General features: G+C 47.4%; 1 protein-coding gene across 1 annotated transcript; it reads left to right on the top strand.

The window, feature by feature from the left end:
- The first annotated feature begins 32,590 nt into the window (after positions 1 to 32,590).
- On the top strand, positions 32,591 to 40,606 carry LOC133888707 (protein DETOXIFICATION 12-like). Its single transcript, XM_062329048.1, has 7 exons — positions 32,591 to 33,054; positions 36,698 to 37,242; positions 38,256 to 38,342; positions 38,425 to 38,481; positions 38,567 to 38,805; positions 38,911 to 39,116; positions 40,174 to 40,606. The coding sequence occupies exons 1-7, from the start codon at positions 32,755 to 32,757 to the stop codon at positions 40,228 to 40,230; spliced, it is 1,491 nt and encodes a 496-aa protein (XP_062185032.1). The 5' UTR covers positions 32,591 to 32,754; the 3' UTR covers positions 40,231 to 40,606.
- Positions 40,607 to 72,089: the final 31,483 nt, after the last annotated feature.

Here is a 72,089-nt window from a genome sequence, read left to right as displayed (position 1 = left end):
TTCTTTCCTCCTGTTTTTCATCTTCGTTTTCATATTCTGCGAAGTCATCGAGGTCTTCCCACTCTTCGTCTCGCACCTTCCCACCTTCTTTTACTGAAGGCTCGAAGTGTGCACGATCAATTGGTTCCATGACCCGCACCGGCTCCACATTTATCCGGGCGGCTTTGCCGTGTCGGTCATCATTAGCTCCTGGTGGCGCTACTTCAACTCCGTAGCATTGCTCGCGTCCACTCGAAGCTCCACCGGCCGAAGCATTACTTGATCCTGGCAGCGCCGAAGGAGGTCTTTTGGCCGAAGGTTCTGGCAACACTTCTACTATTCCGGTTGGCTTCATCTTCTTCTTGGTTGGCATGGCGTCGAAGTGTTTGATCCCCGCAGTCGGCGCCAACTGTTGGAACCGATGTCCCAGACAAAGGGGACCTTCGCTTACGGAAATGCCAAAGGGTCCTCGGGGTGACACGTGTTTAGGGTGGAACAGTTTCTTCGATTGATCTTCCGGGTACAGTATGGCCCTATTTATAGCCCGTACTTGACCACTCCAGGCATGGTTTATAGGTCCTACCCCTTTACCTGCTACATTCTCGGAATATTCGAGGGCATTATGGTACAAGTAAGCATATTTACATAATTACAACTCTGCCCCGAACGATCAAAGTGGGCCCCACCATCCAATCGTGATCTTCGGCTTCAGAGATCTGCCGAAGTCTTCTCCATCCCGTCGTTTGCCCGATGGCCTTTGGCTTTTGAGCGAAGATCGACTGCTACCTTCGCCCGCCGCGGTCAATCAGGACCGCTGACACGGACTTCGGCCTTCGGTCGAAGGCTTGCCACCGTCTTCGCCGGTACGGGAAACTGAGACAACGGGCGCGCCTACACCCTTCGACCGATGGAGCTTCGCAATCTTCGCAACCTTAAGATGCATTTCCTGAAATGAAATTGCAATGACAGGCATGCAGTCTCTCCAGTAGACTTTGAGCTATCCTCCGAAGGGGGGGGGGGTCGGGAGATCATCCCCAACACTAAGTATCCCTCTTAGCTACCCACGTTGCATTGTCCATCGCAACATCATTAGGAGCAGCAACATCATTAGGAGCAGCATCATTAGTAGGATTTGCGGTCCAAACAGACAAGGAGTTACATCGGCATCAGGACCATATCTAAATATCCAATTATAAAGGATAAAAAGGCTTGTTGTACAAAAATTTGAATATATTTCTTCAATGCACCAAAAGATCTCTCTACAGTAACCTAAAAAAGGAATGCCTTATATTAAGTAGCTCCCTTGGGTTTGGGGGTTTCTTGCACCATATTCTCTCAAGTGGTACCTTGTGCCTCTGTATGGTGGAAGAAACCCAGGACGAACAATATAGCCAGCATCTACTAAGTAAAATTTACGTATCAACTAAACCAAGTAATCAATTAACAATTAGATAAGACACACTAGTTTAGGGGACTACTAAGATAACTATTACCTTGAGGCACTCTGAGACCACCGTCTCTCTCAAGGGCATCAGCTAGAATGAGGAAATCATGGGTTGACCCCTCCCACCCAGCTAGCATATATGTAAACCTCAGGTCAAAGTCTACTGTAGATAGGACATTTTGTGTGGTGGGATGCTTCTTTCCAAGAAAAAGCAGCCCTACACCTATTTGGGAACCCTAGCTAAGACATGTACGCTATCAATTGCACCTATACAGTACTACAATATTTAGAGAAAAGTTACTACAATTGAGGCAATGGTTGTTCAGTAGCAGATGAGAGGTGCTAACACAATGTTACTCTAACCTTGAAGTATGGGTTCTACCTGAAACTATGGAGGATTTTTGTTGGAACACTAGTAGAAGGTGGCAAAATCATTTCATTGCACAGCTTGTCAACATCATACAAGACCTCTTGGAAGTACATGCTAATGGTCTCAATTGACCTCCTAAAGGTCACCTTGACACAGCTAAACCTTTAGTTATGTCTAACTGTGATGAGGACATCACTACTTCGGATGCAAGCGCGAGCATTCCTCTTCTGCCGGTTGCAGCTACACCTTTGCAAGGACCAATTACACGAGCACGTGCACGACAACATAATTTTCAGGTGAGCACGTTCCTATGTACACACAATAGCTTTTGTTTGGACGTGCTGCTACCTAGCTAATGAGTTTTGTGATGTATTACTGCTCGGGAATATTGGAGAGGATAGCAACACGATCTACAGCTTGTTGTGTGCATATACACATGACGGCATGCACCAGTTGTTGCCACCTCATCCTCACATGATCAGAACAGCCCTGCCCTAGAAGTTGAGCACCTCCCTGCGTCTCCAACATCTCCTGCTGGCCCCCACCAAGGAAAGAAGTTCAAACTAGTCCTGGTTTCTATCTATTCGCTGCAGGTTTAAAGGAAGGGGCAGATCAGCTGACCTGATATCCCCACGTGAAAGGAAGAAAATTTCCAGCATCTATCTCTCCACGTTTTCAGATAGGAGTCAAATCCAACTTCGAGTCCAACTTTTGGGCTGAGAGTATAGGTGTTGCGCTATCTTTTGGTTGACCCCAATAGTCATGTAATAGAGTAGGAGTCGTACGGATGTGCGCAGCCATCTATTTGTTGCGCCACATCATTTGGCTGAATCTCCCTTCTCCCTTCTTTCTATAAAAACCTAGGACTAGCACTTTATCCGGTTGGATTTTGTTTAGATTATATTTACATATATTATTTTGTGAGGTTTTCGTTTATATAACAGACCAACTAGGTTGTTATATTGATTTGTAGAACCCAACTTTGAGTGCTTAATCTAATTCATAATTTTTAGATTGTTTTTTTCTACGTTCTTACTTGTGTTCTCGATACACTTACAGGGATTTAAGCCTTATTAGTGAGATCAACCGTGTTCTTGCATAATTGATAACCAATAGAGCTATGGTGTAATGATTGTGAGAAGATCAATCTATTCTGATCAGAGTCTTTGAATCATCAACGTCGAGTTCTACGCCACCAACATATTACTTACGGAAGATTATGTCAATTATCTATCTGATATTAGATTTTTAGGTTATCCGTTATGTAATTTTTGTTTTTTCTTTAGATTAGTTTTGTTCTTATTACCTAGACTCCAGAAAAAGCTAAAATAAGTTAGCCGTTTGGTTTTTTTTTGCCTTTGGGAGCTGTCGCTGGTTAGTTTTGGTTGTTTTCCCACCTACCGAAACTGATCCCAACTCTACCTCGTGTACCGCCAATCCACCACGTTTCCGCACCACAACATCCTGCCCTATCCCTAATTAATCACACGCCATCCAGTCCATTGCCCGTGCCGTGCGCTACCACCAGAAGCAACCACCGCGAAAGGGATCAGAGTCCATCTCGAATTCCTTGTGCCCTACCTGCTAAGCATGCAGTAATAAAATGCGAGGTGGAATAATCCTTTTGAACTGCGAGTTTTATAGTCCAAGCTGAGACCAAACAACTGCTGCACAAGTTCCAAGGAATTTATGCTTATTGCTGTAGCAAATATAACTTTTTCTAATTGCTGAGATTTGCCTTCATCCTTTTGTTTGATTAATTAGGGCGCGAGCCAGGAGATTAATTGCTGCCGAGAGCACATTTGTGTCACATAGCCCAGAGAAATTTTTGTGCAGCCGAGAGTCTTTGCTGTTATTAGCTCCTGTGCGCCTGCTGCTTGCCTCTGTCTCCAGTCTGCAATCCTAGCTGTTTGGGAGTACCCAGACCTTTTGTTTGGCCTTGTTAAGTTCCTTGCTGCGCTTAAGAAGATAGGGAACTCTAGTTCACCCCACTGGTCATGTAATAGAGTACGAGTCCTACAGCTGTGCGCAGCCATCTATTTGTTGCACCACATCACTTGGCGGAATCTCCCTTCTTCCCTTCTTTCTATATAAACCTAGCACTAGCACTTTTATTCGGTTGTTTTTTTTTAATTACATCTATATATATTATTTGTAAGATTTTTTTTATGTACCAGACCGACTAAGCTGTTATCTTGGTTTGTGGAACTCTAACTTCGAGTGATTAATCCAATTCATAATTTTTAGATTGCTTCTTCTACGTTCTTACATGTGTTCTCAGTGCGCTGGCAGAAATTTAGCTTTATTGGCAAGGTTAACCACGTTCGCGCATGATTGATAACCAACGAAGCTATGGTGTAATAATTGTGTGGGGATCGATCTGTTCTGATCGAAACCCTTGAATCATCAACTTCAACTTTTCCACCACCGATATATCACTATCCTATGAAAGATCAAGCCAATTCTCCCATTAAACTACATAAAGGAACATTGTCAATGCTCCTCAATTGAGCTATGGATGTTATCCCTCAACAAACCCCTACTGTGAAACTCATCACACAACTCTGAAATGGGATCCCTACCCATCCTAAATGGCTCCACACAATATACACCGTTTGACTCATAGATAAAACACAGGTTAACCTACCTTCCATGGTCCCTTTCAAGCATGGGCCGTAAGCAAGATGACGGCATGCATACAAATTGTCTTGTAAACTTCACATACAACTAGGCAACAACCAAGCAACTGCCTTCTAAAGCTCACATAGAAATGGATGTTACTACACGTCGTCATTGTCTGGTTCTGAGGGGTGCTGCTCTTGTTGTTGTAGTTCTTGCCTGGTTGTATGTGAGGTTTAGAAGCCAGTTGTACGCACGTCGTCGTCTTGCTTATGGGCCTCTATTTGAGAGGGATCGTGAAAGGCAGGCTATCATGTGTTTCATCTATGAGTCAAATGATGTGTAGTGTGTGGAGCTACTTAGGATGGGTAGGACTCCATTTTTCAAGTTGTGCGATCTGTTTTGTAGTAGGGGGTTGTTGAGGGATAGCATCCAAAGCTCAGTTGAAGAGGAAGTGGTGATATTTCTTCATGTAGTTAGACATAACCAAAGGTTTGGGTGTGTCAAGTTTTAGGAGGTCAATGGAGACCATTAGCAGGTATTTCCAAGAGGGTTTGTATGTTATTGTGAGCTACACAATGAAATAATTCGGCTAGCTTCTACCAATGTTCCAACAAAAATCGTCCATAGCTGGAGGTGGAATCCTTACTTCAAGGTTAGAGTTGTACTGTGTTAGCACCTCTCATCTGCTATTGAACAACCATTACCTGAATTGTAGTGACTCTTTCCTAAATGTTGTAGGATTGAATAGGTGTAATTGATAGCACACATGTCTTAGCTAGGGTTCCCGGCGGTTGTGGGGTTGCTTTTCTTGGAAGGAAACATACCACCACACAAAATGTCCTAGCTGCAGTATACTTTGACTTGAGGTTTACATATGTGCTAGCTAGGTTGGAGGGATCAGCCTATGATGCCCTCATCTTAGCTGATGCCCTTGAAAGAGATGATGGCCTAAGGGTGCCTCAAGGTAATAGTTATCCTAGAAGCCTCCTAAACTAGTGTGTCTTACCTAATTGTTGACTGATTCCTTGTTTTAATTGGTAGATAAATTTTACTTAGTAGATGCTGATTATGCTTTTCCTCTTAGGTTTCTTCCATCATACAGATGTACAAGGTACCACTTGAGGGAATATAGTGCAACAAAACCCACAAAAACCAATGGAGCTATTCAACCTAAGGCATTCCTCCTAGGGTCATTGTAGAGAGGGATTTTGGTGCATTGAAGAACAAATTCAAAATTTTATACAACAAGCTTTTACATCCATATAAGAACCAAGCCAAGCTAGTCAAGGCATATTGTATCCTTCATAATTAGATACTTAGACATGGTCATGATGCTCATGTACCTCCTAAGTCTGCTTGGACTGCAAATTCTGTTGATGAGGCTGCTCCTAATGATATAGTGATGGACAATACAGCATGGACAGCTAAGAGGGACACTTGGGCTCAACAAATATGGGATAACAGGGTTCTAGCCATGTGTAATTGTCGGAGGGTGAACTCCTATCGCAGGGATCCGGAGGGACCCCTTTTTGAGATTCGGCCGGGGGGATGATTCTGAATATGTTTGCGGGAGAAATAAATGGGCGTAAATGCGATGGCAGGTGGGATGGAATGATCGGATGCAGAATGAAGTAAATGCATTCGAAGGATTTTTAGACAGGTTCGGACCGCACTGAGCGTAATACCCTACTCCTGTGTGGATGCTATAAATGCCCTGAGAATGTCCCTCAGGGATGTTGCTAGTTACAAGAATGTTTGTCTATCCTAGAGCTTCGGGCTCCTTGTTCTTCGGTGGTCTCAGCTTATGTGCTTGTACTGAGTGTTCTTCTGTCTTCGGTTTTCGTCCGAGAGTTGGAGAGCTGGATTCAACATCTTTCTCTGTGTCCACCGGCTCCTCTTTAAATACCCGCTGGCGGTAGCGTGCCCTGAAAGGGAGGGCACGAGTTCCAAGGCGCCATAAATGGAAAAGCAGTCATTATGGGTTGCTGTGCGAAGTGACGGCGGGGTTGAAAACGCGCCCCCCACTCTGTCTCGGTCGTCATGATGGTGTTGGCAACGGGCGCCGCAGAGCGGGCCCACCGGGCAGCCACAGAACAGCCAGGTGTGCCCGTCCGGTCTTGTTCTCCTGACACAGCAGGGTGACAGGTGGGGCGCCTTGGGCCTTGCGATGCTATCCCGAGGCGCGCCGGATGACGCGGGATGGGACCCGCGCATTAATTGTCCTCACGCCCTTCTGCCAGGATATGGCAGGGACTGACACCGAGCGTGGCAGGAGCAGTTGGAAGTGACAGGCCACGCGCCCTCTTAAATGCGGTATCGGGCCTTTCACTAGCTGACACCTCACCGCTGGACCTCTGTGGGGGCCACCGGCAAAGAACTTCTGGGGTCGTCGGGGAACCGAGTGCTCCGGGGTCACTGTTCACATCCCCGAGCACTCTCTCCCGGAAACACCCTCTCTTGGTCCTCGGGGAACTGAGTGCTCGGGGGCCACCGTTCACGGCCCCGAGCACTCTCTCCCGGAATCAACTGTTCAGATCCTCGGGGAACCGAGTGCTCGGGGGCCGCTGCTTGCAGCCCCGAGCACTCTCTCCCGGAACTACCTTCCTTGGGTCCTCGGGGTACTCGGGTGCTTGGGGACCACTGTTCATGACCCAGAGCACTCTCTTCCCGGCACTTGGTCTTCGCAGATCATCGGGGAACTCGGGTACTCGGGGACCACCGTTCATGGCCCCGAGCACCTGCTCCCGGGACTTAGTCGTCTCGCACTTCGGGGAGATCATCCCCGTGGGAGGTCGCCACGTGGCAACCTGCTGGTCTGGCCTCGGGATTCGGAGACCCCTTGTTTCTGATTCACCGACAGTAATGTACCTAATTCATGTGTACCAATTAGTTGAACTAAGCGTTGTGATTGTAATATATTGTTCTACCTTGATGTTTTAATTTATTTTCTACTGAGACCATTGAGCTATTGCCATGATGGACTCCTATATTTGATGTATTTGCCATTCATAGGAAACTTGCTCAGACCATTCAATTAATGCAATGGTGTACTCTAATACTTCCTATAGTTTCCATTCATTGACTTGCTAAGACCATGGATCTATTGCAATGATGATCCCCTCTTCCACATGATGTCCTACTGTTTGTGACTATGCTGTTTCAATATTTTATGGAGGATAATTTAAGCTCTTGATAATATTAGGACATAGCTGACTTTTCTCCACAAGGGGTGGCCAATGGTGGCCTGTCTACTATTGGGAAAGAAGGCATTGGTGGGTAGGAGGCCAATGGTAGGCTCACTTGGACCAATGTGATGTCTGGGTTTGCCTTGTGCCACTTGGTTGACCTTGTTGGGGAGTGGGTCAAGACAGAAAAAGGGTTCAAGAAGGTTCACCTTAACTCTGTTGCTAGAGACTTATCTGAGTTCACAATAGTAGAGATTTCTAGGACTCAAGTGTACAACTACCTTCATAAGTGGCAGGCTAGGTGGGTTAAAATCTACAGGCTGAAGGAGCTTAGTAGGGCTAATTAGGATGATGAGGACCATATGATAACCCTAGAGGCTGAACACTACAAAGGCCACATCAAGGTTTGCTACATAACATGCCTTCTTCATTTCTTTCCATGCTAGTTGTTTGCACTCCTCCCTAACCATTCATTCATTTATATTTAGGACCACCCCAAGCATGCTGACTTCCTCAATGTTCCCTTAGAAAACTACATGCCCATGCAAAATATATTTGGTAGTGGGGTTGCTACTAGGAGGTTTGAAATGGGTTCTAATGAGGCCCTAGAGAAGCTAACTGATTGGGCAGAGGCCATTGATGTTGATGCCCAACAAAGTGAAGCTGCTAAGCCCGATGACACTTTTGAGACTGCTCCAAAGGATGAAGTCCCTATCCTAGGAAAGAGGAAGAGAGTGGCTATCAGTAAGGAAGATGGCTCACTCATGTCTGGACTCATTGATGACATTTGGAGCTTTATTGAAGCTATCTCTAAAACTGTTCATTGTGAGGCCACCTCAGGAGTATATGAGGCAGTCATGAACCGTCCTAGTTTCTCAAGGGAGTCACTCATGTTTGCATTGGGTCATTTGACCGAGAACAAGGCAACTGAGTTGGTCTTTGTTGGGATGAGCGAGGCAGACAAGAACCTCTGGCTTAGGAATTTCCTAACAAAGCACTAATTCATATGAGCCCCGGTCTCCCTCCTTTCTTGTGGTTGCTATATGGCCAACTTAACTCACCTGACCATTTTTTGATGCCTACTTGAGAGGAGGTTGCACAAAACCCCTCAAGCATCATGGACTCCTTAACATGTGATGCTCTAAGTAGGCTATTGGTGATAGCTGAACACCATTCACTTTTTTTGTAAATGTTGTAACACAGGTCACATATGCATACAAAACATTCGGTATGCTACAGTGTGGTGGTCCTAAAACACCACAATTTATTGGCATGTAATGGTGCTGCGACACCTAAATTATGATGTTGTGACAGTAAAATGTGTCTTCTATGTTTCTATTTTCATATTGGTTGATGTACTAACCTTGTGCAAGTGATGCAATGAGACAATCATTTGCAGATTGTTTCTTTTTCATAGCATGCGATGTTACCGATATATGTTACTGATGACTTCTTCTTGTAAGCTAAGCTTGTTGCATTTGTGCATGTATGCCTTTCATGTTGCCTTTTTATATTTCTTCCTACTTGCTAGTTGGTTGCCATGGAATTTATTATTATCTTTGTTATATGAGTATGTCTTTTTCGAGGGAACTGCATGCTACGCTTTAGCTCACAGGAATGAAGTCATAGGATGTGTTCTTGTCATTGACTGAGGCTAGTATAAAAACCAATCAACTTTTTGTTGTAACTTTTCCCTACTTTGCCATGAACTTGCGCATCAGAACCTTGAACGGAACGGGGAGTATGTTCTTGGCATTTTACGCCTTACAAAGTTTATATTGTTCGTTTTTAAGGATCATTTTCTCAAACATTTGGTTTTTGTTGCAAGGAACCGTGAGCATAGGATGCAACACTGAATAGAACACTGAGTTAGAACAAAGAGTTGGAAAAAAAATTACTTGTACCGTCATCTAAATGCTATTATACTGAACTCCATTACAGTGTGCAAGTGAATGTAAGCCATATTGTTGTAATTTCATTTGGGAACACATTCCTATCATAAATTATGTTGTTGTAATACTAATTATCAAATCCATCGTGAACATATTCCTATCATAAACTCCGTTTTCTTGGATCTCTTCAAAATTGTAGCTTATCACTAATTCCTCTGTCACTTTCGTCTATCCTTTTTTTTTGTCTAATTGCGATGTTACAACAGAACAACAAACAGAGCATCAACCTACAACAAACACCAAAATCCACACGCTACAGCATACAAAAAATTTATCACACAACAAAAATAGATCAGACTGCCACAAGTCATTGAAACTAACTACCATTTCATCCTTGCAGCATAACATATATACCGCAATCCGGCGGTTCCAACTTGCTTAATATTTACATAACCATAACATGTTTTCCTTAGCACCTTCAATGCCACTGCAACCTACTGCATCTTAACTTAATCGGAGGGCTTCTGTTGCTTAACCAAAAGGGCAATAGAGGCCAATTGTTCAAAATATGTTCTAAGTCCTAACCAAAAGCAGCATTATCACCAACTAAACAACTTCTTCACTTCTTGTCTAGCAGCATGTACACCAACTCCATTATCACCCTCACAAGGCACAACACCACAATCCATGCCTTCTTTTTGTCCTCCACTTCAACTCGCATCCTTCTTTCATACCTCTGGAAGATAGTATTTGCCACCTCCTTCGTCCTCCTAACTTCCTCGTCCTTCTCCCTCATCTGCGCATCCTTTTCTAACAGCCATAAGGAGGTCTGCAGCAGCTCTGCCCTCATCACACCGTAACTTGTCGACAATGTCCCAAAGGTGCCCAATGGTTCTCTGCACCCGTTCATCCCATTCCTCATCAGTCCATTGAAGAAAGTTGCACTGATCTTCATCTTTGAGGTGAAAGTGCATATAGGCCCCCTAAGTGGGTTTTGGCTTATTGATGACAAAACGATTACGGAACTAATACGTTTATCGAAGTCATGAACAGGTCTTAGTCTCAATTGTGAAAACTTACGATGATTGATGCCCCTCGAAAAGAAAAGAGAAGTAATGAGTAGTACTCAATAGGATTTAAATTGTTCTACCTTTGAAATTGAGTCTACGGTAGACGTACTATTAAGAGGGTTGCATTTGTTTGTTGTCATGGTGTCTCAATACTCAAGATAACCTTTAAAACCCATAGTTGAGAGACACATTCACCCACGGACACCGTGAATGTTGGCAGAAGTTTACTGAGTCCGGAGTATCCGGTGTTCATCGGACACTTCGGTAGTTGGTGAGTTTTTAGGCCGGAGTCTCCGAGGTAGACTCCGCCAGAGGTCGGTCGGTTAAGCATTTATTTTTTTGAAAGAAAAATGCCGGAGTTTCCGGTGTTCACCGGATACTCCGATACGAAAAATGTTTTTGGCTGGAGTCTCCGAAAGAGACTCCGCCAAGGGTTGCTCAGTTAGTATTTATTTTTTATGAAAAGGAGACCAGAGTCTACGGTGTTCACCGGATACTCCGGTACCTAGAGAGACCAGAGAGTCCGGTAAGTCTCCGGACTTTGTCTTTGTGGTAGCTAAGTTTGGGCCGGAGACTCCGGTGTTCACCGGAGACTCCGGCAGCTTAACAGAACTGTAACGGCTAGTTTTGACACAGTTCTGAGACCGTTCTAACACCGTTTTGGATTTTAGGCCGGAGACTCTGGTGTTCACCGGATACTCCGGGGTAGGTGTGTCAGAATAGCAACGGTTAGTTTTTGAGAGTGAGTTATATATACTCCCACACCCCCAAGCATTAAAGGCTTGCTGTTGCTACTGAGCTCCACATTCATAAAGCCTTCCAAGAGCATTTAAAAGCCCTCCAAACATCTCTAGTGCTTAGTTTTTGCGCCAATTTAGTGAGATCTTGTTTGGAGTGAAGTTGAGACATTTGAGCATTGAGTTCATCATCAAGCATTCGTTGTGATCATTTCTCTTGGAGCCTTATGCTCCTAGACAGCAAGGCGTCACCCATAGAGCACCCAATCATTATGGAGTGCCACGGGAAGTTTGTAATCGACATCAACTTGAGTAAGGAAATTCTAGCTTGATCTTTGTGGTCGCTGGAAGAGGATAGGGTGGGAAAAGACCCAGCTCTTTGTGAGCTCCTCAACGGAGACGTAGGCACTTCTCTGTGAGGTAGTCGAACTCCGGGATAACATCTTGTCTCATCATTTGTGCAATTTATTTTAGTTGTGTAGTTTTGGGATTTTTCCCATACAATTAGTTTTTGTGATCATCTTGCTAGTGTCTATTGTTGTTCAAGCTTTGTGCTATTATTAGATCTAATATCACCTTTTAGACTCTAGCTGTTCCCGTTTAATTTTAGTTGTTCTCAAGTTTCTGTATAGACCAGAGACTCCGGACTAGACCGGATACTCCGGACAGACTGGAGTATCCGACCTTCACCGGAGTATCTGGCATCTGTTTAATCCGCTGGTTAGTTTTAATTTTCAGAAAAGCCTATTCACCCCCCTTTAGGCACCTTTAAGTACATTCAGTAGGAACGAGAACGGCGTCTAGAGGGGGGTGAATAGGCGACTCAACAAATTTCTTTCGAAATAGATGACATTTTCCTATTTCCACCCAACGCACCTCAACATGCTCAAGCGGAAGCAAAAGATTAGAGAGACAAAACAATATGACTAGTTCCATGGCAATATGACTCCATAAATGGAATATGAACCATAGGTTCCATTCAAGACCATTCCATGTGTCTTTGTGCATAAAAACTCGCAACTTTCAAAGAAACTAGAGAAGATGGACACCGGACAAGGTTATCATCCAAGATGATAGTCTAGTGGCAAGGGGACTCAAGACCCGCTCAAATACATCATATGTGAGTGTTTAAGCCACTAGCATCAAGAAAAACAACCCTGCAAAGGTGAAAAACTGCAGCTCAAAGAAAAGATCTCCGAGCAAGGAACCTCTCCAAGTTGATGATCTAGAGGCAAGAATACTCAAGACCTATGAGCATACACTCGTGTGTGAGTTTTTATGCCTCTAGAAACAAGAAGAATGATCTCATAAGGTGCTGAACTTTCAGCCCAAAAACCAAAACGAAAATCAAAACCGAAAACCGAAAACTTGCAAACTTGCAAGGGAACCAATAGAGGGAAACTAGAAGGAGGGGAATTCAAGCATATGCAAAAACATAAACTTAATTACTCAAAGTGGTCATCCCTATTTTAGGCGGATTACAATTCAAAACTTTCACCTGTTACATAGGCTAAGCACCCATCCTTCTCTCCTCTAAAACCCTAACTCTAAGGCTCTCAAATGGGTGGCACAAGGGGGCTCAAGTGGCTAGTTCAAAGCTCTCTCTAGCCCTACCCCTCTATTTATAGGCCTAGGAAACTTGGTCCTTAAGTTTCCTAGCTTTTCCCCAAAATACACCTCTCTTGTAGTGCACTCCTACCTACCACCGAGGGTATTTTAGTTCATTTTCTTCTCCATTCATCGGACGGCCATGGTGCCTTTATGACTTAGCTTCGCCTCGACGCAAGCTTCACAATGGTACCACATACTACTCTAGTCCTTCCACGGTTTTGAGGCCAAACCGCGAAACCGCCTGCACGTTTCTCAAAGCGTGACTCACCGACTTACTTACACCTTAAGCAAGCACTTCGATGTTGACGCGTGTACCCATCATGCGATCCTGACCGCCGACAAGTCTCTCCCGCTCCTGATCCCTCGGGTCATCTTGTCACTTACACCGGTATCCCCTTCGCTTGACTTTGTCAACACGCCGTCTCCATCCGCCTTCAATACTTTGCTTGACCTCCACGTGTTCAGCTAGGATCACCCTTGACTCTGTTCGGCCTCCTTGATCGTCTGGCACCAAGCACTCCGCTAGGCCCCGATCATCCCCCGTCGACCGTCAAGTTGTATCCATCACATGCACATCATGAGACAAGCAAACACATATCTCCAACTCCAATTCCAATTAGTCCATAATCAATATGCTCAAATGAAATATTAAATCAATTCAAATCACATCAAAGCTCATGCAAAACCGAAGATCATCAAACCAAATAAATAACAGTGTCAATCACTCATCACAAGAAAACTAAGGTACATTTCAACTTGATTTCTCAATCTCCCCCTTGAGTGCATTGACAACCCTCAATGTACAAAGATTTTGGTTTGAAGAAATTAAAACAAGATAAGCTCATCCAAGTGACCAAAAACTCGAGAAAGAGCAAAGTATGTCACTTGGTATAAGAAAGGTTGCAAAAGCCCTAAGAGCGGTACAGACGAGCCAAACACCTCAAAAGAGCAAGAAAAACTCAAAAACCCAAAAACCTAAAACACATCCCTTGTTAAATATTTGAGCATAAAATTTTTGGACATATTTTCTCCCTTTTTAGCAATGCAAACATCATGGATAACAGACTATGCAAAAGATGTGCAAATGAAATGCAAGCCTACAAAGCTTCACATATAGATCACAAAGCACTTGCAAGAACTAGAGATGTCAAAGCACTATGATAAGTAAACAATATAACTCAAATGCGCACAAAGTCTCGATATGATTTCATGTCACAAGCACCGGGAGTGAAGCAAGTTTTGATCATATTGTTCAATTATCCAAAAGACATTACCACAAAAGCAACCGCAGTTTCATGATTAGTGTAAAGATTAGAGAAACTAGTGTTATGTCAAGTTCAAACTAGGCAACCAAGTTCAACCCGACAGGCTATGAAACACCCACATATCAATCCAAGCTTTAGTTTGACAACATGAAAAAGAACATTCTTAGCACATTAAAAAAAGCACAAATTAACTTTCTCATTTGATCATTTAACTATCCTCAAGTGAGTTTTAAGCAACCATAGGTTCACTTCTTTGGCAAACCACATGAAGCCTTAAGCCATTGTATTGGATTTAATTTTAGCTCAAAACTTGATCATTTATTTTATTACCTCAACATAGAATTCAAGATATGCAATTTTTCATAAAGCCAAAACAAGTTGTGTCTTTTCAACACAAAAGAGCACATGCTCTCCCAAGGGTTAATCATAGGCTAAAAATTTACATAGACAAAGGTCAAAGACCCCCAATCCGCTGAACTGAACAAAGCGGCCTAGCACAAGCTTTTCACAGAACTAGCCCTAATTTAAGCACTGATTAAGCTAAAGTAAATACTCAAGGATGACAAGAGATTATGTTCGTATTTCAAGTTCATTCTTTAAAAAAGACAAGCTTGCTCAACAGATTTTATGCCATATTTTCAATAAGAGCCTAAGCTTGCACAAATTTTTATACATCCACTACACTTAACACAAATTCACAACTAGTACAAGAAAGTGCAAAGAACATATAAGTGAAGCTTGCTAATTATGATTAATTATAAAATGTATGTAATGCAGATGCAATAAAAATGAGATAGAGTATGTATAAAGACAACTCCCCCTCACACAATGTTATAGGGATGACACACACCAAGCTCTCCCCTCAGAAATGCAAACCTTGTTGCATCTAGAGGCTTGGTAAAGATATCGGCTAGCTGGTGTTGGGTATCTATGTAGCTCAACTCAATGTCTCCCTTCTTATTATGGTCTCTCAGGAAGTGAAATCTCACATCTATATGTTTGGTTCTGGAGTGTTGAACTGGGTTATTGGCTAAGCTTATAGCATTAGTGTTTTCACACAAAAGTGGCACACTCTTGAAATCTAACCCAAAATCCCTCAAGGTAGCAACCATCCACAAAATCTGTGAGCAACAGCTAGCAACAACTACATATTCAGCTTCAGCAGTAGACTGCACAACGCTAGACTGCTTGCGAGAAGACCAACACACAAGAGAAGTACCCAAGAAATGACAAGTACCATAGGTAATCTTCCTGTCAATTCTACAGCCAGCAAAATCCGCATCCGAAAAACCTCGAAGAGGAAGCGAAGAGGAAGCAGAAAACCAAAGCCCAAACTCAAGAGTGTGCTTGAGATACCTCAGAATGCGCTTCACCGCTTGGCGGTGAGATGTCCTCGGTGAAGCCTGGAAGCGAGCACACAAGCAAACGGCGAAGTGGATGTCGCGTCTTGTCGCCGTCAGATACAGAAGGGAGCCGATCATGCTCCTGTACTCCCGCTGGTCCACCTCCTCGCCATCTTCATCCGGATCAAGCACAGTCGAGGTAGCCATTGGTGATGCCAATGGCTTTACATCGCTCATGATGAACTTCTTCAGTAAATCCTTGGTGTACTTCGTCTGATGGACGAATGTACCTTGCTTGCATTGCTTGATTTGCAGCCAAGGAAGAAGATGAGTTCGCCCATCATCGACATCTCGAATTCCCTACTCATAGTTGCTGCAAACTTGGCCACAAGTGCATGAGAAGAGCCACCAAAAATGATATCATCCACGTAAATCTGAACAAGTAAGAAATCATTGTCATGCCTAAAAGTGAACAAAGTTTTATCAGCTGACCCCACCACATACCCATGCCCTAGCAAGAAAGACCTAAGCCTATCATACCAAGCCCTAGGTGCCTGCTTAAGCCCATACAAAGTTTTCTGAAACTTGTATACTCTATGTGAGTATTTGGGGTGCTCAAAGCCTGGAGGTTGCTTGACATAGACCTCTTCCTCTATGAAGCCATTTAGAAAAGCACTCTTGACATCAATTTGATACAACTTAAAACCTCGTGATGCCGCAAATACAAGAAGGATTCTAATGGCTTCTAGTTTAGCTACTGGTGCAAAAGTTTCTCCAAAGTCTATCCCCTCTACCTGAGTGAAACCATGAGCCACTAGTCTAGCCTTTTTTCTCACTACAGACCCATCCTCCCTCTTTTTGTTTTTGAAAACCCATTTGGTGCCTATGGTATGAACATTAGGGGGTTGCTCTACAAGGACCCAGACTTGGTTTCTCTCAAAGTTTTCAAGCTCTTCATGCATGGCATTGACCCAACTCGAATCAAATAAAGTATGTACAACATCATGGGTCTCAAAAGAAGCAACGAATGTAGAATCAGTAAAATGAGCATGAGAAGCAGACTTGGACCTCGTTACCCTCTTCTCAAGATCTTCGATCATCATGTGTGGAGGGTGTTGCAGCTGAATGTGTTGAGGGGCCTCACGCCTAGAGGTGAACTCCCCCTCAACCTGTGTGGGTGCAGGCTCGAGAATAGCCGAAGTAGAAGTAGAGGCTGCAGGACCTTCTGCTGGAGTATAAGAAGCAGGAGCAAGCCCTGGAGTAGGTATGGTCGAGGGAAGTAGTGGATCATCCTCGTCATCATCAAAAGCTGGAAGATCGCCATCTACAAAGATGCTCTCGCTCATCTCCTAATCACCTGCATACTCAAAGGCAGAACTAGCACAGGGGGTTGATTCATCAAAAGTCACATCACAGGATTCCATGATGGTGTTAGTATCAAGATTATAAACCCTATAATAATGACCATGAAGAGAATACCCCAAGAAAATACCATCGAAAGAACGTGACTCGAACTTATCAAGATTGCCACGCTTTAGGATGAAGCAACGACAATCGAAAACTCTCAAATGTGAAACCTTCGGCTTCCTTCCAAAGTGCAACTCATAAGAAGTCAAATTTAAGATCGAGCACATGAAAATCTGATTAGAGATGTAGCACACTGTGCTAATGGCCTCAGCCCAAAACTTCTTAGGAGTTCTATGCTCATCGAGCATCGTCCTAGCCATCTCCACCAAAATCCTGTTCTTTCTCTCAACCACGCCATTCTGCTGAGGAACGTGTGGGGTAGAAAATTGATGTTCAATGCCATGTTCAAGGCAAAAACCATCAAACAAATAGTTCTTGAACTCGGTGCCATTATCACTGCGAATTGCTTTCAATGCACCAGGAAGTTCTGTGAACAATCTCAAAGCTAAGCTCCGAAAGTGTGAAAACACTTCATCCTTGCTCACAAGAAAGAAGACCCAAGAGTAACGAGAGAAATCATCAACAATGACAAGAACATACCACTTCCCACCCGCCGAACGAACCCAAGAAGGACCAACAGTGTCCATATGGAGAAGTTCTCCCGATCGTTTAGTCATCACCAGATTGACTAGTGGCTGAGGAGCAGCAACCATCTTGCCATGCCGACAAGAAGCACACACAAGGTTCTTCTCAAACTTGAGCTTGGGCAATCCTCGGATCAAGCCTAGGGCACTCAAACGAGTGAGCAAATCAAAGCTCATATGCCGTAGTCTCCTATGCCACATCCAAAGCTCAGAAGAAGGTTGAGCAAGTAAACACCGAGAAGAACTAGAACACTTAGAAAAATCAGCTCCAAAAACTCTCCCAACTCGAGAAATCTTGCAAATTAAAGTGCCAGAAGAATCAAGAACTCAAGAAGTATTGCGTTTGAAACGCACTTCCAAGTCCTCATCTAGCAACTGAGATACAGAGAGAAGATTGTATCCCAGATGCTCCACCAAAGCCACATCTTTGAGAGTGAAACTCTCATTCACCCTTATCATACCTTTGGCTTTCACCCTTCCTTTCCGATCATCCCCGAATTTGATGTACTCGTGTCGCTTCACGGGGGTGAGGTTGGAGTACCATGATGAATCTCTGGTCATGTGGCACGAACAATCGGAGTCGATGAGCCACTTGTTCTTCAGGCCTCCGCCTACCACCTACACATGAGAAGAATAGAAGGTGGATGGCTCAGTACTGGGGTTAGTCAAAAACCTCCTAGGAATCCAGTACTGGGTCATCCGCCCTGAAGCAGAAACAGTAGATAACTCAACACCAACACGCTGGGGGCGAGTAACACAATGAGGAAAACGTGGTCTGTCAAAGCGCTGGGACTCAAAGCCTCTTACACGTGGACCAAAACCATATGAGTCATGGTAAAATCTACGTCGGGCAGCACCTCTAGGAAAACACTGAAAAGCGCTAGGGACTCGTGATTGGAAGCGAGGAAAAGACTCATGTATACCAACAGAGGGGCGGTACATGTCCCGGGTGCTCCATTCCCACTCACACCGCTCATCTCTCCTATGGCGAAAGCAAAACCAAACCAAGTGACCATCTCTCTGGCAGTAGGCAGTGGTAGCATTTCTCGGGAACGCGATTGTCGGTCACTCGGGGCTCTCTTATAGGCTCTTTCATCTTAGGTTGTGGAGCTCTCTTGGGTTGTGGTGCGGGCTTCTTCTTTGTGGGTTGTGGAATTGGTTTCTTGATGGGTTGTGGTGTGGTATTGATTTTGGACTTCTCAGAATCTAGGGTAGTAGGTGTGATGAACACAGTCTTACTCTCCCCATTGTAAGCCACTCTCTCAAAACCCAACTCAAGAGCTAAACCCGCCTTGTCAGCACACATTTTGGTCTTGGCCAAGATCAAATTCATTTTCCCTTTGCCCTCTGAACACTTCTCCACCAGAGAAAGGAGATACTCATTCTCAGTCATAAGCTTTTGAACTTGCCCTCTAACCCAGTTGAGTTTGTCCTAAAAGATGGTGCAGGTGGAACAATTCGGTTGCTTCCTTAGAACTCCCAGCACTCTCCAATCTAGACTCTAGCTCCTCTAGGAGCTTGTCTTTCATATCAACATCCTTTGCAAGCAAAGGGCAATTTATACAAGCACCTAAGAGAGTAGACCTAGATTCCTCCTCAATGAGCTTCCTCTCGGCAATCTCAAGCCGACTGACGACTTGAGCATGCACATTACGAAGCTCAGCAAGTTCAGTCATGATAATCAAGCAACTCTCACAATCCTCAACATCGGGCCTAGACTTAAGTAATGCAAGTTCAGCAGAGGCAGAATCATACTTAGGCCTAAGATCCTTCAACTCACACACAGCTTTCTGAAGTAACATATCCTGGCTAACGAGAGCATCATTCAAGGTATCGACTTGGATGGAAAGCTGATCGTAGGAAGGCAATACCTCAGAGGGATCCAGCTCAGGGTCGCAGTCGTCATTGTGGTCTTCCGCCATGAAGCAGAGGCCGGTGAAGTCCTTGGCCTTCTTCTTGTTCTTTGCTTGCGGTTCATCCTCCTCCGAGCTATCCTCCTCGCTAGAAGAAGTGTCGATGTCACTGAGAGCCACCACGAACACCCTAGAAGCCGCCTTAGCAAGCCTTCTTGGCCATCTTGTCGCGGTTCTTCTTGAAGAAGGGCTTCTTATTCTTCTTCTTGTGCTTGTTGTATTCGTGGTCGCCATCCTCCCTCTTCTTAAGCTTGGGGCAGTCTGTCTTGAAGTGGGTAGTGTCACCACACTCAAAGCAGGCACGAGAACCACCCCTCCTCCGATCTCGGTGGTTGTTGTAGAAGCGGGTGAACTTCTTCACAATCAGCGCAAAGTCCTCATCATCCAGCGCGTCCACCTGCTCCTCTGTAACAGAAAACAAGGAAGACAAAGTAAATCTACTCAATAAAGTGTTAGCACAAGAAAAGCCAGCTGCAGACTAATTGCCACCACCAGATCCAAAAACTAACGCCATGTTCCGAGACAGGGAGTTTCCGAGATCGATTCGAGCCGCCTTGGCTATCTCGGTGGATTTGAGCTTGCTGAAGAGCTCATCACAAGTCAACGTGTCGTAACTTGGAGACTCTTCAATGCTCGAGATCTTCACTTCCCATATGCTACGATCAAGAGCATAGAGAAGTTTGATCGCTCTCTCGTGGTCAGAATAGGGTAAAATACCAGTTGATCGAATATTGCTAACAATCCCATCAAAGCGAGCAAACATCGCATCCAAAGACTCTCCAGGGTCTTGCACAAACATTTGGTATTCTTGGTTGTATGTTCTTTGGCGTCTGGCCTTAATCTGATTAGTGCCTTCATGAAAGACACTCAGAGTAGACCAGATCTCTCGAGCTGTACGGAGGTGCTGAACCCTGTCAAACTCATTCCGACTCAGGCTTGTGAACAAAATATTTCTGGCCTTATTGTTAGCCTCATATTGTTCGCTTTAAACCTGAGTCGTGCGAGCAGCAGGGATCTCATAGTTGAAATCAACTATTTTTTATATCGCACTTCCTTGGCTTAGAAGATAAGCCTCCATGCGTACCTTCCAGTACGAAAAATCATAGCCATCAAATAGTGGAATCTTCCCATTTCTCTCCATGTTGTCTACGGATCACAAAACCGGTTAAGGTCAATAAGTGATCAAACTGGCTCTGATACCAATTATAGGAATGAGAACGACGACTAGAGGGGGGTGAATAGGCGCCTCAACAAATTTCTTTCAAAATAGATGGCCTTTTCCTATTTCTCACCCAACGCACCTCAAAATTCTCAAGCGGAAGCAAAAGATTAGAGAGACAAAGCAATAAGACTAGTTCCATGTCAACATGACTCCACAGATGGAATATAAACCATAGGTTCCATTCAAGACCATTTCATGTGTCTTTGTGCACAAAAACTCACAACTTTCAAAGAAATTAGAGAAGATGGACAACAGATAAGGTTATCCTCCAAGATGATAGTCTAGTGGCAAGGGGACTCAAGACCCGCTCAAATACATCAGTATGTGAGTGTTTAAGCCACTAGCATCAAGAAAAACAACCCTGCAAAAGTGAAAAACTGCAACTCAAAGAAAAGATCTCCGGGGAAAGAACCTCTCCAAGTTGATGATCTAGAGGCAAGGATACTCAAGACCCATGAACATACACTCGTATGTGAGTTTTTATGTCTCTAGCAACAAGAAGAATGATCTATAAGGTGCTGAAATTTCAGCTCAAAAACCAAAACGAAAAATCAAAACTGAAAACCAAAAAACTTGCAAACTTGCAAGGGAACCAATAGAGAGAAACTAGAAGTAGGGGAATTCAAGCATATGCAAAAATATAAACTTAATTACTCAAAGAGGTCAATCCTATTTTAGGCGGATTACAAAGATTTATCTCTCAAAATTCTCACATATTACATAGGCTAAGTACTCATCCTTCTCTCCTCTAAAACCCTAACTCTAAGGCTCGCAAATCAGTGGCACTAAGGGGCTCAAGTGGGTGGTTCAAAGCTCTCTCTAACTCTACCCCTCTATTTATAGGCCCAGGAAACTTGACCCTTAAGTTTCCTAGCTTTTCTCCAAAATACCCCTCTCATGTAGTGCACTCCTACCTACCACCAATAGTATTTTGGTCCATTTTATTCTCCATTCATCGGACGACCGTGGCGCCTTCATGACTTAGCTTCACCTCGACGCAAGATTCACGATGGTTCTACATACTCCTCCAGTTCTTCCACGGTTTTGAGGCCAAACCGCGAAACCGCCTTGCTTACACATTAAGCAAATGCTTCGATGTCGACGCGTGTACTCCGTCATGCGATCCTGACCACCGGCAAGTCTCTCCCGCTCCCAATCCCTTGGGCCATCTTGTCACTTGCACTGGCATCCCCTTCGCTTGACTTTGTCAACACGCCGTCTTCATCCGCCTTCAATGCTTTGCTTGACCTCCACGTGTTTAGCTAGGATCACCTCAACATGAGTAATGTTGGCCTGATCTTCCGATAGGTAGCGATAAGTCGGTGGGTGGAGAACTCGACGTTGATGATCCAAAGGCTTCAACCCGAACAGATCGTCTCCCTTGCAATCACTACACCACAGCTCCGATGGTTATCAACCGTGTCGCGCGGTTGACCTCGCCAAGAAGGCTCAATCCCTGCAAGCGTACCGAGAACACAAGCAAGAACGTAGAAGATGCAATCTGAAATATTGCGAATTGAATTCAAGCACTCGAAGTCGGGGTTCCACAAACACTTGCGGCGGCCTAGTCGGTCCGGAACAAGAGCGAAAATCTCACAATTGTGTGTAGATCAATGTCTAAGCAAAACCCAACTCTAATTAGGGCAGCGGCTACTATATATAAAGGATTAGGGTCGGCCAAGGACCCCTGGACGCGTCCCTAATGGACTCCAACACGATACACGGGCCAACGACCCAAAAGATGGTGGCGCAGCACCTTGACAGATTCTGGACGTCCACTTGTTTCGACGATTCCCGTTGACTCAGAAAGAATTTGGACATGGGACCAGTCCCGTTGGAAAGCTTATCTCCTTAGCTTTCCAACCATGTGCAGAACGTTAGAAACAGAGTCCGTATGCGTCCTGGGCGACGATTTTAGTGCGGACTGGTCCTGGACTCCGAAACGGACTCGAACTGGATTGGACCTCCACCTTGGCTTGGGCGCCCTTGCTGTTCTTCTCCCGTGTTCCTAAGTAGCAATATATCACAATTATTCAGTAGCATCCCATCCTCATCAAAATATAAAGGAACACTAAGGAACGAGCTCACCTCATGATTTAGTTGACGTGCACGAGCTCGTGTCAATGGACCTATTGTTGGGGGAATACTCAGTGTGTGTGTATCCGAAAGAGTGATGTCCTCATCATCCTCCTCCTCTTGAATTGGAGTCGTCCTCGACGCAATGTCATCTTCTTCTCCCAAGTAAGGCTTTAAATCTGAAATATTAAATGTGGGACTAACCCCATAATCTGCAGGCAACTCAAGCTTATATGCATTATCATTGATCTTTTCCACAATTTTAAAAGGACCATCAGCTCGAGGCAGCAATTTAGACTTTCTTAAATCAGGAAACCTATCTTTGCGCAAATGTAACCACACAAGATCACCAATTTCAAAAGTAATATATTTCCGACCTCGGCTACCATAAGTTCTATACTTCTCATTCATCTTTTCAATATTTTGCTTAGTCAACTCATGCATTTTCAGAATCAAATCAGCACGTGTCTTAGCATCAAAATTCAATTTCTCGGATGTTGGTAAAGGAAGTAAATCAATAGGGGCACGGGGGTTAAAACCATACACTACCTGAAACGGACTTACCTTGGTGGTGGAGTGAACTGATCTGTTGTAAGCGAACTCGATATTGGGTAGACACTCTTCCCACATCCTCAAATTTTTCTTCAAAACAGCCCGCAACATGGTGGATAATGTGCGGTTCACAACCTCCGTTTGTCCGTCGGTTTGAGGGTGACATGTCGTCGAAAACAGCAGCTTTGTCCCAAGTTTATTCCAAAGTGTCCTCCAAAAGTGGCTCAAAAATTTTGCATCACGATCCGAAACAATGGTGTTAGGCACTCCATGCAAGCGAATGATTTCCCTGAAAAACAAATCAGCTATGTTTGTAGCATCATCGCTCTTGTGACAAGGTATAGAATGTGCCATTTTTGAAAAACGGTCCACAACGACAAATATACTATCCCTCCCCCTCTTGGTCCTAGGCAATCCTAAAACAAAATCCATAGAAATATCCTCCCAAGGCACACTAGGAACAGGAAGAGGCATATAAAGTCCATGTGGGTTCAAGCGAGACTTAGCTTTATTGCAAGTAGTGCAGCGTGCCACGTAGCGCTCGACGTCGCGCCTCATCTTAGGCCAAAAGAAGTGAGTAGCCAGTACATCCTCGGTCTTCTTCACTCAAAAATGTCCCATCAAACCACCTCCATGCGCTTCCTGCAAGAACAATAGGCGAATAGAGATAGCTGGGATGCATAGCCTGTTAGTACGGTATAGTAATCCATCATTCAGCACATATTTATTCCAAGTTCTTCCTTCTTTACAATGTTCGAAAGCATCTTTAAAGTCCAAATCAGTAGCATATAATCCTTTAATTGTTTGTAAACCAAAAATCTTATGATCGAGTTGGGACAACATGGTATAACGTCTAGATAACGCATCTTCAATGACATTGTCTTTACCTTTCTTGTGTTTAATGATATAAGGAAAAGACTCTATAAATTCAACCCATTTAGCATGACGTTTGTTCAGTTTGGCTTGGCTTCTAATATGTTTCAAAGCTTCATGATCAGAATGAATAATAAACTCCTTGGGCCAAAGATAATGTTGCCATGTTTCTAAAACTCGCACTAAAGCATACAACTCCTTATCATAAGTCGAATAATTAAGAGATGGCCCATTCAATTTCTCACTAAAATAAGCAACGGGTTTACCTCCTTGTAGTAGCACTCCTCCAATTCCAATGCCGCTAGCATCACATTCTAATTCAAAAGTCTTACCAAAGTCCGGAAGTTGGAGTAGAGGTGCATGCGTAAGCTTATCTTTCAGCGTATTAAAAGCTTGTTCTTGTGCTGGCCCCCATTGGAACGGAACACCCTTCTTTGTCAACTCATTGAGTGGGGCAGCAATGGTGCTGAAATCTCTCACAAAACGCCGATAGAACCCTGCAAGTCCATGAAAGCTTCTCACCTGTGTGATAGTCCCAGGGGTCGGCCAGCTCTTGATGGCTTCAATTTTAGCTTCATCCACTTCAATTCCCTGTGGAGTAACAACATAGCCAAGAAAAGCAACTCTATTCGTGCAAAAGGTGCACTTGTCAAGGTTAGCAAACAAACGTGCCTCTCTCAAAGCAGTAAAAACAGCACGTAGACGATCAATGTGTTCTTCATGTGACTTGCTATAGATCAAAATATCATCAAAGTACACCACCACAAATCTTCCTATGAAAGCACGTAAAACCTCATTCATCAATCTCATGAAAGTGCTAGGTGCATTAGTTAAACCAAAAGGCATCACTAACCACTCATATAAACCGAACTTAGTTTTGAAAGCAGTTTTCCATTCATCTCCCAATTTCATTCTTATTTGGTGGTAACCACTACGCAAGTCAATCTTTGTGAAAATAATAGAACCACTCAACTCATCAAGCATGTCGTCTAGCCTAGGAATAGGGTGACGATACCTTATTGTGATATTATTAATGGCTCTACAATCAACACACATACGCCATGTGCCATCTTTCTTAGGAACCAAAAGAACAGGAACAGCACAAGGATTAAGGCTCTCTCGTACGTACCCACGGTCCAAAAGGTCTTGGACTTGTCGCTGAAGTTCCTTAGTCTCCTCCGGATTGGTCCTATATGCAGCGTGGTTTGGCAATGTAGCTCCCGGGATCAAATCTATTTGGTTCTCTATCCCTCTCAATGGTGGCAGCCCCGGGGGTATCTCAGCTGGAAAGACATCCTTATACTCCTGCAAAAGGTTAGTGATAGCAGGAGGCAAAGAGCTAGGTATATCATCAATTGAAAATAAAACCTCTTTGCATACGAAAGCATAGCATAAAGTATTATTATCTTGAATTTCAGCAAGGTCAGTTTTAGTAGCAAGCATAACACCACCCTTTAACTTAATACCTTCGGACCTAGGTGTGTTCTTTTCTTTCTTAGGTGGAAAAACAGAATGAGCTACTTGCTGATTTTCAGATTCCAAAACACGTTCTTTCTTTTCTTTTTCAGCTAAAGCTTTATCACATTGCACAATTTCAGCAGGTGTCAAAGGAAGCAAAGAGATTTTCTTTCCCTTGTGCATGAGAGAGTATTTATTACTTCTACCATGGTGTGTAGTATCGGTATCAAATTCCCAAGGACGGCCTAACAAAAGTGAACATGCTTGCATAGGCACTACATCAAAATCAGCATAATCATGGTAGGAACCAATAGAAAAATGTACTCTCGCAGATTGTGTTACCTTAACCTTACCGCTGTTATTGAACCACTGAATGTAGTATGGATGAGGATGTGCACGTGTTGGCAAAGAAAGATTCTTCACAAGATCGGAGCTCAAGAGGTTGTTGCAACTCCCGCCATCAATTATGGTACGAACACGTGCATCTTTGACAATGAGGAATGTCTGGAATAGATTATGGCGTTGTAGCTGCTCCGCTTGCCCCATTTGAGAACTCAAAACTCGCTTCACAATGAAGGTGCGTGCTGCATAACTCTCCGTGGCAGCGGTACCACTAATCTCCTCCCCCTCACTATCCATGTCATGATCGGCTGCAAGATTAGCTTCAAATGCATAGTCTTCCTCGACATCACTATGACTAACATATCCACCATCTGCTATTGCGGAGTATGCTCGCTGGCTTGGGCAATCCTTCATGACGTGGCCAATACCTTGGCAGCGACGGCACACAATGCCCGTTGTACGACCCGTGGTAGCTGCACCTGAAGAAGAGCGTGGCATTGGATCCTGCGAAACAGTAGATTTACTCACCTCACGTGATGGTTGTGGTGCTCCTGCTGAACGCGCCCGAGTGTTGGAGGAGGGGGCAGCAGATCGTGTAGATATAGAAGGGAATGTTGTTGCTTGTCCCGGTGGTACTCGTGAAGTAGATGTACTCCCAAAATTGTTCCGTAATTTCTGCACTTGTTGTCGCCCTTGCAGTTCTTTTTCTACCAAGATAGCAAAATGGAACAACCTATTGGTAGTATTGTAATCTTTATAATCAACAAGGTCCTGAATTTCACGTCTCAACCCGGAGTAAAAACGAATCATGGTATCCTCATCATCCTCTTGTATACTACATCGAAGCATAGCAATTTGAAGCTCTTGATAGTAATCATGGACAGATTTAGAACCTTGATTTAAGCGCTGCAATTTCTTTTTCAATTCACGTGTATAATCAGGAGGAATAAATCTATTGCGCATGGCACGCTTTAGTCTAGGCCATGATTCAGGTTCTAAGCCACTAGAAACTAGACCATTCCACCAAATAATAGCATAATTCATGAACTCACAAGTGGCTAGTCTAACTCTATGTATTTCAGGAACCATATGAGAACTATACTTTTGATCAACCGTCATTTCCCAATTCAAATAAGCATCAGCATCATATGCATCATCAAAAGGAGGCATGGAAAACTTAATCTTAGAATAAGGATCATCGCGACCGTTGCGATTAACATTATTACCTCCATTACCTTGACGACGTTGTTGTTGGCCACGACGTAATTGTTCAGCATGAGGACGTTGCTCAGCACGCGCATCTTGCCTAACAAAAACCTCACCATCTTCTTGGTCACCATCATTAGTATCATCATCATCATCATGTGAATGGTCATCATCCTGTGGTGGTTGTCGCAACTCAAGGTCGTTGACTCGCGTGACGAGGTTAGCAATGCTTGTTCTAATGTCTGTCAATAGCCTAGTATGCTCCTGCAAGGCTTTGTTGAGTTCTTCCTTGGACACACAATCCTTAAAATCCGATGGAGAGCCATCACCTGACATGGTTAGTAGAAAACAAAGGACAACAAATATTATCCCTATCAACTACTAGGTTGTGGAAGGTGGAATCACACACACTCAAGTGTCTTACCACGCTCTTACAAATGTTCTTACCAACGCAGCAAGGAGGAACAACCGTGGAAGCGTGGGATGATTGCAAGAGTGAACCTGTTCGGATCAAAGGAGGTGGAGCTTGGAAGGCACAATATGGTAGCAAGGATTAGCAATAATTGTAATCAGAAGAGCAAAGCTAAATAAGTGTCCAAAGTATGAATCACAGTTGCTGGTCTATCACGTGTCCCTAGTCCTAGCACAACAGCTAAAACAAGGGTAAAAAGGATTTATCAGAGAAAGACACAGCAAACAGCACAATTATCTGGGTGTTCTCTATGTGCTCCTCTTTTTTGTCTTTTAGCACTAGTAGGAATCACGAATTTTTTTTTTCGTATTTTTCTGATATTTTTTTCTGAACTAGGAGCACACAAGCAATAACCACAGAAATTTTCAGCTCAAACGGATGCAAGATGTGGCCTATAGAAAATCAAGCACGTTCTCTGAAAAGTGTGCGGAAACTTCGCGGCTCGAATACTCAATCTTCCAAGCCGAATTTGGGAAAAAAATTTCGGCGGAACCCAACAAAGCGGGGGAGCAACGGATGTAACTTTTTCTGTAGATGTCCGTGAAAATTTTTTTTGCCTGATTCCGAGTCCGTATGAGAAAGTTATGGCTGTTTTACTGAACCCCTGTTGAGTTAGGGTTTTTTTTTCAAGCAACTCTTGCAGAAATTGACCTCTTTAAGGTATTGCAAGCAATAGGATCGCGAGATGAACAAGGATGGCAGCGGTGGCAGGGCAATTGATACAAGGCGGCTTGCGACCTATCTAGGGTTGGCGTGGCGGAAAGTAACACAAGGCGGCTCGCGGTGGCAAATCGAGTAATGTGGTGGCTCGACTTATTGGTGGGGATGGTGGCGATGGGATAGCGGCGTGATCAAAACAGCACGGAGCGTTGACTAAAAACCAAGAACACGACTCTAAAACGAGCAACAAGACTCGACCACGGACACAAACTCAACAACGCGCAACTGAAAACAAAAATTGCAAAGGCACAAAGGGTTCTAGGGCAGCGGAAATTGACGGAATTTTTTTGGCTTTTTCTGGACTCTAGGTAATGAAAAACAGACTAATCTAAAGGGGAAAACGAAATTACGTAACGGGCAACCTGAAAATCTGATACCAGTTGATGAGTAATGTTGGCCTGATCTTCCGATAGGTAGCGATAAGTCGGTGGGTGGAGAACTCGACGTTGATGATCCAAAGGCTTCGACCCGAACAGATCGTCTCCCTTGCAATCACTACACCACAGCTCCGATGTTTATCAACCGTGTCGCACGGTTGACCTCGCCAAGAAGGCTCAATCCCTACAAGCGTACCGAGAACACAAGCAAGAACGTAGAAAATGCAATCTGAAATATTGCGAATTGAATTCAAGCACTCGAAGTCGGGGTTCCACAAACACTTGCGGCGGCCTAGTCGGTCCGGAACAAGAGTGAAAATCTCACAACTGTGTGTAGATCAATGTCTAAGCAAAACCCAACTCTAATTAGGGCGGCGGCTACTGTATATAAAGGATTAGGGTCGGCCAAGGACCCCTGGACGCGTCCCTAATGGACTCCAACATGATACACGGGCCAACGGCCCAAAAGATGGTGGCGCAGCACCTTGATAGATTCTGGACGTCCACTTGTTTCGATGATTCCCGTTGACTCAGAAAGAATTTGGACATGGGACCAGTCCCGTTGGAAAGCTTATCTCCTTAGCTTTCCAACCATGTGCAGAACGTCAGAAACAGAGTCCGTATGCGTCCTGGACGACGATTTTAGTGCGGACTGGTCCTGGACTCCGAAACGGACTCGAACTGGATTGGACCTCCACCTTGGCTTGGGCGCCCTTGCTGTTCTTCTCCCGTGTTCCTAAGTAGCAATATATCACAATTATTCAGTAGCATCCCATCCTCATCAAAATATAAAGGAACACTAAGGAACGAGCTCACCTCATGATTTAGTTGACGTGCACGAGCTCGTGTCAATGGACCTATTGTTGGGGGAATACTCAGTGTGTGTGTATCCGAAAGAGTGATGTCCTCATCACTATGGACCAATCCAATCTACCCCAATCTGATTCCTCAATTGTTGCGGGTACATCACTGACAGAATCCGGCTGCACAAGCACCATACCGAAGCCCAAATGTATCAAATCATATTCCATTTATATAAACCTGGACCATGAAACTTCCAATTCAACTAAACCTAACCGACCAATAAATCCCTACGACGAACCCTATGTGATGAATAACTCGATTCATCGTACCCTAGGGCACGAATCGATCGATTCGTGGAACCTTAGGCAACAAATCCATCAATTCGTCCAACCCAGGCCACGAATCCATCGATTCATCCAACCCTAAGCCATGATCCTATCCATTCATCCATCACTCGGACCTCAATGATCCATTCATCTAACCTATACGAACTAATCAAGCGACTAGTTAAACCCAAACCGACGAATCCATCGGTTCAACCATCCCTAAACCACGAATGGATCCTAATCTGAGGGTCGGAAAGGACTCACCGCAGTCAGCGACGAACTCTCAGTGCTGCCATCCACCGCGCTTGTGCATCTTCCACGGTGGCCACTCGTGTCTTCCAAGCTTGTGGTTCCTTCATGCAGGCCGCTTGTCTTCTCCAAGGTCGCGGGTGTTCCTCACTCGAAGTCCCTTCCCTTGGGGCTTCGTTTTCCTGGCATCGTGACGTTGACCGGCTCGCTCCTTGATGGTGGCGGTGAAGGGTGGAGTGTTCCTCACTCAAAGTCCCTTCCCTTGGGGCTTCGCTTTCCTAGCATCGTAACGTTGACCGGCTCGCTCCTTGGTAGCGGTGGTGAAGGGTGGAGTGGAAAACGAGAGAGGGAGACGAGACGAATGAGGAGGATAGGGTTACGCGAGCTGAGGTAAAGTGCGATTAAATGGGCTGATACTCTCATCACAACATTGGACTGGTGATATGACCAAGCCCAGCGTAGGCAAGCAAACACACCCAATTGCACAATACAATACATGCCACACTTAGATATAGCCTACCAAACATAATCTAGAGCAATGCAACTAGGCCTATGCGGCCCCATTACATTGCACTGGCTTGGTTTCATATGGAATGTCCACTAAAAATATTGCCCTCTCTATATCTCTTCACACTCCAATAGATTATCCATATTCCATCTTTCATATTTTATTCTCCTATATTTTATTAATATCTTGTAACTAACCATATATTTGTAATGGTTATATTTCAATACTAGGACATCGGGTAAACATAATTAATGAAATTCAAGCTTGCTCTGAAAATGATAATAATAAAGGATGTAAACAAGCTATGAAAGATTAAACACACTATTTTGGGATAATTAATCAAGACATAATATTGCTCTGTGTTCTTCATGTGCAGAGACTGCAATAGCAGCCAAGGAATACGACGAGAATAAAATATCGATGGGGACTGTGCCGAGCGCGCCTAGTGAACGCGAATAGCCGGTGGAATGGCACTCCGCCGTCGTGTGGGCCAGCCTTCCTGCCACTTGCGTCGCTGACGCCCGATGATGGCACATTCTGCTTGAACACCCTGTTGGACTTTGACATGACGCTCGATTTGCATGGCAAGCCGTAGCCAAGGAAGACAACGGGAACAAAAAATAGATGGGGATTTGAGATACACTTACCGGCGGTGGCGCCTGAGGTGGGTACCCGACAGCGGTGATGCTCACGAGATGGGGACCTGACAGCGGTGGTGCCCGAGATGGGATTCAGTGGCGGCGGCGACCAAAAAAAGGCATATTTAGGAGGGGTGGGGCGGCTTCACCCCGGTCTAGATGTGAGAGCGAGGGCTCCGAAAGATGGTATGAGTGCATGGAGAGAAGATAGTTAGGGAATAATATGAGAAGAGAGATACATTAGATTTGACAGGCGAGAAGCTGAGGATGAAGGCCGTTTCAAAATAACGATCGTGACACGTCTGCTAAAGATCGGTTTTAAAGAATTTTAGTTATAAGGTAAGATGGATACATGGTAAGAAGAAACTCTCTTGAATACTGGCCTAGGTTACCTCTCGGTAACTCAGACAACCTCTTGGTAACTTGTAGAGATGGCGTTTCCGTCAACTAGGTTCAATCAATCAATCAATCCATCAAGAATCACTTTTTGCTCGGTTAAAAGAGAAGGTAGCGACACAGCTGCTGGTGTCTGCATTGTTGACTCACAGTCAGGCACACCCCTGCTACTACAGTGTGCATAGAAAACGTCGCAAGGGCTCCCATCAGGAGCAGTGCTGCGCTACTGGCTAGCTAGGTTATCATCTCACGCGGAGCAAGTTGGCAGCGGCATACTACTCCTATCATTGAGGCCTCCGGTCCGTGGCACGTAAGAAGCCGACGGAAGGAAAAAAAAGATACAAATTCAAGATTTAACATGATCTTAGATGTAAACAAAAATATTTAATTATTTTTATTTTATTATGTAAATTTTAAATTTAATATCAATCTCGAATTTAGAGCTATGCTAAACGGATCGAAGTACTGTTTCTACCATTGAGGTCTCTTCAATCTGCCACACGCATAAGCTGACGGATCTAGGAGTTTGTATATCTCCTTCTTATTTCGTTGGCTCTTGTGTGCCGCGGACAGGAGCTGTACTTTAGTCTGTTTGGTACAACTCTAGATTCAATATCTATACTGAATCTAAAAATTTATATAATAAAATAAAATAGATTGAATATTTATTTTTTACTAAATTAAAAATTAAGTAACTCAACTAAATATACTCAATTGGTTTTAGATTTCTCGTTTGTTTCTTCCCCAGGCGAATTTCTTCCCTGGGCTTGCATCCCACGGTTCTAGATTTTTAAAAATTCAATATCTAAATCTATATCAAACGTCTCCACCTGCTCCGGAGCAGCCTCCCTGTGGCGCTATATAATATTGCCTCGCGGTTCGCGCTGCGGCGGTCCTTCCACGGCCGTTCCATTTCCACGGCTTTCTACCAACCCAGTTATAATCCAGACCACCTCGTCTCCACGATTCCACCCAAGCGGACGAACCAGTCCGCTTGGCTTGTACCCGCGGCCGTGTTCGAGTCCCCGAGCGCGCCGGGAAGGACCACCACCGATGGGCTCTCTCGAGGCGCCGCTGCTGCTCCCGCTCCCGAGCGGGAAGGAGAACCAGGAGGCGAGGGATCGTAAAGATAGGCGGTGGTGGCGATGCCGCGGCGGCGAGGGCTGGTGGGGGGAGGCGACGGCGGAGGCCTGGCGGCTGTCAGCGCTGGCGGCGCCCATGGTCGCCGTGGCGCTGCTGCAGCTCATGATGCAGCTCATCTCCACCGTCATGGTCGGCCACCTCGGCGAGGTTCCACTCGCCGGGGCCGCCATCGCCAACTCGCTCACCAACGTCTCCGGATTCAGCGTCCTCGTAAGCTTTCTTTCCTTTCTTCGCCCAACCATCATTTTTTATTCTTTTTTTTGTTCTTAAGAAAAAAAGGGTAAAGCTTTTGGCCGGGAGACTCGGCCACTCGGGATGTGATTGGTGCGCAGCTCGATCGGTTCCGTCGTGTAGCTGGCTAATGGCTACTTGCCTAGGCTGCGTCAGATAGTACACTTTTCACATTGCTATTTATCTTTTAATTTGAATATTAATATGAATACGGATCCGAATATCCTCAAATATGAATACGAATCGGATAGTTCGAATACGAATTAGCATTCGGATATCTACTCGATCGGGTTGTATGCAAATATCCTATACCTTTAATGACAAGAATTTTTATTTTGGTGTGCAAAAAATTTGTTAACATTTCTGGAATTACCGAAATTCGTTATTTTGGTGCGCAAATTTGATCAAATCTGACTGAAATTTGTTCCAATTTGATTGGGCCGGAATATATCAATTTCGTTCACCTCTGAAATTTCTAAATCTTTAGCAAAACTTGGTTCCCTTGTTGGCGGATACGGATATTATCCATTTTCACATACAAATTCAAAGTAATTCGGATATCCACATTTGAATCTGAATCTCGAAAACGAATTCGGATACATCCACTTCAGAATATCAGAAACGAATACAGATATGGATATCCATTTTAGTATCCACTTCAGAAACGAATACGGATATAGATATCCATATTCGTGTTTTGACGGATACGAATATCAGATAATTCGGATGCTTGCTATCTATTTTCCACCCTTATGCGTCGGTTCTGTCGTATAGCTAGCTAATGGCTACTTGCCTAGGCTACATTGTCATTGACCTTGGGGGCCGTTTGCTTGTGAGCATGACTTGCTCTGATTGAAATGTATGACCTCCCGGTGCAATGCAACCTGCGTCTTGTGGTCATAGGTGTCTCGCGTTGCCGGTGTGCGGCACCCACGAGGTGCTCATGGGATTGCGTTGTCACGCTGGTCGTTAATGATCTCAAACCAAATCATTATCTGTTCTAATCGAAGGCATGGGAAGGGAGGCCATTAATTGGTCAAAACACTCGCACAACATGATGACCAAAGTTGGTCAACTACATATGAGAGCTCCGGATCTAGGTTTCCCTTCCTCCTTTTTGCATGGTCGACAACTCCCATTAGGTGGCACTTTTTGGTGATGTGCACCATGAGACTTCAATTTTGGAGCTTATGTGCTAGTAGTAGAACTTTGAGATGATATTGGCAAAGGGTTCTTGTTGCCCCCCGCCCCACCAGTGTTCGAGCCTCAGCTCCAGGGCCGGTCATGCGATTTTGGTGGCCCGATGCAAAACTAAAAACAGGCCCCCATTGAGTTGAAACATCAAAAAATTAATTAATATATAAATTATAAAGATAATATTCGGTGCATTAAAAAAATTGTTTCCGATAAACACTTAAAGTATATCAAAAAACAATGCTCACCTCAAACACTTTCTAGAGATTATCTTTAAGAATTTTTTAAAGCTTAAAGCTTGGGTTGGGGACAACTTGAGGAAGATGATCATGCGTTAGGCATACCTTCGTTTTAGGAGGAAAGGTCAAAGGAGGGGATGGAAACAAGTAGATTGGGGTCTGCAAATAGCGAACACCGGTCACCAAGTCGCCGATTAGGGCAGGACTGCACGAGAGGAAGCGATCTCATTGACTTCTCTGCGCATGAGATGTTTGCTAATTTGAGCTGCTACTAACCTGCTGCGAAGGAACCAAAGTAGCAAAGCTGCTTCTTTTGGGCCTGCCAAAGGCCAAAGCCCATGCACGATCATATAACTGTAGCCGCTAGTCGATTGGAATTTGGACTGCTGTGCTTTATTTGGTCAGAAGTAGTATACATGTATACCTATATGAGAGGGAGGGGGTGTGTTTTGAGGGCCTAGGGCGGCCGTCTCGCTTGCCCCCATCCAGGGTCGGCCCAGCTCGTTTCTCGCCGGCGCTCACCTCCTCCTTAATGAGTACTGCTAGAGGCTCCCTAGCCCCCCAAAAAAAAACCTATTTGTATGGGACTCAAACTACTTACCAAATGGAGAGTAGAACGATGATCTGTGCGGAGGCTCATGAATAGGCTAAGGATTTGGAGGCTCGAGGTTCAGCTCGGGGTTCAGCAACCCATCTTGTGGATTAATTAACTAGTTTGGCTTTCCAAAAATGATGGCATTCTCGATGGAACATCACTTTTATATAAGCTAAAGTAAGGTACATCGATTATATGGGTTCCACTCCTTTTGGTTAGACTTGGACTTTAAACCCGCTCTGTGATGTACATCGGCTAGAACAACTATAAGTGCTATACTGCAGGAAACAAGAAACAGAGAGAGGCGCATGTAGGTTAGTAGATATGTATAAGCTAACAAGGTACATCCGAAAGAGCACACCCTAACTCAGAACACGGGTCCTTTGCAATAATTGCTGCCGAATTACTACGCGAATTAGCATTTTTGCAGACATTGATCAGAGCCATTGGATTTTGATTGGACGGTATCACAAAACTAGTAATAACTGTGCTGCTCTACAGTAACTGCAGGGAATCCACATCTTCCAACTTGACAGGTGGGATCAACCTAGTAATTAGATGGCCCTCTTTGACATTTGACCAAATGCCTCACAATTACATAATAATTTGTGAGAAAGATGTGATGGAAGGCAGTTCATGAAAAGTTCAAAATTCACGCTAAATTGATGTTTTCATGTCGGGCTAGGCGGCTGATTTTTGAAAGATGTTGGACACGACATCTAGCATATACTGCAACATTCCCCAAACATGTGGCAGGTGGGGCTGCTGTTTTCTTGCTGCAGGGCCACCCCATCCGCCGCATCTCAACCCCAAATGCTAAACCAAATTTACCACTGGCCCCTTCCCGTTGCCGGTAAAGAAGGTTTGTGTGGCAGACCAGTTGCATGATCCGAAGCATTTTCCTAACATAATTTGAACGACTTTGCTGGGGGAAAATTAAGGAACTGGAGCTTTCTTGGAAAACAAACATTCTTCTTCTTAGTACACAGCTTTGCTGGATATAATAAATGCAATCAAAATTACGAAGATCATGTTCATTGTCTAAAACATGAAGATCATGTTGAGTTGATTTTTGTTTAAAGTTTAATCCACCACTGACATATATTTACGTTTAGGGAGGTTTTGCAAGTATTCTGCCATGACAGAGAATGCAAACGTGATTGCACCATTGCAGATTGGCAGTATGTATTCTTATCAGGCTTGCTAGTTTCAGTAACAACTTTCAGTGTGTTAAGAGGCAGATGAAATGTTTAGGTGCCTGAGCAGCTCTGTTTGAAGTTTGATATGAAGCTCCAACTGGAGATCCCCGTAGAAGATCCATGTTAAGCTCACATTAAATGTGGAGCGTAGTGATATTTGGTACCAATATGCTGCTCTTACGTGCTGAGTATGTTGCTACATTTGCTCCATGGGTTTTTTGAGTAAACTAATTTGTACATGAGACTCAATATGGTGACCAATTTGAAGACTTGGCTGACAAATTTGAATAAAATAATGATTGCCTCTGTACTTATCCTGGTAATTTGACTTTTATTTCTTGCCTTGTAATATTTATATTTTCATTGATTCATTATTGATACGTTTCTTCTTTTAGATGGGACTGGCAAGTGGATTGGAAACTATTTGTGGACAGGCCTACGGAGCAGAACAGTATCATAAGCTAGCTTTATATACCTACAGGTCTATAATTGTACTTCTTATTGTGAGTGTGCCCATCGCCATTATATGGGTTTTCATCCCGGACGTACTTCCTCTCATAGGTCAGGATCCACAAATAGCAAGTGAGGCTGGGAAATATGCCTTGTATCTTATCCCCGGTTTACTTGCCTTCAGTGTGGCGCAATGCTTTTCAAAGTTCCTCCAGTCTCAGAGCCTAATTTTTCCCATGGTTCTGAGCTCCTTGATAACGCTCACCCTCTTTATTCCTTTGTGTTGGTTCATGGTTTATAAAATTGGGATGGGTAATGCTGGAGCTGCTTTATCAGTCAGCATCTGTGATTGGGTTGAAGTGACAGTTCTTGGTCTTTACATTAAGTTCTCACCTTCTTGTGAGAGAACTCGTGCTCCACTCACGTGGGAAGCTTTTAGAGGGATTGGCAGTTTCATGCGGTTGGCCGTACCATCGGCTCTTATGATTTGGTAAGTAAATGTTACTCGCCTATTTCCATATAGATGATGATTCATAACTTCATTTGACAGTCCTATATTTTGGACCCCAAATCCTGTTCAATACTCTTCCAGGCTTTACATCTTGTCACTTTGAAAAGTGAACTCCAACTGTTGAGGGATGGGTATCAAGAAATAGAACATGATAACTAGAAAAATGTGTTCAAGTAGAGTAAATAATCATGTACAATATTATCTCTTGAAAATATTTTCCTGTCGTTCAAAGAAAATCATGAACCTAGCATTTTAAGTCATTTTATGAAATTTGATTGGAAATATCATGTTATGCATTTCTATTTGATATTATCATAGTGGAAGCTCTAACATTAGGTCTAATCTAAAATACAACTTGAGGTCATATGGAATTATGAACTAATAAGGAAATCTTGTGGAGAAAATCAGATACTAGAAACTCCAAAAACTGCGAAAAGAGTTGGCAAAGATGATCACAAATACTCTGAGCATATCCACAGTAAAAGGGATAGTCAATTAGGAAATTAAAACCCTCACAACATTAAACCCCAATGCAAGAATCTAGTTCTTGCAAAACCCTACCTTTATTTGTTCGTGTATGCTAATCCTTTGGGTTACCTTGCGATAAACATTGAGACCAGACTACTTTAGTTTAATTACATTAATCTATGTGGAAGAGAATTAGACTAGGAAATTTTGTAGCCAACCAATCAAAATACAAGATCCCCAATCCAATTAGGAAATAACTGATTTGTAACACTCCAGTTTCCCAATTAGATAGCATCGGTCCAATTCAACAGTTTTATATTTGTTTATCATACGAGGTATGTTCAATTTTGTTTCATATACAAAACATGAACTCACAAGAATGAATTTTATTGTCTTCTCTAGTCTGAATCTTAGCTGAGTTTAACAGGGTAATCTAAAAAATTAACTTTGACCACATAAACTTCGAGTTTTGTACTTTCATCTTTTTATTTTTTGTGATAATTAATCAATTTTCTTGACAACAGTCTTGAATGGTGGTCATATGAGCTGCTCGTTCTGCTTTCTGGGATCTTGCCAAATCCAGCACTTGAAACTTCTGTGCTTTCTATATGGTATGCATAAGCATAATGACAATTCAGAAGTTATTTAATGCTGTGCTACAATGCTTATCAAATTGATGTCCTTATGGAACAGCATATCTACAGCAGTGTTGGTGTACAATCTCCCGTATGGCATCGGAACAGCTGCAAGGTATGACGAAGTATCTCTTGTTATCATCATTCATATCACTTTCTATAGCCTATTTAACCTAATGTCTGTTATATTCATGTGTCAGCGTGCGTGTGTCAAATGAGCTAGGTGCAGGGAACCCAGACGGTGCCCGCTTAGTAGTACGTGTTGCCTTATCAATAATAATTTGCTTGGCAGTCCTGGTGAGCGTAACTCTTCTATCCTTGCGCCATTTCATTGGAATTGCTTTCAGCAATGAGGAGGATGTCATAAATTATGTCACCAGAATGGTACCGTTACTTTCAATTTCAGTTCTTACAGACAACCTCCAAGGAGTCCTTTCAGGTACCTGTTCTTGCCTTTCACAAATAGTAACTTATTGCCGGTTGCATTATATAAATAAATGAACCACATAAAGGGTCTGGTTTAAAATTCTTTGTGTTCCATCAGGTGTTTGTAGGGGCTGTGGATGGCAACATTTAGGTGCCTATGTTAACCTGGGCGCATTCTATCTTGTTGGCATTCCTGTGGCTCTTGTTCTCGGTTTTGCATTGCATCTAGGAGGAGTTGGGTTTTGGATTGGCATGATAGCTGGTGGAGCCACGCAGGTCGCTCTACTATCAGCCATCACTGCAACGACAAACTGGGGGAATATGGTAGGTTCTCTTTTCCTTTTCATATTTCATGCTTCTTCTCCATATAGTTTTACTGCTATAGATGATTTCTTTCCTTCTCCAGTGTTTCATTTTAATAACTGTTGCTTCTCTCTAATCCTTTAGCCTTAGGTGATGATAGAAATATTTGGTGTGACAAGGGATAGAACACCAGATTCATGAAAAGAAAATTCACTACATAATATCTAGGGAATACCCCCTCAACATTTCTGAAAACTGAGCAACAATTTTTGAAACTTGGTTCAACAATTTCTGAAAAAAATGACAACAAATTCTGAACCTAGTCCAACAATTTTTAAAACTTGTCAACGATTTTTGTAATCCTGGCAACAATTTCTAAACCTAGTCCAACAATTTCTGAAACATGTCAACTTCAACAATTTCCAAACCTAGTCAAACAATTTCTGAAACATGTCAACTTCAACAATTTCCGAAACCTAGTTAAATAAGTTTGGAATATCTTGCAACAATTTTTTAGTTAGTATTCACTAACCACTAGGTAAGGATCTAGTGAACAATAGTTAGCTAGTAATCTCCAAGAAAAGGAATTTCCCTAAAAGTTCATCCACTCTGATTTGGGTTGTTAGAACATTTCAATATATATTTTCAACAAAAGGTGACTTTTTCACACCCCGGCTAAGTCAGGGTTGAACCCAATCGCCAAAGAAAACACTTCTATATATTGTAAGTTCAAATAAATTATTGCTGAAGCCCTATTGGGAACTTTTCTTTTTGAGATGAGCCCTATTGTGATTTGAGGTGACGTGGTACAGCCATCTATGTGTTTTCATGTATTAATCGCCATATGGTGCTTTTTGGGGACTAATTGTCTTCTCCAAATATTTAGATCCAATAGGGACAGGGACAGAAAGGGATTGAAACAGCTAAACAAGCAGTTATTCACAATTATTTTATGAATATTTCACTTTGGAAAGCGAAGTCCCCTTGAAGTGAAACTTCTGATGCATAAGTAATATTTTCGTTCTTTCTACAGTCTAAATAATTATTCTTGTTATCTGTTTTGGTTGGTCATTTGCAGGCTGACAAGGCTAGAGATAGAGTGCTTGAGGAAAGACTTCCGACACAGGCAGCTTGATTGCGTCGACTTAAATTATGTCTGATTCTATCTCCAAATTTTTGCTGCAACCTAGGTGATTTTGAAAGAGGTGTTCATGTTCCACGGATCTGTAAAAATAATGTCATGAATAAGGATTATCTTTTGCTCAAAAGAACTGTTCAATTAAGTTCGTAAAAGCCTAGACCACTGTTTGATACCCGGTCAAAATAAGGAAGCACAAGAAAATCCTGAGAATTTTGTTTTTGTAATTGGTCTGGTTATGTTCCTACTTTCCTAGTGGACATAACCGCCATGGATTGTACTCCTGTAACGAATCAATAAAGCTCTTGAGATCTGCCCTAAGAAAAAAGGAGCACAAGTGATCAATTGGCTGAAAATTGCATTTTTTTTTTTACAATCGATGTGTCTCCGTCGTTAACCAAACCTAACAAATAAATCCAAACCTAGTTAACCTACTTTTCTGTTCAGTTATACTGGATTCGATTTTTAACCAAAATCTTCAAGAAGATGAGCCGAGGGTTCGTTGTGCAGATGAGGAGTGAAAGAACATGGACCGCGTGGGCAAGAGTCAGGGGTAATGGGCTGTGGGCTGCGTGTTGCGAAGGGGTGTTAGATGGATTAGGCTATAGCTATTGTGTTGAGATTATTAGGTTGGGTCAAAAGGGTATATTACGTGGTGTATGTATCTACTCGGTTTACTATGTTAGTTTAGTTTTTGAAAGTTGAAAACTGAATTGTGTCATTTTAGTAACCGATCAGAAAACCAAAATCAGAACAAAAAAATGGATTATTCGATTCGATTTTGGTGTATGTGTTTGGTTTTCGGTTTATGTGTTTCGTTTTTGGATTATTTGCCTATCTCTAGCCGCTGGATCTCCACCTGCCACCATGCTAACTTGACGGTGCTGGGTTGTCGATTTCGCTCTCCCACCATGATCCTGCCCATCGGCCTTCCTCCGCTACCCCGATTGGCAGCGCCCTGTCGTCTAGTCACCCCATCCATCATCCGCCACCACAGTCGGGCCCACCTACTGTCCTGGACATCCCTCAAGCTTGGGAAACACATCCTGACCCCGAGAACCCTCTCCCAAACCATAAACAATAGCGTATGAGGCGGCGAGCTGTCAAATGTAAGAAGCATATTCTAGGTGATCGATGTGTATGAAAGGTGTTAAAATAATTAGGCTAACTAGGTGAGCTAACCCAATCCATCTAAGCTAGCTTAACATTGTTTCTTTTTCTTTTTAGCGAGACAGAGCCTAAAAATGTTGTTTCACACGATTTGGTGGACTAGTTGGATTCGCAGTAGAAAAACAGAGCTCCAAAGCGTTTACTGTGGACAGCATATTCCACAAATATTTTTTTTGGATTGGTTGTTTTAGTCCGAATGACTACCGGTAGTATGAGGGAATTCCATGCTACTAACCATGGACATACTATATACAGACACAGGCGAGGTTCGTCCAGTTAGCATAGGTTTGGTCGCGATGAAAAAACAGTAAGAGGCAAAATACTGTGGAGAATTCAGGCGAGCCTGTGTTAAACGACAAGACAATGTAAACAAATCGAGGCCCGTAATAATAGCAGTTACGTGAATGTCTTCTGTTGATAGCGAAAAATGATACGGCCAAATTTTTTTTACACACCGGATAGTCTGGTGTTTAAGATCGTGTCATCGTCGGATTATTCGGCGTGTGGAATGATAGATTTCTGCAAAATGTTTGCTCTTTGGAAAAAATAGTTCGGCGATACATCTGGTGAAACGCCGGATCATCCGGTGAGTAGAAGGTTGATTTCTTGTAAAGAATTTTGCTCTTTGGAAGAGTTTGTCCAGCGGCGAAGGTTCTGGTGTAAACGTCGGATTATCCGGTGAGTGCAAAGGTGAATTTTGCAGAAAGTTTTGCTCTCTCAAAAAATTCGTCCGACGAGGTGTTTACTGAACGCCGGACTATCCGGTGTGCATAGATACAATTTGTTACAGAGAGTTTAGAGGTTTGAGAATTGGTCCGGCGGAAGCCTCCGATGAATTCATAGTCTACATCAGATTATCCGACATACATTAGGAAATTGTCTAGGGTTCTAGCCGAATTGAACTCGCTGGATGCTCCGGTGTTCGTATTTTTGTTCTCGTTGGACCATCCGGCGTTCAATCCGATCTGTTCGGCTTCTTTTCATGTTTTTGGCTGAACAGGGCCTATAGAGCCTTATTCCATAAGGGCCAAATCCAAGCCGCCCCTATAAATAGTTGAGGGGGTGGAGGCCGATTGCAACACAACAGTCAATCGCAAAAAATGCATCTACTTTCATTTTTCTATTCTTTCCTGCACTTCGAATCCCCGTGATTCGGGTGATAGTTTTTTTATCGATTTTCGTGTAAATCGTCTGGGTGATGTGTTACACTCGATTTTAACGGATAAAACTAAGTACGGCTTATGTGTACCAGAAAGTTTAACACACATAAGGATATCATAGGTGAAGTAACAAAAGCAATACTTTAACTTATAAGCGTTCACTTCTTACAGAATAAAGACTTCACCTAAACAACTTTAAAATTAAACTAAACGACAGCATCTAAACGACGGCAGCGGAACAATAACATCGGCGGCCAAGCACTCCACAGGCACCGACTGGAAGACACGCTCCTAGAACACCAGGTCGTCGTCTTGGAAATCTTCAAAGTCTTCCACTGAGCAGCATACGTTTTGTAGGAGAAAGCAAGGGTGAGCACATAGAGTACTCAGCAAGTGTGGAAAAGTAATGATATACAGGCTTACATCAAGAATAGGCTAACACATGGTATATTTGCGTAAATGCGAGTAATGAAAAGATATTTAGACTCAAAAGCATTAAGCAATCATTAAGTGAATGTAACCCATACAGCTCAACACCCAGCATACAAGGCTCCCCACCTTGCACACCATAACCGTCCAGTACTTCCTGTACTATAACCAAAACCACATCCATCTAGTACTCCCTGTACCAGAACCATAACCACCACCCACTAATTATGTGAGGATCCAAGTCTCTCATATCCGTGAGCACAGCTGTTATAACAGTTTTACACTCTGCAGAGGTTGTCCAGCTTTCCCCACGAGTCAGTAAATTTCATGTTGCCGTGTTGCGCAAACACTTAACAAACGCCAACGGTGTGCTGCCAAGAATCACTTTATGACACTTTCCACTAACTAGAGACTAACCCAGTATGTGTCTGCCCACTAGGTTTCACCGCCAGGCTTTACGCGAGTTCAACTCCTACTCAGAAGCCCCCTTTTGCGCTGACACAACACACACTGGATAGACTCTAATCAGTATGTCATGCCTTACCCATATCAGCCTCGTAGTTGGTACGTTACTTCTTGGGTTATCGCTCCACGAACTGGTCCTTACTTAGGTTACTTGAGCAAATACTAAACCAACATCATAACCATGATAACCATCAAAACCACTTTGCTCAAGGCCTAAGGTTCCATGTTGCTAGACCATTAACACATTAACCACCATTGTTGCATATGTTCATTAATCAAGATTATGACACTTCCTAGTATGCCAAAAGCATGGCTAAGCAGTCTACCCATAAAAGACACCTAACCATAAACCATCTAGGTTCCAAGGGATGTTAAGGGAAAAATCTAGGAAAACCCTAACATAGGTGACTACCCATCATATTGATATTGCATGCAATTTTGTAAAACAAAACATTAAAAAACATAGGTTCAAGATGATCAAGGACACTTGCCTTCTCCTTGCTGCTGCTCAGTGTATTCTTGCTCCTGGTCTTGACGTTCCTCAAATTGATCTGGGGCGTTGTCGACTAATAGCACAATAACCGGCAAACACACAAACAAGATACACTAAGAATAGAGCACAAAACAAAAGAACAACAAGATAAAACCTATCTAGAAAGAAAGAGCACTGAAAAACGAATCTATCGGCGTAAGAATCGCTTAAAACGGAGCTACGACGAAAAAGTTAGGGCTAAAACAATTCTAGGATTTAATCTGAAAAAGGCTTATTTTGAATAAAACAGAAAGTTCAGGGACCTTTTTGTAAAAATAGGGGACCTAATTGTAATTATGAAAAAGTCTAGGGACTAATCTGTAAAAAGATAGGTGCTTTTTGTTAAAAATAGAGAAGTTCAGGGGCTTTCTTGCAAAATTACCAATTTCCAGGAATTATCAGATTTATTTTTATATTGAAAAATCCGGATTTAATGCATGGCAGCTGACTGGGCGATGACTGGGCAGACTTGCCGATGTGGCATGGTGACTGGGTTGACACATAAGCAGATCGGCTGATTTGGCAAGGCGAGGTGGCAGCTGGTGTGGCACAAACGCTGACTAGATTAAAGTGGACAAGTGGCGGTATGTGATTGGTGGCCGAAAGGGTGAGTTTAGATCTAATCCGGCCCCTAGGTTTCAGATCGGATGGCTCTGGACGACTGGCTGGCTGGGGAAGAAAAGAGACGGCGGCGACCCAGGGGCTCACGGCGGCGGACGGCCGGAGAACACGTTGGACAGTGCTCCGACCTGCCGGCGGTGACGGCGAGCGGCGGATTTCGAAGAGGGGAACACGGCGGGTCCGTTTTAGGGCTTACCTTGAGCAGTGCGGCACTGGATGGGCTCGGCGACGGAAGGAGCGGCGGAGGACCCCGGGATCTCATCGGGAAGGGGTCTCCGGTGGTGCGGGAACCAAGGCGACGGCGGGGAGAGCTTCGGTGGATGGCTGCGGTTCTGTTAGGCTGCTCGGGTGAAGCTCAACGGCGCTAGGGCGGCTCGGCGGCGTGCTCAACCGAGGGCGGTGACAATGGCGGCGGTGGGGCTCGAACTCGGCGAGATTGGCTCGGGACTCGGCGGGTTTGGGACGAGATGAGATCGGGGAGAGGGGTCCTGGTTAAATAGGCGAGGTCTCGCGCGGAAAAAGGGGAAAGGCGGCGGCTCGTGCTCCCTTCGGACTCGGACGACGGCGCGACAAGGCGGACTCCAGGTCGGAGACGACGGTGGCGGCGAAGGCGGGTTCTGCGTGGGCGTCTTCGGCGCAACGGGCTGGCGGGCGCGTGGTGCTGGGCCAGACCAAGGCCCAGGCGGAAGGAGAGTGGGAGGAAAAGGCCGGCTGGCTGGGCTGAGGTCGAAAGAGTGAGAGAGAGAGAGGGATTTGGGCCGGAGGGGAAAAAGGCAGCCCGGGAAGGGTTTTTTATTCTTTTCTTTTCTTTTCTAATTCTAATTCTAAGCAAAATAACTTCAAACAAAACCCAGGAAAAGCCAATAAAGACCGTACTTGGTTAATTCTGCATGAATGCATAATAATCAAATATATCCTATGTCAAATGGGTTTTTCTTTTATATAAAATAGGGTTTTACCTTTTCAATTATTTAAACTCATATTAAATTCTAGCAAATTTTAAGAAATTTCCAAAAGTGGAAAAATTAGGGTGTTACATGATGGCTCTCACGGTCATCGGTCAAAATTCTTTGCTTGTTTGCTCGTAAATAAGTCGCGTGTCGCTGTGGAAAGTGATAGTTATCTAGGATGGATTTGCATGTTGCACAGGATTGCCAAATTCCGCGGCATGTTGCACGGGTTCTCCATCTACATCCACACCAGGGATTTCGGTGCCAATCCCCTTTTCTTGCTGTCCGAACATGTCTACAGAGGGGGCCAAAATCAACATGGACAACATCATCTTACTGATGCTTGAAGAGCTTCCCGAGGATGGTCGCCAAGCCATTGAAGCTCAAAAGCAGGAGGTGGAGAAGATGATGCTTGCGTGCTACCAAAAGACAAGGGGTGATCAAGAAGAGCAATCCAATGCTGACCATCTCTGCAAAACCTGAGATAAAGCCCAATGTAAGTGATTCTCCTCATGCTTTGCAAGAACAAATCGCGCATATGGTTGATCAATTCGTAGGTGCTGCTATGACCAACAAATTTAACACGTTAGCTAAGGGTTTAGATTAATCGTTCAATAGACATTTTGATTCTATAGCTCTTGAGATTCAAGGAATTAAGAATTCATTAAAACAACCCTTGTCACATGATGCTAGTGCTTCAGATTTAAACAATGGTAGCAAATTTCAGCAAGGTTCCTTTGGTTCATCGGCACAATTTATGTCGTTTATGCCTATACAACAAGTCATGCTGATGCATCCAATTCATAGCCGAACTAATGTGTTGAGTTCGGCTAATGTTGTGACACCTCCACCTAATATACCGAATACTATTAAACCAGAGGTTGCATCGTTTGTTTTTCCAGTACCAAGCACTACATCTAGCATAACTAGCTCGGTACCAATCACAATAGTTGAGTTAAGAAAATTTCAGCAAGCATGCCTATAGTCCCATATAATACCGTAGCATATAGTACACCTTCCATACCTCCACAAGGTACTGGCATCCCTTACTGTCCATTACCGGATACTAATTTCAATGTGCCACCACAAACTACTCCATATATGCAGCCTGTAGTGCCTCCACAAAGTACTCAACCGCAAGTCAATGTGGTTCTTACTCCGCCCATGGCTGAGCAACCCATAAGGCATGAGAGCATAAGAGCAAATGGCTAGCATTTTGAGGGAGTATTTTGGGGTAGAGCTTTAAAGTAGAGCACGTGTTTATCAAAAACCTTATCCCGATTACTATGATACAATTCTATATTCTCATGAGTTTAAGGTGTCTGACTTTGTTAAGTTTAATAGGGAGGATGGTAGAACCACAATGGAACATTTAGGGAAATTTCTTGCACAATGTGGCAAAGCCGGGGTAGTGATGCTTTACCTAAGCATATTATCCTTTAAAGCCCTAAGCTCGAATAGCACGGCGGTCCCACTAGCCAGTTAGCGGGTGGGGGGTCGAGGTGGAAGCCGCCCCCGTGGGTTTCAGGGTAGCGCCCTGAAGACCTCTCGGAAATACATAAATCGTATATATGAAATCGCTGTGAAAATCTTATCGGATTGACCATATCAAGCCAATTTTCAGTCATTCATAATGCCTCAATTTTCATTGGATCAATCATATTGATCATCGTGTGAGGTTTTCTGGAATTGATGACAACACATACAAACTTGATCTATTGTTCTTCTGACCATGCAACGGTGCATGTTGTTAGCCCCGATGGTGATTCCAGCTGGTAGGGGCAAGTCGCACGCGCGGCCAGGTGGAAGAGCAAGCTAATTCTTTGGTCATATGGTTCCATTGACTCACACCTCATCCGATCCCTATTACAACAAACCATGTAATAACCGATCCATCACATGAATCGATCAAGATCCAATCTTTTACTACCACATATCATCTATATGTGACCGATCCATATAAAAAACTATGCAGGATAGCTCTGATACCATTGTTGGGGAATAGGTAGACTACGCTAGCCTAAAATAAAAAATTTCTACAGCAATCACCAGGAAACTATGCTAATAGGAGATCATAGATCGCTACCACTTGACACGTAGTGCAGCGGAAGAAGAGTTAGAGTAGGCCGATCCAACATCGTGCGCGTCAAACTCCTTGAATAGCTTCTCGATCAGATCCGCGACCAGCCCCACGCAGGTGGTCACGCTTGACTAACTCCGAGCAGGTGGTCATGCTCGACTAACTCCGAGCAGGTGGTCGTGCTCCTCGACCAATTCCTCAATCAATTCACCGAGAAGATCAGCGCCACAATAGCAGCAGTGCCTCTACGGTATCCACACGTACCGGGCAGAAACGTCGAGCGCCGATTGTCACGTCCCAAGTTCCATAATCATGTGATTAAGCTTAATCATGCGTCATTAGCGTCATAATTAAATTTGAGGTAAAATATTTTGACACACTAGAGTACTTCGTTTTGAGTCAATTGGATAAGAGAAAGAAATTTGGGAGAGAAAAGAATAGAATTCACAGTTAAAGTAGACTCCTTTCTCTAGCACGTGGGCCCTACTCAGTGGGCCAACCACCTCTCTCTCTCCCTCCTAGGCAGCAGCCCCACCCATCTGCTCCCTCACCCGTGCCTCTCCCGTGCTCAACCGGCCAAGCAAGGGAGCAGCCCCCTCTCACTCCCCTCTCAAGCTCTCTCTCCCTTTCTCCCAAAATCCAAGCTCAAGTGGAGGATTCAAGGTATGCATGTGGTACCATTGCATTCTCGAGCTCATAAGCTACTCATCCATCCAACTCATTTTCGTTTTCCCAAAGGATTCGAGCTGATTTTGATGATTTTTGGTGATTAGGGTTGAAACATGAAGAACACCGGAATTCTTCGTCTCCCGAGCGTTTCCTCCATTCCCCGGTGGTCATCCAACTCCACAAGCATCTTGGGTAAGTCCCTTAGTCTTTCCATGGCATGAATTCGTGATTTGGGTGGTCGATTTTGAATTGGAGCAAAGTTCATGAGTTTTGAAGTTTTGGACTAAAATGAGGATCTAGATGAGATTTGAGTTGGGAATCAAGTTTCTAGATTGATGAGTAAATTCTAGACTCCATAAACCATCTCAAACATGTTCCCCTTTGGATTGGAGAGGATTGCAAATCGATTTAGCAAAGTTTTTCCCCAAAATGGAGCTTTTCTGGAAAGTCCGGAAGTTCCGGACAATTTTTCGGAGGTTCTGCAGTGCAGAACTTCTGCAGATTCGTGGATCTTCTGCAAAAGTACGGAACTTCCGCAGAAATTTGTGGATCTTCCGCAGAAATCTGCGGAACTTCCGCTGTTACTATTCATTAGGCGGTCGGAAAGTTGTAAAATTCATAATAAATTCTCCGTAGCTCCGAAAATTATGAAACTAATTTTGTTGGTTTAATAATAACCTAATCTACCTATTAAAAATGTCCCCAGCCATGAAAGAGTTAATTAACTTTCTGAGATAAATTAATTAGGTTAAGGCTTCATTAATTCACCGTTGGTTCTTTGTGAGTCCAAAATTGATGAATCCAATTTTCCTAGTTTCCTTATGACTTGTTCTATCTAGGAAAAATGTTTTCAGATATTATATGTATGTTGTGGCATATATTTGCACTTTGTTCATACTCATTGCATTGCACACATTGATCCTTTTTAGAGAACGCGATCTGTCGATCCCGGAGGCCGAGGGCGATCCCGACGCGCCCCACCTATTTGAGCCAGTGTATCACGGCAAGCAACTAAGCATATTGATCCCTCTTATGTAATTGGATAAGTTTAAAATTGATAAAATATGATTATATATGTATGCATGTTTAATGAGTCAGTGTCGGGTACCAAAGGGTAGAACCTATGCCGATTGCATTCTTCTACCTTGAATACTTGTGTATTTACATTCCTTGTAGCCTTGAGATGTTGTCAATGTCTAAGGGTGAGTTCGACTTATATGCTTAGCCATGCTTAGGTCATTCGGTAGAAGTCGAACGACGGCGCATCCCGTTGTTCGCGAGCATAGGACCTTCTTATGATTACATACACTTGTTGAGGTTGAGATGGTTGTATGAGCGGTGAGTATGAGACGAGGTGTGGGCGGTGCTAGGAGGTGTTTTGTCCTGCCCGGATGTGGAGTTCCCCTGGGTAGGTCGGTAGAGGAAACCGGACACCGTAGACCGCTTTGCGCCGGTTAAGCACCGATCGTCGGTGTTGTTGACTTTAGCACTTACCTTAGTCACCATATGCCGATCTAATGGTAAGGCGAGCCGAATACCTTCGCAGCTGTGGATTTTTGGGTGTGGACATCGACGGTGTGAGCGGGCGGGCTTGTAGCGGTACTATTTTGCTCCGGGAGTAGTTCTAGTACCGCTGCGCCGAGCGATGCATGATCCAAATGGTTGGGGCTGGTTGGGAAAGGTTGTCACGAGTACCCCCTTGTGTGCACTTTGGCCGGTGCCACAAGCCGAATGGTCCTCGTGTTGTGTGGGTCTAGGAGTATCCCCCTGCAGGGTGTATAAATAGTTTGAACTACCACGCTCTCGGTCATGAGCATGCTTCTGTCCATCTGCATCGGTCGTAGAGTTTCGAGTATAGTTTGTGGTTCGGTATGTGGGAGATGGTGATGTTGGTTCTTATTACTTATTGATACACATGCTGGTTACAATTACATTTGTTCAGTTGTTAGTTGCAGGGTAGTTTTCATATGTTTTGGTTAAGTTTCAGTCGCTCACACAAATGTCTAGGATGCTTAGTGCATATGTTTTACCTAACCTGTGGCTCATCCTTGCTAATGATCAACGCATAATCCTTGGAGTCGAGCTATGTATATGTGCTCTATATGGTTTAAGTCTTGTGAGTACCTTCGTACTCATGCCTGCACTTTCAGGTACTCCTGCTGCTAGGGAAGAGGCTGTTTTTGGCTACTTCGTGCCTGCCGATCTTGGTTCGGGCAAGAGTAGTGCATCCTACTCTGAAGGTGGCGTGTTGAGACGGTGCCTAAGGGCATGTGGCGCCGTTCTCTTTTGTTGTTCATAAGTTTAACTTTCTGCTGCGTAGTTCTTTTGTGGTTAGGAGTTGAGGGGTTTTGTCTCCTCCTAGCTCGCTTTTGTTGTAAATTGTTGAAATTATTTGCATGCTTAATACTTGTAATATAAATGTTTATTACTCGCTCTTTATTAAGCTATGTTGTGATGTATATGTTGGAAGGCATGTGTTCCGATCCTTGGGCACAAAACACGTGCCGGGACTACCGGGATGATATTCTGGTTAATCATCGAGGTTGTGATTATGAATAATGATCCTCCTGGTGATTAATTAGAATATTATTTGGACGGTTCCTCACACCGATGTGCTAGACCCTCGCGCGTGGCTAGGATTTTGAGAGATCATATGGAAAGCTGTGGCTAGGGTTTTCGAGTGGATCAACCTCACCACGCCCCACCCCACGCCTCTCCTTATATAGAGCTCACTAAAGGGCTCCTACGTTGGAAGCCCTTTAGGACTCTAACACCCCATGGATCGTAATCCAATCAAACCCATATACGAATCCAATTTGCATGTTTTGTTCCAACCCGTTAAGTGTGTGACCCGTTAGGTTCATGTACAAACGGCTACGACTCGGAAACCCTTTCCATACAGAAATCAATAGCGGTCCCTAGCAGAACATGTTGACTCCCGAGTATACACAAAAGATCATATCAACTGAACCATGATATACACATGCATTGATCCTTTCGTCTCACGGTACTATTCAAGGTCAAGGCGAGATATGTGCCACCCTTGTGATAGCTCGACCATTCACTCGATCAAGTAGTGGATTCATCATGATTAACTCTTTAATCATATTAGCATGGCGATGCACTTTCTCAATCTAACTACATCGAGGGGCCTAAAGATATCTCTCCTGTTATCAAGGAGGGGGAAATTCCATTTTGATCGCTTACACCCCACAACATGTTTCGTGACAAACCCAAAAACTTCCTTTATGACTACTTAGTTACGGAATAGCGTTTGGCAGCCCCAAAGTATGTTACTACACATTCTGGGAATCAATGTTGATCTCAGGTCTAAGGATCCTGCAGGTACACCATTTGAGATAACAACTAATGGCACATCATAATAACAATCCCAGTAGTATCTCAAGGTGGGTCTATCCAACATTATATTCTCCAACATAAATATCCACATTATTGATTCGGTATCTCTATACCTATGATCTATGAAACATGATCATCAATCAATACATGTGCTAGTCTTATGTATCATCATAATGATATGTGACCAGAGATCGACTAAGAATAACATCATGATATAAACAAAGAGTTTCATGAACAAGTCACATACTTTCCAATCAAACTAAACAATAGTCATTCTTAGAATAACACATTATTCAGAAGTACATGAACATAGACGTGTGATACAATCATCTCTATGATTGCCTCTAGGGCATATCACCTTCAATTGGCCTCACAGCGAACTCCACCTGACCTCACTCCACCTCCCTAGCCCCTCGACTTGATCTCTCCCTCTCCAGACCAAGCTCTCATCGAGCCACCATGGCTGTCAGAGCTTCATCTCCATCGCCGGCCACCATTGGTGCCCCACCGGCCAAACCAATCCTGGCTAAAGCTTCCCCGCACTGCATACGTGCTTCCAGTGCCCAAAAACTCATCCCCAAGACACTCTTCGCATGTTTCCGACACCAGCTGCCGCCTCTCCCAGCTCCAGCATGCGATTGGCCCTATTCCGACCGTCGCCGCCGATGACATGCCCCACCACCACCTTCATTGTGCCAAGTTGATAACCGTGGGCCATCTCCCCATCCAACCCGAGGCCTAGAACCATCGGCGGTGAGCTTCCCGGTGAGCCCCCGTCATGGACAGCCCCACGCCGCCATGCTCCAACCGCTCTACCGTCTCCCGCTGTCACCCTCCCTCACGCCGAATTGGGTCGCCTCGGCCTGTAGGTTGGCCCAGAAGCCATAGAGCTCGCCAAAGCCCAACACATTAGCCAAGCCCAAATGCACAGTACCATTTTTTTTCCTGAAAAACCAATTTTCCAGAGAATATTCCAGGTAATATTTCAATTTAATCTACCAGCCAACTTCCGAAGCTCATATCCCCTCTCTTTCAACTACAATTTCGACGATTCTTCTACCAATATTCATTTAATTCAAATCCTATCTTTCCATATCAGTTTCATTTTTATTTAAAATTAATTTCTATTATATTTGTATTTAATTGTGTATTTGTGTTGTTTGTGTGCCGTGTTTAGAAGCCGAAGAGTTCGTGGAAGAGGAGGAGGAGCCAGGAACGCAGGATTTCGAGCAGGACCCTCTTGAGGACTTCAACGAAGGCAAGTCCCAATCCATTTCCCTCGTTGATCATATTGAACCCAGAATTTATAACCACATCCCGTAGCAGCCGTTTTCCACCAAATGATTGCATGAAGTATTACTTACTGGCATAATTTAAACTGTTGAGCTAGTAATGTCCTATTATAGATTAGCTAGCCTATTTGTGACCAACCTGAGTATAATCTTCGTAATGCTAGGACTTATGTCTCAGCTACTTTATTTACACTAAGACCATCACCTTGTTGCTAGTATGCTTAGGATTTCACTCTTATTGTTACTTCATGCTTAATCACATTTAGTTTTCAAAATGGGTGAAACTTGGTGCCTTGGTGTTACGTGGGTTGTGGGATGGAAAGACTTATTGGATAATGATAACAACTGATAACCTGTTAGAGCTAGGGCAAATTCGGGTTTCCATGGGGAATGCCTTGAGAGTTTGGGCACTGCCTGTGTAGCAGGCTTAGTGTGGAGATGTTTTTCTTGGCTTGTTTAAGGACCGAGTTGTTGTGACATCCTACATAGTCTTTACAGTATAGCCACTCGACCCTGTATGTGGTAGGGCTTAGTCTGAACCCCACCAGCTAGTCTACTGGTAGTCGAGAGGTAGGTGTGCAACGGGAGGCCATGTAGCAGGTGCAATTAGGTGCAGGCTTATTGACCTAGTTGCAGCCCTAGTGAAGGGTTAGAAACCCCTAGTTAGCTCCTGTAGGCAGCTAGTGGGATGATGCTTGGGTGGGTAATGGCTTCGTTGAGTCGTACTGCCACGATGGTGGTATGTTGCCAAACTCAGCTTGTGGGTAAAGTATACCACTCTGCTGAGGTAAAACTATTCGAATAGCCATGTAAACTTAGCTTTTTTGCAAAAGTTAACCTTACAGCTTTATACTTATTATTCCATATGCATATATTTATACCCCCTTGATGTAGGGCAAGGGCTAGGACTTGTTGAGTATCTTTGTACTCACCCTTGCTTGTGTTTTTAGAGGAGGATCTAGTTTTCACTGATGTCAACGGTGAAGCTGACGAGTAGGTCCCGGTCGCATCCACACTCGAGTTGCATGTGGAGTATTGTGTTCATCATGCTATCCCTGTTGTGCACTCTGATGTCGTGGACTCTCTTGCTCGTGAACGGTTGTGTAGCGTTGTATATTGTATTCTCCTGGTGGAGTTATTTCACCACTCCCTTTGTTGTACGACTATGATTTCACATGTTGTAAGACTCTTATTTACCAGCGACTGATCTAGGGACTGGTATAATAAAGGTTTCAAGCACCGGGGATGACCCGAGGTGCTTCAGGTGTTATCAGAGCCATACTTGGCTGTAGGATGAGACCATAGACCTGGACGTGATAATTTCCTTAAAACTATTTTACAAAACTTCTTATACTTCCCCTTTCTATTGAAAAACCCTTTTTACAAGCGCTGCCCTTCTCTCTGCAGATGGAAGATCAAGGTTGGATAACCGAGTACTGCTTGGGCACTCTCGGCTTCCCGAAGGTTCTGTACGCTGCCATGACCAGGCTGGGTATCATGGAACACCCAGAGTACATTGGCAGGGAGTTTGAAGAATATGGCACCGAGCGCTGTGAGCTTACCATCCACATTGGAGCTAGTGAAGACCACCCCAACAAAATGTCATGGAGTGTGACCACCACAAGGTTTAGGTTTGCTGAGACCTACCAAGCTATCGCTCGCAAGGCTCTGCATCACCTCTGCCAGATCTATGAGAAGCCCATCGTTCGTACATCCATAAGGTTCTTTCCCCCAGTGGAGAGGAATCACACCACTTGGATGGCCCGAATGCAGACCTTGGAAGGCCTAGGGATGTGATACGAGAAAAACCTTACTGGTGTGGCACCTTCATCGCTCTTGGGCTTTTTCGAGGTGAAAGTGACCCAACCGTCGTGGCCATGACACGCTACCTGTTGACCCTGGACGAGCTATATGACCAGCAGGTAGTAGAGTTAAGAAGATGCATCCGTTGAGCTAAAGAAGTAGAAACACGTGGTAGGTCCCTGCATGTCCAACTCGCAGAAGCTAAAGATCAAGTAGCAGAAGCTTAAAGTCACATCCTGGCAGCCGAAGAAGCAGCGAAGGCAGCAGAAGAGAGTCACAATAGGATGATCAGTGAGGCCTACTTCACTGGTTGTGCCAACAAGAGAATCCTCCACCTCCATGGCATGGAAGGGCGTCCAATACTTTAAGGTTATCCCTTCTGTCCCATGGGAAGCATCAAGAGGAATTTCTCGGAAACAGTTCTTGCTCCACCACCACCAACACATCAAGACGCTACTGGCATAAAAGAACCTCTCCCTTTGACCCAACAGAGTCCCCGCATGGATGAAGATGAAGAGTACACTCCCCTTACCTCACTAGAGAACTCTCTCCCCAAAGAGAATGAAGATTGCACCGATCCCGCAGAAGCCAAGAGCTCCGGAAGAAGTGGGATGAAGCATCTTGGTCCGATCCTAGTACGTTTTAGGCCTTGTGTACCCCCCCCATGTACTGCTATTTGGTCGCGTGTAGTAGCCGCCATGTTGTACCCCTCCCCCTTCCTCTTCCTCCATTGTATAGAGTTTGTTGTGCTAAGTTTGCTTGTGTGCTTTGTCTTGAGTGAAATTTTCTCTTGTGTGTGAAGGAAGGCTTGAAGCCTTGCGATCTTTCCAAAAAGGTTTTACATTTTAAAAATAAACTTAGCCTCTTCTCTCAGCTTATGCTTCTCATCTTACCTCTCAGGAGATGGCACCTAAGAAGTTTGCTAGAATCCAGCAGCGTCAAGAGAACTGTGGGACAGGAGAGGAAAATCAAGGTGAAAGTGAAGAAAAAAACCAAGGAGGAAATGAGAATGGTCAAAGACTGCCATACCCTTCAGTTAATGACCTGGTGGTAGTTATGGCTCAACAAACACATCTGTTAGAAGCTCTGGCTCAAGGAACCAATCAACCTCGACAGCAAGCATAAGGACTCCCCAACAAGATGGTTGAGTTTGTCAAGATCAAGCCACCTATCTTTGAAGGATCAGATAATCCCATGGATGTTGATGACTGGTTGAGGAACATTCAGAGGAAGTTGGATGCTATCAACTATACTAGAAGAGATAGAGTTCTTCTGGCATCCCATCAGCTTGCTAGTACAGCTTTAGTTTGGTGGGATAACTACTGTGAAGCTGCAGATAATGCCAAAGCTATCACATGGGAGGAGTTTGTTGAAGAGTTCTACCGGTACCACATTCTAGAGGGAACTATGGAGCTTAAAGTGGATGAGTTCAGAAGGCTGAAGCAAGGCAACATGAGTGTGAATGAATACATTTGTAAGTTCATCGAGCTATCTCGCTATGCCCCAGAAGAAGTCTCCACCGACAAGAAGAAGTTGAACAAGTTCAAGAAGGGTCTGGAAAGAAACTTGAAGGCTCAGTTGACTCCTCACATCTATCCAGACTTCAACACCCTAATGAACATGACCATTCTGTTGGAAGAAGCCAAATCTGAGTTGTTCAAGGACAAGAAGCGCAATTTTGCTACTCACAAGGCCCAGCAATAGGACATGTTCCAGAGGTTCAAGCATCCTGCTCACTCCGAGTAGAAGGCTTAGACCACTATGCAGTACAGGACTCCAACCTCTTCTTCTCACCAGCCCAACTCTTCCTACCGCAGTCAGAGCAACATGAAGATCTAGCAGAACAGTGGTTGCCAAGTGACCAACACAAGCAAAGCGTGTTTCAACTGTGGAGAGACTGGGCACTTCGTCGCCAACAACCCTTGCAAAGCCAAGCAAGGAGCATCTGTTCAGTCCAACACTGTGAATGGACCCTGACCTGCAATGTCTAGGGCCAGCTGTGGAGCCTCTCACACCCCCAACCAGCCAGCAAGGTCACATCAGTCCTTCAGACTAGCGCGCGTTAACCACATCCACGTGCAGGAAGCTCAAGATGCACCCGGAGTCATGCTTGGTGAGTTTTTATTGAATCCGTACTTGCAACACCACTGTTTGATTCTGGAGCATCGCACTCTTTCATATCATCAAGTTTTGTGACAAAGCATGCTATACTTACAGTGCTACTTAAAAACCTCTTAATAACTAGATCACCCAGAGCTAACATTTAGTGTCATTTGGGCTGCTCTCGGGTAAGGATCACTTTAAGTGGGGTAGTTTTCCTAGGAGACCTAGTGGTGCTTAAGTCCAGAGGGATAGATGTAATCCTTGTAATGGACTAGTTAACTCAGCATGATGGCACCATAGCCTATGTAGCTAGGACAGTGACCCTGACCAACCATGAAGAGACACGAGTAACCTGTCATACACTTGGGTGTAAGTTAGATCTCATAATGTGTAGCTTGGAGGCTAAGACTCTTGAAAAAGACCAGTTGTTGATGAGTACCCAGATGTCTTTTCAGAGGAGTTACCTGGTATGCCACTAGACCGGGATATTGAGTTCATTATTGATCTTATCCCTGGAATAGCCCCCATAGCCAAGAGGCCCTATCGCATGGCAGTCGGAGAGCTAGCCGAGCTGAAGGAACAGTTAAGAGAACTTCAGTAGAAGAGTTACATCAGACCCAGTTCATCACCATGGGGATCACTAGTTCTCTTTGTCAAGAAGGAAGATGGAAGCATGAGGATGTGTGTGGACTACATATCTCTGAATGAAGTCACCATCAAGAACAAGTACCCTTTACCGAGAATAGATGATCACTTTGACCAGCTGAAAGGAGCCAAGTATTTCTCCAAGATTGACTTAAGGTTGGGTTACTACCAGCTAAAGATAAGGGAAGCAGATGTCCCAAAAACAGCTTTTGTGACCAGATATGGATAGTATGAGTTTACGGAGATGTCCTTTGGTTTAACCAATGCACCTACATATTTCATGAACCTTATGAATAAAGTATTCATGGAAGAGTTAGACCGGTTTGTCGTTGTCTTCATTGATGACATACTGATCTATTCTAAAAGTGCGCAAGAGCATGAACAACATCTGAGAGTAATTCTGGAGAAGCTCAGAGCCCATAAGCTGTATGCTAAGTTCAATAAATTTCAGTTCTGGCTAGAGAAGGTTGCTTTCCTTGGCCATATCTTGACAGCAGAAGGAGTTGTTGTAGACCCTGAGAAGGTAGAAGCAGTCGCCAATTGGACGCAACCAACCAATGTGTCCAAGATCAGGAGCTTTCTAGGATTAGCGGGATATTACCACCGATTCATTGAAGGGTTGTTCAAGATAGCCAGGCCTATGACTGAGCTACTCAAGAAAGAAAAGATGTTTGAATGGACTCAGTCCTGTGAAAAGAGCTTTTAGGAGTTAAAGGATAAACTGATAACTGCCCCAGTGCTTGTCTTACCAGACATCTACCAAGACTTTGTGGTTTACTGTGATGCATCAAGGCGAGGCCTTGGTTGTGTCCTAATGCAAGATGGTAGGTGTCGGTGTATCAGGAACCAGGGGTCCCCGAATCCCGAGGCCAGGCCAGCCACCCGCCACATGGCGCCACCCCACGAGGTCTCTCTTGTGGGATGAGGAAAGGCCAAGTCCCGGGAGAAGGTGCTTGGGGCCACGGTCGGTGGCCCCCGAGTACCCCAGTACCCCGATGATCCACGGAGTCCGAGTACCGGGAAGAAAGTGCTCGGGGAGGTGCCCGGTCACCCCCGAGAATCCTAGTCCCCCGACGATCAGAAGAGCTAAGTTCTGGGAGAGAGTGCTCTGGGCTACGTGCGGCAGCCCCTGAGTGCTCAGTTCCCTGAAGATCCGTACAAAAGTTCTCGGGAGAGAGTGCTCGGGTCTGCACGTGGCAGCCCCCGAGCACTCGGTTCCCCGAGGGTTCGTGCAAGAGTGCTCGGGAGAAAGTGCTCGGGGAGGTGAACAGTACCCCCGAGCACCTGGCACCCCGAGGACAAGGATGGGCATTCTCGGGAGAGAGTGCTCGGGGATGTGAACAGTACCCCCCCCCCGAGCACTCGGTACCACGACAACCCAGAAAGGCCCCCGAGGGGCCTGCCGATGAGGTGTCAACCAGCCAGAGGTCTGAGGCCGCATTTAATGAGCGTGCGTGGCCTGACACCTCCAACTGCTCCCGCCGCGCTCAGCGTCAGTTCCTGCCACGTTTTGGCAGAGAGGCGTGGGGTCATTAATTGCACAGGTCCCGTCCCGTGCCATCCGGCTTGTCTCGGGATAACATCGTGAGGATCAAGGCGTTCCTTCTACCACACTGCTGTGGCAGGGGAACAAGACAGGGTGAGCACGTCGGGTTGCTCCGCGGCTGCCCGGTGGGCCTTCTCCACGGCGCCCGTTGCCAGGGCATTTATGGTGACGGGCAACCGGGCGTGCGACGCATTTTCCACCCCCGGTCACTTCACCCAGAAGAAATGATGACACCCTTTCCATCTATGGCGTCTCAGAACTCGAGCCCCCTCCTTTCCGTTCGGGGCATGTCATGGCCGGAGAGTACTTAAAACAGCCGGCAACACAGAAGGAAAAAAAGACCAACGACAGCGAGAAGCCATCCTAGAAAAGGATACACACAACAAGGAGGGCCATCCTAGAGAAGAAGACGAACCAGACCAACAATGAGAGACACGAAGAACACGGCGCAAGAGAGACACTGTGAGCAAGGTTGAGCACAGTTCCAGCCGAAGAACAAGGAGCCTCAAGCTCTTAGTTAGGCCAACATTCTTGTAACCAGCAACATCCTTGAGGGACTACCTCAGGACAGTTATAGCATCCATACAGGAGTAGGGTATTACGCCCCCGTGCGGCCCGAACCTGTCTAAATTCCGGTGCATTTACTTCTTCTTGCACTAGGTCGTCATCCCCACCACCGGCCGTTGCATTCATTCCCATTTACTTCTCTGATGAACTTATTTAGGATCATTCCCTCGGCCGAATCTCTAAAAAGGGGTCTCTCGGGATCCCTACGACAGGAGTTAATCCTCCGATAGCTGGTGCGCCAGGTAGGGGGGAACATCCCTGAATCTGTTTGTTTGTTTTCTTCCACAGAAAAAATGGCCGGTGGTCATCGCCTCCAGCGCTCCGGCTCCAGTTCCAACGAGGAAATGCAGCCCCTCGCACAGGAGGCCCTAGCCACTGCTGCGTCCCAACAGCAGCCGCGATCTGCACGTGCGGCGTTCCCTTCCCAAGGGGACCAAGGCACTGGGCCCAGCAGGGCTGCCGCCGCCGTCGCCGGTGCACCATCCGACCCCCAGTAGGTGGTCGAGACTCCGGCCGCCAGGTCCGCATCTGGACAGCGCCGGGCGCCCCTCCGGCTTAGGCTCGCCTTCGGCGAGGCCAGCCCCGGGAGCGCGCTGCTTGCGGCGCACGCTCTCCTCAGGCATCCGCCTGTCCAGGCGACGGCGGAAACCCCGGAGGGCCACTGGTTCCAAGAAGTCGCCGCCCTGGTCGACACAGCCCGTCGCCAGGTGTTGGCCGAGAGTTCTCACGCCACCACCCAGCGTGGCGCCGCCAGAACCAGCCCATCGACGGGTAACATTCGCACTGGCCGGGGGGCCTCCAGGCGGAGCGCCACCCCCCTGGCCGCGTCCGGAGCCCAGGACCTCCGCTTACGTCTCAACGAGCGGAGGGGCCTTGAAGATGCGTGTGTCACTCTCGAGCGCCAGTGGGAGACCCGGCAGGAGGCCGAGGCTGAGGACCAGGCTTCCTCTTTGCCGGCCCACGATCGCCAGGATTCCCCGGCTCACCGGCGTTCACCGCCAAGGCACACCACCAGCGCCACTGGGTACGGCACCGGCTGCCGTGCCTTCACTAGTGAGCTCCGCCGGGTCAAATGGCCCTCCAAGTTCCGCCCTGAGCTGCCGGAGAAGTACGACGGGTCCATCGACCCCGTTGAGTTCCTCCAGATATACACTATGGCCATCCAGGCGGCCGGTGGCAGTGAAAAGGTGATGGCAAATTATTTCCATGTTGCCTTGAGGGGTTCTGCCCGTTCTTGGCTCATGAACTTACCCCCAGGATCTATTAGCTCCTGGGATGACCTTTGCCACTAGTTCGTGGCTAATTTTCAGGGCACGTTCACGCGCCCCGGCTTGGAGTGCGACCTCCACGCCGTCAAGCAGTAGGAGGGGGAGACGCTACGGTGCTTCATCCAGCATTTCAGCCAGGTCCGCAACACTATCCCGTGGATAGCCCCCCACGCTGTTATCGTCGCCTTCCGGCAGGGCGTTCGCGACGAGCGGATGCTCGAGAAGCTAGGTACGCACGAAATCGAAACCACTGCGGAACTCTTCGCGCTGGCCGACAAGTGCGCCAGGGCGGCAGAGGCCCGGGCTTGGCATGCTCCACGCCCCGAGCGCCCCGCCGCCGACCAACCAAGTTCTTCCCGCTCCGACAGGCGGGAAAAGAAAAAGAGAAGAAGGCGTGAGGCTGCTCCCGTCGAACCGGCCCAGGGCCTCCCCCCTAGGCCGGCCCAAGAGCCCGATCACCGACAAGAACACCGGGCGGCCGCCGACAGACAGCTTGCGCCCGCGAGAGCCCCGGCCAGGGCCCCTCCTAGGGCTCTGGCTCCCGCAAGGGTTCCGGCTCCTACAAGGGCTCCGGTCCCCGCCCGGGCTCCCGCTCCAGCAAGGGCCCCCGCTCCTGTGGGGCCCGAGCCAGGCAAATGGTGCCCAATCCAGCAGACCAGATGGCACGATCTTACAGAGTGTCGTACGGTCAAAGGCCTCGTCGAGCAGCGCCAAAGGGAGCGCAACGAGTCCCACGGGGGAGGTGATGCTGAGGCTGCCCCTGGCAACGCAGAGCTCGACTTTCAGGAGCCCGAGCATACCATCGCCTTCATCGACGGAAGCGCCTATACGCCTTCCTCGCGGCGTGGCATCAAGACCATGCGCCGCGAGGTGTGTTCGGCAACCCCGAGCGAAGAGGCCACAAGGCCCCTGAGATGGTCGGACGCTTTGATCACGTTCAGTATGGCCGATCACCCCGCCAGTACTGCAGGCGTGGGGCGACTACCCCTGGTGGTGTCCCCCACCATCTGCAACGTAAGGGTCGGTAGAGTGCTGGTCGATGGGGGTGCAGGCCTCAACCTCCTCTCCAAGGAGGCCTTCAAGAAGCTGCAGGTACCCTCCAGGCGCTTAAAGCCGTCGCTTCCATTCTGCGGAGTGACACCCAGGCACTCCCTGCCCCTCGGGCAGGTCGAGCTACCCGTGACCTTCGGGAGTCGGGACAACTTCCGCACGGAGAACGTCCTTTTCGACATCGTGGAGCTCCCCCTCCCCTACAACGCCATCCTCGGGCGTCCGGCGCTCGCCAAGTTCATGATGGCTGCGCATTATGCGTATCTCACGGTCAAGATGCCGGGCCCAGCGGGCCCCATCTCCGTGACCGCCGACTCCGGCGGCGCCGTTTCCTGCGCCGAGCAGTCATACCTGGCCTTGGTCTCAGCTCAGGCCGAGGTCGAAGGCTATCCAGGGGGCCCGGGACCCTCTTCATCCAAACCTCGACTCGCCGCCGACGCCTCCGTCCCTACAAAAGAGGTCGTGGTGGGCGAAGATGCCTCCCAGGTCATCCGAATCGGCGGTGACCTGGACGGCAAATAGGAAAGCGCGCTCGTCACCTTCCTCCGGGCTAACGCTGACGTGTTTGCATGGCAACTGTCCGACATGCCCGGGATCCCTAGGGAGGTGATCGAGCATCACTTGGCTGTGCGTCCGGATGCACGCCCGGTGAAGCAGAAGGTCCGGCGGCAGGCGCCTGAGCGCCAGGAATTCATCCGGGAGCAGGTCAGCGAGCTCCTTGACGTCGGATTTATCCGAGAAGTTCTCCACCCCGAGTGGCTGGCGAATCCAGTTATCGTTCCGAAGGCCAACAGCAAGCTCCGCATGTGCGTAGACTACACCGATCTAAACAAGGCTTGCCCTAAACATCCTTTCCCTTTGCCCCGCATAGATCAGATTGTAGATGCAACCGCGGGATGTGATCTTTTGTGTTTTTTAGATGCAAACTCTGGTTACCACCAGATTCGCATGGCCATAGAGGATGAAGAGAAAACTGCTTTTACCACCCCGGTGGGGACTTATTGTTATACATTAATGCCTTTTGGTTTGCGCAATGCTGGGTCTTCTTTCCAGCGTGCTATTCACATCACCCTTGATTCGCAGGTTGGCCGCAACGTCGAGGCCTACATCGATGATCTCGTGGTCAAATCCCGAGACCGCGCCATCCTGCTCGAAGACATTGCCGAGACTTTCAATAGTCTCCGCACTACCCGCCTGAAGCTCAACCCCAAGAAATGTGTCTTCGGGGTGCCCGCGGGCAAGCTCCTCGATTTCTTGGTTTTCAGCCGAGGAATTGAGGCTAATCCAGAGAAGATCTGGGCCATCGAGCAGATGCAACCCCAGGCTCGACTCAAGGAGGTTCAGTGTCTCGCCGGTTGCATGGCGGCCCTCAGGCGCTTCATCTCCAAACTTGGGGAGCGGGGGCTCCCCCTCTTCAAGCTTCTGAAGAAGACCGGTCGTTTCGACTGGACACCGGAGGCCGAGCAGGCCTTCCGCGATCTGAAGAAGTACCTCACCTCACCACCCGTGCTGGTGGCTCCATCCGAAGGCGAGCCACTACTACTCTTCGTATCGGCCACTCCTCAGGTCGTAAGCATGGTGCTGGTGGTGGAGCGCGATGAGTGCGCGGAGCCAGGTGCTAGGTCCCAGCTCCCGGCCGCCCCCGGGCACTCCCCTGTCCTCGTGGCTCCCCCCGAGCAGGGGGTCGAGCCCGAGCACTTGGCTCCCCCCGAGGGAGGGGGTCGAGCCCGAGCACTCGGTTCCTCCCGGCCAGGGAGTAGAGCCCGAGCACCCGGTCAGCCCCGACCGCGCCGCCGAGCCTGGGGGCTGCGACAACCCCTCGGGTGAGGCCGCGAGCCGGGCCCGCCGGGTACAACGACCGATGTACTTCGTTAGTGAAGTCCTCCGGGAGGCCAAAACAAGGTACCCCCAGGCTCAGAAGCTGCTCTACGCCGTGCTCATCGCTTCCCGGAAGCTGCGCCACTACTTCCAAGCGCACAAGGTCTCGGTGGTTACCACGTATCCACTGGGACCTATCCTACGGAACCAAGAAGGCACCGGGCGTGTTGTCAAGTGGGCGGTTGAGCTGGCGGAATTCGACCTGCACTTTGTCAGTTGCCAGGCGATCAAAAGCCAGGCACTCTCTGACTTCGTGGCAGAGTGGACACCCGTCCCCGAGGATGTCTCAGAAGAGATTTCTACATATCCCGGGCACCATGCGCCCGGATACTGGATCATGCATTTCGACGGTTCCCTCTCACTGAAAGGCGCGGGGGCCGGAGTGGTTCTCACCTCCCCAACGGGTGAAGAACTCCGGTACGTCGTGCAGCTGCAGTTTCGCGCATCCAACAACATGACGGAATATGAAGGTCTCATCGCTGGCCTTCGGGCCGTGGTGGGCCTCTGGATTCGTCGCCTCCTGGTCAAGGGAGACTCCCAGCTGGTGGTCAACCAGGTATCCAAAGAGTACCAGTGCACGGATCCTCAAATGGCGGCATACGTGGCAGCAGTCAAGAAGCTGGAGAAGCGCTTCGATGGCCTGGAGCTGCGGTACATCCCTCGCCGCAGCAACGCTCTGGCCGATGACCTCTCCCGCCTCGCCTCCTCCTGTGCGCGCATCCCTGCCGGAGTCTTTGAAGAAAGACTCACACGGCCTTCCGTCCTGCCCGCCAAACAGGACGAAGGGGAAACCTCAAACTCAATTCAGGGGACCCCGGCGGCGCCCTCAGTGGGAAGCCCCGTCAGGGTGCCACCGTCCGGCGAGTGCGCTGCACTTGCTGAATGTTCTCAAGATGCCTCGTGGATGGACGACATCCGAGGCTTCTTGAAGGAAAAGTTCCTCCCCGGGGATGAGGCATCTGCCGAAAGAGTTGCTCGGCAGTCCAAACGCTATGCCATAGTAGATGGGGATCTCTACCGGTGTAGCGCAGGCGGTATTCTCCTGAAATGCATCTTCCGGGTAGAAGGCGGCGAGCTTCTCGCTGAGATCCACGAGGGCGAGTGCGGTGGCCATGCATTGTTCCGCACGCTGGTCGGGAAGGCCTTCCGGCAAGGTTTCTACTGGCCTACAGCCCTCCAGGATGCTTCCGAGCTGGTTCGGCGCTGCAGAGCATGCCAGTTCCATGCAAAGTAGATTCACCAGCCAGCTCAGGCTCTTCACACCATCCCCCTGTCATGGCCTTTCTCGGTCTGGGGGCTGGACATTCTGGGTCCATTCCCCTGAGCAATGGGGGCTATGAGTACCTCTACGTCGCCATCGACAAATTCACCAAGTGGCCGGAGGTGGTCCCAGTCATCAAGGTGACCAAGAACACGGCGCTCCAGTTCATCAGCGGCATCACAAATCGCTTTGGTGTCTCGAATCGGATTATCACCAACAACGGCACCCAGTTCACAAGTGCCCTGTACGGGGACTACTGTGAAGACCTCGGCATCAAGCTCTGCTTCGCCTCCGTCGCTCATCCTCGGAGTAATAGGCAGGTTGAGCGCGCCAACACGGAGATACTAAAGGGGCTCAAAAACCCGGACCTATGACGTGATCGCAAAGCACGGGAAGGGGTGGGTCGACGAGCTACCTGCCGTGCTATGGGCCAATCGGACCACACCAAGCCGCGCTACCGGTGAGACTCCTTTCTTCCTCATGTACGTCACTGAGGTGGTCCTCCCCTCCGAGCTCACTCTAGGCTCCCCTCGGGTGCATGCCTATTTTGAAGGCGAACAGGAGCAGCAGAGGCACGACGACGTCGATTACTTAGAGGAGCACCGGCGGCGTGCCGCCGTCCGGGCAGCTCGTTACCAGCAAAGTCTGCGGCGCTACCATCAGCGCCATGTCCGGGCCCGGTCTCTCGAGGTGGGGGATCTAGTTCTCCGACGCGTCCAATCACGCGAAGGAAAGAATAAGCTGTCCCCTATGTGGGAAGGCCCCTTCACCGTGATCGGGGCCCCGCGAGAAGGCTCCTTCCGGCTGGCTGCAGAAGACGGGCAACCGCTCCCCAACCCATGGAACATCGAGCACCTGCGCAAGTTCTATCCGTAGATGGCCATGCTCGCGGCTTCCCCCCCCGCCCAAGTTGACTGGGGGCTACCACTAACTGGGTAAGTCACCCAACCTTGTAAAAAATTGTCAATTCAGTATGAATGTTAAAATGCAATCATGTGTCAATTTCGTTTTTCTGGATTCCATATGTTTAATCTGTCTGGTGAGATGCTCGATTGTGCGAGAAAAGTTCGCTCTCTCATTTTCTCCGCTGATAAAAGAATCCCAATCGGTATGCGCGCGGGCAGTAGCCGCTAACTTACGTCTGATGTGGTAGGCTATGGTGTTCGGTGTCGTGGCAGGCTCCCGGGCACTACCGAGTCCCTGGGCGCCCTGGGTAATCCTATCGCTCGAGCTGCTCGAGTATTCCGGACCCTAGACCCCAGGGGCGGGCTGTCGGTGCTCGGTTTGGTCTGTCATACCTGGGTTCCACCGAACCATAGGACCTCTGGATTATGCCTCTGTCTGCTCTTGTCCGCCGGTCTGGGTATTCGAGAGGTCTCAGGTCGAAAACGAGGGCAGTCTATAACAAGTACCTAACTAACAGAGCGCACCAAACAAGGAATTTCTCCATTTTCTCTTAAGTCACAGATCGACAATCAAAGCAAAAGCAGCTCAACCGCGAGGGCCTCGATGCCTAGGTCGTTGCTCGGCCCCAAGGGTCCTCGGGGGGTCCTACCGCTTAAGCATGAGTGGTCGAGATCACCCGACCTCGGGCTCCTCACGCGCCCCTTGGTGCTCGGGCGCCACGGCTGTGGGAACCAAGTCCCCGGGCACCCCGAGCTCGGAGCGTGCGCCCCTCCTGGATCGGTTGGCCGAAAGGCTGACAGCTGTCCGGTGAGTGGTTAAATTCAGACAAATTTGCATTCAACAATATTTCGTTCCCGAGTCGTCCTCGGGGGCCCTCGTATTCTAATTTGCTCGGTGAGATGGTCTCCTCGTGCACAAAACCCTACCGTGTGTCCACTTTTTCCTAGAACGACAGAACGGTCCGTAGAAAGGTGTATCGTGCGTGCGGTAATATCCGATCGAAGTCTTTCATGGTGGTCGTGGTGTTCGGTCCGCTTTTAGGGCCCCGAGCACTACCGAGTCCCTGGGCGCCCTGGGTAATCCTCTCGCTCGAGCTGCTCAAGTAGTCCGGAGCCTAGGCCTCAGGGGCGGGCTGTCGGTGCTTGATCCGGTCCGTCCTAAGCCCGGACACCACCGAACCATGGGGACTCTTGGTCGCATTCCCGCCCGCGTGTGTCTCCGGTCTGCTGACTGAGTGATCACAAGGTGGAAAAGTGTTCACCGGTCATGGCGTGCTCCGTGCTGGATCGATCTATCTCCCGAGTAAGGAAGTTCGTGCCTTTGTCTTTTGACTTAGCCAATGCGGACTTGCGAGGGATCAGGGGCTGAATGCACCAAGAAGGACGATCGGGATGACTTCGTTCTCGAGGAAGGAAAGGTCGGGATCGGTCCGACTGAGTACTCCTCGGGGCACCAAGAGAAAACATCAGAAACAACATCAAGCACTCAGGAGAATACCGGAGTTGCGAACCCAAAGAAAGGCTTCCATTATATTCACAAAGAAGGATAGCTGTTCTGAGGGATCACTCCCATATTTACGCTGCCTCGGCAGCCTCCGACTCTCGGTGGGTCAGCAGTTCCTCTCGGGCGCCCAGGCCCGCCGCTGTTATCTCGGCGTCCATCTCCCGGATTGCGACGTCCTCCTCCCTGCGTCGGAGATCCCATTTGATGTGCTGGAGCTCCTCTGCCCAATGTTGGAGATCGGCGCGGGTCCGGTCGACCTCGCCCTCTTGACGAGCTAGGTCAGCCTGGAGGGCCTCTGCTGCCCCCTCGTTGTTCGCGACTGCCTCCTCCCGCTCCTGCGCCTGCCTCTCCCTGGCAAGGGCCTCGGCAGCCTGCTACCGCGACGCCTCAGCCAGGCGGGCGGTGTCTTCCCGCTCCCGCGCAACTTCCGCGCGGGTGTCCTCCAAAACCTTCTGCTCCCACGCGCCCTTCGCGCGGGCCTCCTCCATGGCACGCTGTTCGTCCTCGTTGGCGGCGCGCACCGCGACGACGCGGGATTCAAAAGAGCGCCAGGCACTGGTAAGCTGCGCTCTCTCCGTGGCCAGGACGGCGCGCTCCGCCTCCAGTTGCGCCACCTCCTCTGCTACGTCCGCCTCCAGCCGCCCCATCGCCTCCTGGATGCTCCCCAGCGTGACCGGGAGGGGTTCAGCGGGCTGGCTAGGCGGCGGCTGGGCGCTGGGTCCCCTACGAGCCTCCCTCGGGGGGCTCGGGGTCCTTGAAAGTTGCCGCGAGGTCGCCAGCCCCTCGCTCGGCGCGCCGGGGGCAAGCTCAAACGGCGCTGGGCACTCGGGCGGCGGCAGCATCTCTGTCTCGGCCGCCGCATCCGCCGGCACCCTCTCGGCAGCCACATCCGCCGGTCCCAGCAAGGACATCGCGTCCGCCCATTCCGGCACCACCGCCGCGTCCGTCGGCCCCGGCACTGCCGCCGTGTCCGTCTGCCCCGTCTCCGCCGCCGTGTCCACTGGCCTAAGCCCTGCAGCCACACTTGCTAGCCCTGGCCCCGCCGACGCACTCGGCTCGGGAGCTGGCGCCGGCCTCGGCGCCTCCGGCCGCCCCTGGCCCTCAGCGGCACCCGTAGGCGGCCTGCGGGAGAAGGACGAAGATCAAAACCAAAATCCAGAGCTTAGTTCGGGTGAAGCACGCCCAAGAAGGAATAGAACTTACAAGGTTGTAGGCTTTCGGTACTGCCATTTGGCTGCCGGAATCCTGAACTCCGGGCTCGATGGCGCCGGCCCAGAGTCCTCCCTCCTCCTCTTCCACCGGGGGTTCGGCGGGGTCGCCGCGTGGTCTCCGGGCGCCGGATCGGGCTCCAGCCGAACAAGGCGTGGCTCCAGAACTAGGAATGCCGCCTCCGCCGATGGCGACGGCGGGGACTCTGGCACGGGAATGAAGAGCCGGAGGTGCTTTCTCCGGTCCTCCGGCGCCGCCGCCGCTCCACTGCCGGTGGTGCCTCCTCCTCCGGCCTGCGGCTCGCCGCTCGCGGCGCCCAGGCTAACGGTCCGCCCCGGACTGCTCGCGGTTCCCTCACCGGCCGCCTCATCCAACCTGGGGATCTCCGCGACCTCGGGACTCCAGCTCCTCGACCGGTCGACCAACCCCTGGGCGTCGAACTCCGGCAGCTTCGCCTGGATCGCCGCCCGCTCGGGATTGGCGCTGAGCGCCATTTCTCTCCACGGGAGCTCCGCCCGGCTCATCTCCTCCATGTCGGTCACCACTCGGAGCATGCCCTTCAACTCCGCCAGGCCCAGGTCCCAGCTCGCGCCGATCTGGGTCCGGGTGATGTCATCAGGCCCGGTGTAGAGCCAGCAAGGCCGGGCCCGCTCCCGCAGGGGCGCCAGGCGGCGGCGCAGGAAGTCCGCCACCACCATCACCGAGGTGAGCCCGGCATCACGCAGGAACACGATGCGCTCGAAGACCGCTCCAATCGCGCGTCCGTCGGTGGCGGTACCTCCCAGGTCGCCTTCTGGGGCTCCGCCGCCACCTCCGGCAGGGTGAGACGGTCGTGGGGGTCGACGTCGATGTAAAACCAGTCTCGCCGCCACTCCTCCCACTTGCTTCGCAGCACCTGGGGGATGTATCGCTCCCCCATGCCGTCCCGCAGCCGGAGATTGCAGCAGCCCGCAACGTCCGTGGTGGAGTAGCCCCTTTTCTTCCCGGCAGATCGCAGCCCGAAGAAATGCTAGAGGAGCGTCACCGATGGCGCCACTCCCACAAACATCTCGCAGAAGTGGGTGAACACCGCCAAGATGACGACCGAGTTGGGGCTCAGATGCACCAGCTGAATGCCGTAGGTGTCGAGGACTTGAAGAAAAAACATCGAGAATGGCGGCACCAGCCCCGCCGCCACGAAAGATGTGAACAGGACGATGCGCCCCGGGCGGGTCGTCGCCGGCGGGAAGCTCGCCAGCGTCACCACCAGGGCCCCCTGCTGGCCCTCAGGGACCAACAGCTTCCTGATCTTCTCCGCCGCCTCTTCGTTCCTCAGGTGAGACTCCGGCAATACGCCATCCGGAGTCCCATCGCGGCGGCTTCCTCCAACCCTCGGCATCTCGTCGGAGGGGGGGTTGTCTAGGTGGTGGAGAGGGAGATGTGCTCTGATCGCCTAGGAGATTCTAAGGGCTCAGGAGCACGAAGGAAGCAAGAGCAGGATCACGAGATGGCGTAAAGAGGAGGGCAGTTCGCTCCTCTCCCCCTTTTATACCTTAGAGAATTCAAACGTCTCCTGCCACGGCACACTCGATGGGACGGTTTCCTTGATCGACGCAACTGCCAGGCGAATCTCCCACAGGTCGTGCGGTGTCAGCGGTTGCCAGGCGTATTTTCCTCGATCTGCGCGGCTGCCACGCGTGCTACCCATCACGTTGTCATGCCCGTCGGGAGTTGTGTGGACATGTGTCCATTCATCTCCCCGGTGGGCCGTACCAAAGGCCCAGACCGAAGGGGCCACCTTCCGAAAGCTTGCCACGTGGCGTCGACGCCGGCTTCGGCCTCGTTCGTGACAAAGGGCCCATCCGCAGTCTCTGGGCCATCGCCTGCCGATGGGCCCGGGGGCTAATGTCGGTGTATCAGGAATCAGGGGTCCCCGAATCCCGAGGCCAGGCCAGCCACCCGCCACATGGCGCCATCCCGCGAGGTCTCTCTTGTGGGATGAGGAAAGGCCAAGTCCCGGGAGAAGGTGCTCGGGGCCACGGTCGGTGGCCCCCGAGTACCCCAGTACCCCGATGATCCACGGAGTCTGAGTACCGGGAAGAAAGTGCTCGGGGAGGTGCCCGGTCACCCCCGAGCATCCTAGTCCCCCGACGATCAGAAGAGCTAAGTTCTGGGAGAGAGTGCTCGGGGCTGCGTGCGGCAGCCCCCGAGCGCTCGGTTCCCTGAAGATCCGTACAAAAGTTCTCAGGAGAGAGTGCTCGGGTCTGCACGTGGCAGCCCCCGAGCACTCGGTTCCCTGAGGGTTCGTGCAAGAGTGCTCGGGAGAAAGTGCTCGGGGAGGTGAACAGTACCCCCAAGCACCCGGCACCCCGAGGACAAGGATGGGCATTCTCGGGAGAGAGTGCTCGGGGATGTGAACAGTACCCCCCGAGCACTCGGTACCCCGACAACCCAGAAAGGCCCCCGAGGGGCCTGCCGATGAGGTGTCAACCAGCCAGAGGTCCGAGGCCGCATTTAATGAGCGTGCGTGGCCTGACACCTCCAACTGCTCCCGCCGCGCTCAGCGTCAGTTCCTGCCACGTTTTGGCAGAGAGGCGTGGGGTCATTAATTGCGCAGGTCCCGTCCCGTGCCATCCGGCTTGTCTCGGGATAACGTCGTGAGGATCAAGGCATTCCATCTGCCACACTGCTGTGGCAGGGGAACAAGACAGGGCGAGCACGTCGGGTTGCTCCGCGGCTGCCCGGTGGGCCTTCTCCACGGCGCCCGTTGCCAGGGCATTTATGGTGACGTGCGACCGGGCGTGCGATGCATTTTCCACCCCCGGTCACTTCACCCAGAAGAAATGATGACGCCCTTTCCATCTATGGCGTCTCGGAACTCAAGCCCCCTCTTTTCCGTTCAGGGCATGTCGTGGCCGGAGAGTACTTAAAACAGCCGGCAATACAGAAGGAAAAAAAGACCAACGACAGCGAGGAGCCATTCTAGAAAAGGATACACACAACAAGGAGGGCCATCCTAGAGAAGAAGACGAACCAGACCAACAACGAGAGACACGAAGAACACGGCGCAAGAGAGACACTGTGAGCAAGGTTGAGCACAGTTCCAGCCGAAGAACAAGGAGCCTCAAGCTCTTAGTTAGGCCAACATTCTTGTAACCAGCAACATCCTTGAGGGACTTCCTCAGGACAGTTATAGCATCCATACAGGAGTAGGGTATTACGCCCCCGTGCAGCCCGAACCTGTCTAAATTCCGGTGCATTTACTTCTTCTTGCACTAGGTCGTCACCCCTACCACCGGCCGTTGCATTCATTCCCATTTACTTCTCCGACGAACTTATTCAGGATCATCCCCCCAGCCGAATCTCTAAAAAGGGGTCTCTCGGGATCCCTGCGACAGGAGTTTATCCTC

This window comes from Phragmites australis, chromosome 13 (assembly GCF_958298935.1).
Source record: "Phragmites australis chromosome 13, lpPhrAust1.1, whole genome shotgun sequence".
Classification (NCBI taxonomy): domain Eukaryota; kingdom Viridiplantae; phylum Streptophyta; class Magnoliopsida; order Poales; family Poaceae; genus Phragmites; species Phragmites australis.
The sequence above is the reverse complement of the archived record's forward strand: the minus strand, read 5'-3'. Positions and strand labels throughout refer to the sequence as shown.

Excerpts from the sequence above, each read along its gene's own strand:
- LOC133888707 (XM_062329048.1), top strand. The coding sequence starts at position 32,755 with ATGGGCTCTCTCGAGGCGCCGCTGCTGCTCCCGCTCCCGAGCGGGAAG. Across the intron at positions 38,482-38,566 it reads GGCATCGGAACAGCTGCAAG|CGTGCGTGTGTCAAATGAGC; the intron begins GTATGACGAAGT and ends TTCATGTGTCAG. Across the intron at positions 39,117-40,173 it reads CGACAAACTGGGGGAATATG|GCTGACAAGGCTAGAGATAG; the intron begins GTAGGTTCTCTT and ends GGTCATTTGCAG.